Source organism: Tamandua tetradactyla, chromosome 5, assembly GCF_023851605.1.
Source record: "Tamandua tetradactyla isolate mTamTet1 chromosome 5, mTamTet1.pri, whole genome shotgun sequence".
Classification (NCBI taxonomy): domain Eukaryota; kingdom Metazoa; phylum Chordata; class Mammalia; order Pilosa; family Myrmecophagidae; genus Tamandua; species Tamandua tetradactyla.
Window position 1 is genome coordinate 129,443,235 of NC_135331.1, and position 58,896 is coordinate 129,502,130.

At 37.5% G+C, this 58,896-nt stretch overlaps 1 protein-coding gene and 1 pseudogene across 1 annotated transcript; both read left to right on the plus strand.

Moving 5' to 3' along the window:
* The first annotated feature begins 2,794 nt into the window (after nucleotides 1-2,794).
* On the plus strand, nucleotides 2,795-4,870 carry LOC143682743 (peptidyl-prolyl cis-trans isomerase D-like; annotated as a pseudogene).
* A 1,689-nt stretch (nucleotides 4,871-6,559) lies between these two features.
* MTO1 (mitochondrial tRNA translation optimization 1) lies at nucleotides 6,560-54,465 on the plus strand. The gene is made up of 12 exons (XM_077162236.1): nucleotides 6,560-6,916; nucleotides 17,677-17,876; nucleotides 17,957-18,074; nucleotides 23,133-23,422; nucleotides 25,480-25,592; nucleotides 25,695-25,885; nucleotides 26,110-26,240; nucleotides 26,926-27,130; nucleotides 27,237-27,408; nucleotides 33,413-33,531; nucleotides 45,506-45,666; nucleotides 48,202-54,465. Exons 1-12 carry the CDS (start codon nucleotides 6,703-6,705, stop codon nucleotides 48,361-48,363), a joined length of 2,076 nt encoding a protein of 691 aa, XP_077018351.1. The 5' UTR covers nucleotides 6,560-6,702; the 3' UTR covers nucleotides 48,364-54,465.
* Nucleotides 54,466-58,896: the final 4,431 nt, after the last annotated feature.

Here is a 58,896-nt window from a genome sequence, read left to right on the forward strand (position 1 = left end):
AATTCCTGATATTCTTGCAAGCAGTGGGGACAACCAAATCAATAGGCCAAGCCCTTGATCTTGGGGTTCACCCCTATGAAACTTATCCCTGCAAAGATAGGCTAAGCCTACTTAAAATTATGCCTAAGAGTCACCCCCAGAGAAACTCTTTTGTTGCTCAGATGTGGCCTCTCTCTCTCTCTAAGCTGACACAGCAAGTGAACTCACTGCCCTCCCCCACACTATGAGGGACATGACTCCCAGGGTTGTACATCTCCCTGGGAATGGGGGACAGAAATCTTGGGCTGAGCTGGGACCTGGCATCAAGGGATTGAGAAAACCTTCTTAACCAAAAGGGGGAAGAGAGAAATGAGACAAAATAAAGTGTCAGTGGCTGAGCGATTTCAGAGTTGGGAGGTTATCCTGGAGGTTTTTCCTATGCATTATATAGATATCCTCTTTTTAGTTTATGGTATACTGTAGTGGGTAGAGGGAAGTAACAAACTATAGAGTTCTGTTCCAGTAGCTTTGTTTCATGAAGATGATTGTATAATATAGCTTTTACAGCGTGACTGTGTGATTGTAAAAACCTTGTGTCTGATGCTTCTTTTATCTAGGGTATGACAGATGATCTCATTATTGAGCATGCCCAGATTGATTACATGCTTAGTCACAGAATGTATGTAAGAAAATGGTGGAATGAAGTGTAGGTGACTTATAGGTAAAAGTCAGAGCTACTGTGCATGTCATGTGGGCCCAGTTGGTTGGGCCAGTTTGGTTGGGTCCAGTCTTGGTTATCTAGATAACTTTGGACTTGGGTGGGTTAGTTCGAGACTGACCCAAGACCCTTTATTCATAACATTAGGGGCTGGATTTAGTGATTACAAGACTCTGAAGTTGAAAAACTGGGTAACTGGATACAAATGAAGGCTAGTCACAAGGTTTTTACAATCACAAGGGCAGAAGATAAGGGCTTTACAATCATTATCAGAGATCAAGGCAGCTGGGTTACAATTTAGAGATTTCAGCACTTTCCCTCTGTCTACTCCAATATATAGGAAAGCAAAATGGAACATCTCTGTAATGATTCAGTAATCAAAATCATCCCTTAAATCTTGATTTCTTGGTACAGTACTCTGTAGCACTATATGCTGTCATTTTGTTTGACTATAAGTCTGGCAGTTACATTTTAAATAATCCATAATGCTTCAGCTGTTGTGATTCCAGAGTATTGTATCTGAGAAATTAAGAATTAACAAATGATTATGATTACTGAATCATTATAGATTTTTTTCCCCTCTCTATATAATAGAATAGCCAAAAGTTAATACCTGTAATTACTGAAACTAGTCAATCCCTTGATGCTAAGTCTCAGCTCATTCTAGGATTTCTGTCCCACATTGCCAGGAAGGTCCACACCCCTGGGAGTTATGTCCCACATAGGCAGGGGGAGGGTAGTGAGATTGCTTGTTGTGTTGGCTGGAGAGAGCGGCCACATCTGAGCAACAAAAGAGGCTCTCTTGGGGGTGACTCTTAGGCCTAATTTTAAGTAGGCGTGACCTATCCTTTGTGGGGTTAAGTTTCATATGAACAAACCCCAAGACTGGGGGCTCAGCCTATAGCTTTGGTTGTCCATGCTGCTTGTGAGAATATCAAGAATTCAACTTGAGGAAGTTGAATTTCTCCCCGTTCTCACAATTCCCTGAAGGGGGCTTTGCAAATACTTTTCCACTCAGTGATCGAATCACTCTGGGATTCATCGGAGCATCACAATTTGAGTTAATTTTTGTTTAGGGTGTAAGGTAAGGGTCCTATTTCATTCTTCTGGCTATTGATATCCAGTTCTCCCATGCCCATTTATTGAAAAGACTACTTTATCCCATTTCAGTAGATTTGGGGGTCTTGTCAAAGATCAGTTTACCATAGATTTGGTGGTCTATTTCTGTACTCTTGATTCGATTCCATTGGTCAATGGTTTTATCTTTGTGCCAGTACCATGCTGTTTTTGACCACTATAGCTTTGTAATATGTTTTAAAGTCTGGTAGTGTGAGACCTCCCACTTCATTTTTCTTTCTCAAGATATTTTTAGCTGTTCAGAGCACCCTGCCCTTCCAAATAAATTTGGTTATTGATTTTTCTATTTCTGCAAACTAAATTGTTGGGATTGCATTGAATCTATAAGTCAATTTGGGTAGAATTGACATTTTAACTATGCTTAATCTTCCAGTTCAAGAACACAGTATGCCCTACTATTTATTTAGGTCTTCCATGATTTCTTTTAGCAATTTCTTGTAGTTTTCTGTGTAAAGGCCTTTTGTATCCTTAGTTAAATTTATTCCTAAATATTTTATTATTTTGGTTGCTATTGTAAATGGAACTTTTTTCTTGATTTCCTTCTCAGATTGCTTATCACTAATGTATAGAAACACTACTGATTTGGGGGCATTGATATTGTACCCTACTACTTTGCTGTACTCGTTTATTAGCTCAAGTATCTTTGCCGTAGATTTTTCAGGATTTTTGACATATAGTATCATGTTATCTGCAAACAGTGAGAGTTTTACTTTTTCCTTTGATATTTGGATGTCTTTTATTTCTTTTTCTTGTCTAATTGCTCTGGTTAGAACTTCCAGCACAATGTTGCATGACAATGGTGACAGTGGGCATCCTAGTCGTGTTCCTGATTTTAGAGGAAAAGCTTTCAGTCTTTTCCCGTTGAGGGTGCTGTTAGCTGTGGGCTTTTCATATATAATGTTGAGAAAATTCCTGGGTATTCCTATCCTTTGAAGTGTTTTAATACATTTGCAAATCCAGATGTTGTACCCCTCCCCCCAAGCTGAGCCATCCAACCCCAGCAACCCCTGAGTCTTTTTTGATGTGGACATTGGAGGGGAGATTATTGGTCAAATTGTCTTAGAATTGTTTGCAGATATTGTACCCCAAGCGGCAGAAAATTTTTGTGTGTTGTGTACAGGAGCAAAAGGGATTGGATCCACCACTAGGAAACCTGTCCATCAAAGGATGCCCTTTCCATAGAATTATTAGGAAATTCATGATTTAGGGTGGCAGCTTCTTAAATCAGAATGGAACAGGTGGAGAAAGTATTTATGGTGAAAATTTTGAAGATGAAAACTTCCATTAAAGCATGATCACAGGCTTTGTTGAGCATGACAAATGCAGGCTGCAATACAAATGGTTCTCAGTTCTTTATCACAACAGTTCCAACTTCTCATTTGGATGGGAAATATGGTATTTGGCCAAGTAGTTAAAGTACTGGAAAATGTAGACATGAAAGGTGAAAAAACTGCACAACTGTGTGTTATTGCAGAATGTAGAGAATGGAAGGAAGGGGATAATTGGGGAATATTCCCAAAAAATGGCTCCTGTGACAGTCATCCAGATTTCCTTGAGGATGCAAGATATAGATTTAAAAGATATAAATAAAATTTTATTAATAACAGAAGACTTTAAAAAAACATTGGAAATACTTTCTTCAAATCTCAGAACTGGGAGATGGCCATTAAAAAATAAGCAAAAGTTTTAAGATATGTGGAAAGTTCAAGGGCTGTTACTGAGAAATCAAATAGATCTAAGTTGCAACCTGTACCTTTAAGCTTTGTGTTGAATGTTGGTACTTGTAAATTGAAGATTGGCAGGGAGTAATTGACAAGTGTTTGGAGGCTCTTGAAATAGACCCATCAAATATGAAAGCACTGTACCACCAAGCTCAAGGATGGCAACAATTAAAAGAATTAAAAGTAAGTCCTGAAAGCTAGAGGGCCCAGCCTCTCCAGAACATCCATTAATTCCATTACCCTATTCCATATTATTGACAAACCCTCCCAATGTGAAAAAGTTAGAATGACCATAGCCCAACTATCCCTAAAGAATGGGATAGAAAGATCAAAAGTGATGGTAGAGCTATACAGAAAAGGTAGGGTTTAACAAATGAATACGATTACTGAATCATTAATTGATATTTTTTTAGTCTCCAGTATCTTAGAGCAGCTAGAACCTGCTCTAAGAACCTAAAATTGTTTAATTGTAACCCATACCAACTGAAATCTGTTCTACAACTAATTGTTGTGCTATGTTATTTTTCACAAAAAGGAAAAAAAGTGGACTGTGATGATAAAAAAAAATTATTATTCCTTCTAGCATCCTATATTCTGGAGTAGCAAGAAGAAAAACTGAGAGAATCATATGGTATCCCATGACAAACTCTGGGATCTGTCCTGTAACTGCTTGTTGAAGAGTGCTTTGAAAACTATTGCTTTTTTCTTTCTTTGCTTTGTATATATGTTGTACTATACAAAAAAAAGTTAAAAGAAATACACAAAAGATAAGCCTGGGACATTAAGAAAGCAAACTATCACAGACTAAGGGGCTTATGTCAAAAGGACACAAGAGCCAACCTGAAGTAATCACATTTGCCTAATATGGGACAATTCAGTCCTCTAAAAGAATTACTGCACTTGACTGATACATACCAAATATATGAAAATGCATGATCTTATAATAATATACAAAAAAATCTTTTTCATTGGTCATCATTGGAGGTTTCTATGGCATAACTCATTATTAAAGTTGATTATTAAAGTTGATTAATAAAGGGAAAGAATCAAGAGAAAAAAAAGAATATGATCAAGCACTGGCTGATCTTAAGAAAGCTCAGGACGGGCCACAGTGGCTCAGCAGGCAGAGTACTCGCCTGCCACGCTGGAGACCCAGCTTTGCTTCCCGCTGCTTGCCCATGTAAAAATAAATAAATAAATAAATAAATAAAGCTCAGGAGATAAAGCTATTCAGGCAGAATTGCTGAAAGTCAAACAAAAGATAAAGGCACAGAAAGATAAAGAGAAAGAAGCTTATGCAAAAATGTTTGCTTAATACAGTTTTTCTTAAATACTATGTATTCACTGTATAAAGACAATAAGAACACTTAAGGGCATCTCTCTATTACATTTGATCCCTAATGTATTTCTTTTGATGCTTGAGTTTCCCATAGTTTACAGTTTAGGAATACTGATAATCAGTTCCCACTTAATAAAAGTGTTTTGTTTTGTTTAAAAAAAAAGGATGTTGAATTTTGTCAGATGCCTTTTCTGCATCAATCGAGATGATCGTGTGGTTTGCATATCTGGAATAAATCCCAACTTGCTCATTGTGTATAATTCTTTTAATGTGCTGCTTTAAAATGTGGATTTGATTTGCAAGTATTTTGTTGAGGATTTTCGTATCTATATTCATTAAAGAAATCGGTCTGTAATTTTCTCTTCTGGCAGTATTTTTGTCTGACTTTGATATTAAGATGATGTTGGCTTCATAGAATGAGTTAGGTAGCTTTCCCTCCTCTTCAATTTTTTTGAAGAGTTTGAGCAGGATTTGTACTAATTCTTTTTGAATGCTTGGCAGAATTATATGGAAAGAAACAAACTGCAAAACAGTAAAATCATGGTATTTTATCTCCAAAACAATAACAGCATTAGTATATGTTAAAAAAAAAATTAAGAGGCATCAGCACCAAAATACTGATAATGATTACAAGGATGATTTTAGGATTGAATCACGTCCGTCACAAAAGGCATGTTCAGGTTCCATCCCTAGTCTTGCGGGTGTGAACCCATTTGTAAATAAGACCTTTGAAGATATTAGTTAGGAAGTGCACAAACTAAATGAAGACAGACCTTAATTCAACATGGCTAAAGTCCTTATAAGCAATGGTAATTGGATACGATAAAAGAAGCCACAAGGAGCAGCCAAAACCTGGAAGGCAAGGGAACCTGGATGAGAAAGAATACACCCCCTGTGCACTGCTATGTGACAGAAAAGCCAATGAACCCCAAAAACCGCCTGCCAGCCAGAAGAAACCTACCTTGGAGGAAGCAAACCTTATAGCTAGATGTCTAGCAAACAGTAAGCCAATAAATTCCTATTGTTAAGCGAACCCATTAGGTATCTTAGCAGCCAGGAATCTAAAACAGGTAGGATGAAGGACCTGGTGAAAGTCATAGATTTAACTCTCCAAATTCTGTTAGATTTAAACGCTGTTTAAAGAACGCTTATACTAATGCAATAAGGCAAAAAAATATGTGTTGATGGATTTTATGATCAGATCAGTAAAAACGCCACACGGGTTTTTTCACTACGCAACCAAAATTTCCACTGAGCACGACTTCAAGGCTGTCAATTCTAAAAGGCTGGCCACTTAACCTCCAACCGTCCGATTCCTTAATTAAGCATTACGAATCTTTCATCCAGAAATTTATTGAATGCCTTTGTAATCTATTTTTAGGCTGTAATCTTTATAGACAAAGTTAAGGAGAAGGACCAGCAAGTCTTATAAGTGATACAATTCATTGTTCTTAGGTGGCCACCTGGCGATCATGACTGCAACTCCTTGGGATAGACAAAAGATGACCTTCGAGTAGGAGCCTACAACCCGAGACCACAGAAACCCAAACTATCCCGCGACAAGAAAAAAGAAACGCACACAGCCCTGCCCAGTGGCGTGAGCTCCCAGGCTCTCCACGCCAATAAAGTCGCGCTAATTCGCCAATCTGCGGCGCCACTAGACAGAGGCGTGCTGCGTCGTGACGTCAAAACAAGATGGCTGCTCCCTGCAGACTCTAATTTTCTGTCTTCTCCTTTTTTGCCACCCCCCCCAACCCCCACCCAGCTCTTGTTCGGTTCAGACTCGTGCTGACTGGCTTTCTCCTACTATGTTCTCCTTTCGAGGCTGTGGTCTCCAGGTCGTGGCTTCTTTCACTAAACACTTCCCTTTGGTCCGGTTCAACGGTTACAGCGCGTCACCCTCTACTCCGCATTTCGACGTGGTAGTTATCGGCGGAGGACATGCCGGGACTGAGGCGGCCGCCGCAGCGGCTCGGTGCGGCTCCCGGACTCTGCTACTTACGCACCGCGTGGACACTATCGGTGAGGATCGCGGGTGATGTGGAGCCTGGTATAGGAGACGGGCTGCCGGTGTCTCCCCACTCCTTTTCCCCCGTCCGGTGCCTAACGTGGGTAACCTTTTTTCTCCGCCCAGGCTAGTAAGAGCCCCAGCTCCGGTGGTATTACCCTTAAGACTGTTTCGCAGGAAGCAGGCGGGCCCTAGTCAGAACTCTGGGTTAGTCTATTTTATAAACCACGGTTTGTGCTACTGCTGACATTAGTGGTAGAGGAGTACGGCACCTCGCAAAGAGGGAGAGTCTAGAATACTCACAAATAGCTTCTGAGTTCTTTCTGCCGTTTACTCAACTTCTTAGTTCTTTGCTGCCGTTTACTCTGCTGTCTTGTGGCTTTGGATAAAGAATGAATTAATGTTATTAGTAGTCGGTTATTAAATAACCACTACTTTTTCCCTCGAGATTTGATGGTGTCTTTCTGAAGAATGATTTTTACCTTTTTTCATATTCTGTATCTCTTCTAAGTATTTTTTCACCAGTTTTGTGATTTCAGACCCGACAGTTCTCGCAGTCTCTCGCCTATAAGGCTACTTTTGGATCACAGTAATTTAAAGCAAGACCACACAGGATAGATGCTAATTAAAATATCACCTTGTAAATTATGCATGTAAATATTATGGCCCTCCCGCCTTTTGTTTAGGAGTAAACAGTTATTGGAGTATTATTTTATAAAAATTGTAGTTCACATATTTGTATACTGAAATAACTTTTTAAATTACCGTTTAGCTCATGACCGCGGGGAATATACTCTGTTAAGAGTGATTTTACTGTGGTACGGGTAAGATTAACCGGGACCTTTCACTGCCCTCATTGTACATCTAAGTGTCTTTTACATTTTTTAAAAAATATTATTGAACTAAGGTAACCATTAAGTAGTATAAATAATGTAGTTCTTTCAGGGATAAAGAAATTCCCATCGGAACCCATGTTTTTCTACCAGCATAATATAATCTAGGTTTCCTGCTGGAGACAGATACATCTCAGAGTTACTTGTATAGTCATGATTGATCTTAGAGAATGACAGTTCTACCTTAAAATCAATCTTATTTTTAAAGATAATTTAGTATAGTAGAGCAAGGTGGGAGATTTTTGTGTGCTTTTTTTTTAATTCCTAATTGACTTCAGCAAAATAAGATAATTTTGGTGGGACAAAATTCCCTGGATGAGCCCGGGACCCGGCTTCAGGGGATTGAGAAAGTCTTCTAGACCAAAAGGGGAAAGAGAGAAATGAGATAAAATGTGTTGCTGAGCAATTCCAAACAGAATCGAGAGGTTATCCTGGACGTAATTTGTATATATTATATAGATGTCCCTTTTTAGTTTATGATGAATTGGAGTGGCTAGAGGGAAGTACCTGAAACTATTGAGCTGTGTTTCAGTAGCCTAGATTCTTGAAGATGATTATATAAAGATAAAACGTTCACATTGTGACTGTGTGATTGTGATAACCTCGTGTCTGATGCTCCTTATATCCGGGGTATGGACAGATGAGTAAAATATAGGAATGAAAAAATTAATAAGCAGACAAAGGATAAATTAATTGGGTAGATGGAAACACTAGTGGTCAATGAGAAGGAGGGGTAAGGTGTATGGTATATATGAGTTTTTTCTTTTTCTTTTTTTTTTTAATTTCTTTTTCTGGAGTGGTGCAAATGTTCCAAAAAATCATCATGGTGATGAATACACAACTATGTGATGATATTGTGAGGCATTGATTGTACACCATGTATAGACTGAATATGTGAAGATTTCTCAATTTAAAAAAGAGAAACAAAAAAATAAGATAGTTTTGGTTTAGAAGGTTGAAGTTCCCTAGGATTACAGAATGCAAGAACTGTCCTGTTGTGTTCAGTTATATTCATGAATATCTCCTCCTTTTGAATTCAGAGGTGGAAGTCTTTTATTTTATATTGACCTGTAAAATTATGGGTTTGGTGCGGGGGGAGGGGGGGGACAAGGCTCCAGGACTTGAATCCCGGGTGTCCTGCACAGCCTGCACTGAGCCACTGGTGCACTGCCCAAGTTTTTGACAGACTATTTTTTGCCTTTCAAGACAAAGAAAGGTTTTCTGGGCCTATTTATTCTATGTCATATAACCTGGGCTTTTCATGGAGGCAGTTCCTCATTAAAGAGATTGCCAGACATTCTGAAATCTAATCAAAGCTCCACTTTCTACCAGCTGTGTGAACTTGGATAGGGGACAAATTGTCTAAGTCTTCCTTTATGAAATAGAAGCAATAATAGTACCAACCTCATATAGTTGGTATAAAGTTTAAGTAAGATAACATATAAAAATCACCTAGAACAATGCCTGGCCCATATAAAGTGGCTGTTATTTTATCACAAACTTTTTGGCATGGTAAACTTAAATTTTTAGTAGAGTGAGATAGACACTTACACATTTCTACTACCACAGAAGTACTGGTGCTGCACATCATGTATTGGGCTCCACTTTAGAGCAGTAAGACAAATAGACTTTATTCTTTATGCCAGTTTAAAGGGAAGGTATCACATATAGTTTATACTTTCAAGGAATTTAAAAGTTAATTATTTCTTAGGCCTAAGAGTTACCCCCAGAGAACCTCTTTTATTGCTCAGATATGGCCTATCTCTCTGTCAGCCACCATAGCAAGCAAACTCACTGCTCTCCCCCTCTGTACATGGGACATGACTCCCAGGGGTGTAAACCTACCTGGCAACATGGGACAGAAATCCTAGAATGAGCTAGGACTCAATATCAAGGGATTGAGATATTTCTTGACCGAAAGGGGGATGAGAGAACTGAGACAAAATAAAGTGTCAGTGGCCAAGAGATTTCAAACAGAGTCGAGAGGTAATCCTGGAGGTTATTCTTACGTATTAAATATGTATCCCCTTTTTTCATATAAGGTGTATTAGAGAGACTAGAGGGAACTGCCTGAAACTGTAGAGCTGTGTTCGATTAACCATGTTTCTTGAAGATGAGTGTATGATGATATAGCTTTTGCAGTGTGACTATGTGATTGTGAAAACCTTGTGTCTAATGCTCCTTTTATCTACGGTATGGACAGATGAATAAAAAATATGGATTAAAAATAAATAAATACTGGTGTTTTTTTGTTTGTTTGTTTTTTGCATGGGCAGGCACCGGGAAACCAACTTGCATCTCCAGTATGGCAGACAAAAACTGCCTGCTGAGCCACCATAGCCTGCCCAAAAATAAATAAATAATAGGGGGAACAAATGTTAAAATATATTGGGTAGATGGAAATACTGGTCAATGAGAGGGAGAGGTAAGGAGTATGGTATGTATGAGTTTTTTTCCTTTTTATTTCTTTTTCTGGAGTGATGCAGATGTTCTAAGAAATAATCATGGTGAAGAATATACAATTATGTGATGATATTGTGAGCCATTGATTATACACCAAGAATGGAATGTTCATATGTTAAGAATGTTCATTGAGCTCTCTGCTGGCGCTCCCGCCGCCATCTAGCCCTCCTCTTCCTCTTTCTCCGCCGGAGGCGCTCCCGCTGCCATCTAGCCCTCTTCTTCCCCCTTCTATTCCCGGGCTCCTGCCACCATCTAGCCCTCCTCTTCCTCTTTCTCCGCCGGAGGCGCTCCCGCCGCCATCTAGCCCTCCTCTTCCTCTTTCTCCGCCGGCGCTCCTGCCGCCATCTAGCCCTCCTCTTCCTCTTTCTCCGCCGGCGCTCCCGCCGCCATCTAGCCCTCCTCTTCCCCCTTCTCCACCGGCACTCCCACTGCCATCTAGCCCTCCTCTTCCTCTTTCTACGCCAGAGGCGCTCCCACCGCCATCTAGCCCTCCTCTTCCCCCTTCTCCGCCGGCGCTCCAGCCGCCATCTAGCCCTCCTCTTCCCCCTTCTCTGCCAGCACTCCCGCCGCCATCTTGCCCTTCTCTTTCCCCTTCTGCTCCGGCGGCTCTCCATCCGCCATCTTATCCTTCCCTTTCTCCTCCTACTCCAGCGGCTCTCCAACCACCACCGTGCCCTCTTCTGCCTTCACCGGCTCCTCCGCCACCGTCCTCGACAGCTTTGCCATCCTCACCTTTTCTCCTCCAGAACAGCTACTAGGGGGGTAGAAACGATACAGAACAGCTCCCGGAGCCACGACAGAGATCAAAAAGACAGCGTACCCCATCCTGGAACGGCTGACTGACTGGGAGAACCCGCTCCGGTGAGATCGCCGACGGGTGCGGGCTTCCCCGGGCGGGGCGGCGAGCAGCCGGAGTTCCTCCCCTCCTCCTGCCCGGGCCAGCTGGCAGAATTGGGCAGGTGGTCCCCTCAACCCGCGGCGGCTGGCACCCCCACCACGCATGGCCCCCCGGACCAACTGAGAGAATTGGATTGGAAATCCCCGGGCCGCGGAGAACGGTGACCGGGGGGGTCCCTTCCAAACACGTGACTCCCCAGTCCGGCTGGGAACGGAGCACTCTCCCAGGCCATGGCAGCTGGCGCCCTCCCGCCAGGCTTGGCGCCCCGGGCCAACTAGGAAATTCGGACGGGTGCTCTCCCGGGCTGCGGCGGCTGGCGACCCTCCCCGCATTCAGACCCCGGGGCCAGCTGGCACTCTTCCAAGCCGCTTCGGCTGGTGAACCTCCCCCACAGTGAGAGTTTTCCAAAGATAAAGGACCCACAGCACCTTTTACTGGTGGGACCCGCAGACAAACGTGTGCCACGAGCGCCACCTACTGGGCAGGATAAGAAAAACAGAACCCAGAGATGTCACAGAAAAATCTTTCAACCTGTTGGATCCAACACCCAGGGAAATCTGACTAAATGCCCAGATGCCAGCAGAAGATAACGGATCACGCTCAGAAAATTGAAAATATGGCCCAGTCAAAGGAACAAACCAATAGTTCAAATGAGATACAGGAGCTGAGACAACTAATGCTGAATATACGAACAGAAATGGAAAACCTCTTCAAAAACGAAATCGATAAATTGAGGGAGGACATGAAGAAGACATGGGCTGAACAAAAAGAAGAAATAGAAAAACTGAAAAAACAAATCACAGAACTTATGGAAGTGAAGGATAAAGTAGAAAAGATGGAAGAAACAATGGATACCTACAATGATAGATTTAAAGAGACAGAAGATAGAATTATTAATTTGGAGGATGGAACATCTGAATTCCAAAAAGAAACAGAAACTATCGGGAAAAGAATGGAAAAATTTGAACAGGGTATCAGGGAACTCAAGGACAATATGAAGCGCACAAATATACGTGTTGTGGGTGTCCCAGAAGGAGAAGAGAAAGGAAAAGGAGGAGAAAAACTAATGGAAGAAATTATCACTGAAAATTTCCCAACTCTTATGAAAGACCTAAAATTACAGATCCAAGAAGTGCAGTGCACCCCAAAGAGAATAGACCCAAATAGGTGTTCTCCAAGACACTTACTAGTTAGAATGTCAGAGGTCAAAGAGAAAGAGAGGATCTTGAAAGCAGGAAGAGAAAAACAATGCATCACATACAAGGGAAACCCAATAAGACTTTGTGTAGATTTCTCAGCAGAAACCATGGAAGCTAGAAGACAGTGGGATGATACATTTAAATCACTAAAAGAGAAAAACTGCCAACCAAGACTCCTATATCCAGCAAAATTGTCCTTCAAAAATGAGGGAGAAATTAAAACATTCTCAGACAAAAAGTCACTGAGAGAATTTGTGACCAAGAGACCAGCTCTGCAAGAAATACTAAAGGGGGCACTAGAGTCAGATACGAAAAGACAGGAGAGAGAGGTATGGAGAAGAGTGTAGAAAGAAGGAAAGTCACGTATGATATATATAATACAAAAGGCAAAATGGTAGAGGAAAGTATTACCCAAACAGTAATAACACCAAATGTTAATGGACTGAATTCCCCAATCAAAAGACATAGACTGGCAGAATGGATTAAAAAACAGGATCCTTCTATATGCTGTCTACAGGAAACACATCTTAGACCCAAAGATAAACATAGGTTGAAAGTGAAAGGTTGGGAAAAGATATTTCATGCAAATAACAACCAGAAAAGAGCAGGAGTGGCTATACTAATATCCAACAAATTAGACTTCAAATGTAAAACAGTTAAAAGAGGCAAAGAAGGACACTATCTACTAATAAAAGGAACAATTAAACAAGAAGACATAACAATCATAAATATTTACGCACCGAACCAAAATGCCCCAAAATACGTGAGGAATACACTGCAAACACTGAAAAGGGAAATAGACACATATACCATAATAGTTGGAGACTTCAATTCACCACTCTCATCAATGGACAGAACATCTAGACAGAGGATCAATAAAGAAATAGAGAATCTGAATATTACTATAAATGAGATTGACTTAACAGGCATTTATAGGACATTACATCCCACAACAGCAGGATACACCTTTTTTCTCAAGTGCTCATGGATCATTCTCAAAGATAGACCATATGCTGGGTCACAAAGCAAGTCTTAACAAATTTAAAAAGATTGAAATCATACACAACACTTTCTCGGATCATAAAGGAACGAAGTTGGAAATCAATAATACGCGGAGTGCCAGAAAATTCACAAATACTTGGAGGCTCAACAACACACTCCTAAACAACGAGTGGGTCAAAGAAGAAATTGCAAGAGAAATTAGTAAATACCTAGAGGCGAATGAAAACGAAAACACAACATATCAAAACTTATGGGACGCAGCAAAGGCAGTGCTAAGAGGGAAATTTATTGCCCTAAATGCCTATATCAGAAAAGAAGAAAAGGCAAAAATGCAGGAATTAACTGTCCACTTGGAAGAACTGGAGAAAGAACAGCAAACTAATCCCAAAGCAAGCAAAAGGAAAGAAATAACAAAGATTAGAGCAGAAATAAATTAAATTGAAAACATGAAAACAATAGAGAAAATCAATAAGACCAGAAGTTGGTTCTATGAGAAAATCAATAAGATTGATGGGCCCTTAGCAAGATTGACAAAAAGAAGAAGAGAGAGGATGCAAATAAATAAGATCAGAAATGGAAGAGGAGACATAACCACTGACCTCACAGAAATAAAGGAGGTAATAACAGGATACTATGAACAACTTTACGCTAATAAATACAACAATTTAGATGAAATGGACGGGTTCCTGGAAAGACATGAACAACCAACTTTGACTCAAGAAGAAATAGATGACCTCAACAAACCAATCACAAGTAAAGAAATTGAATTAGTCATTCAAAAGCTTCCTAAAAAGAAAAGTCCAGGACCAGACAGCTTCACATGTGAATTCTATCAAACATTCCAGAAAGAATTAGTACCAACTCTTCTCAAACTCTTCAAAAAAATCGAAGTGGAGGGAAAACTACCTAATTCATTCTATGAAGCCAACATACCCTCATACCAAAACCAGGCAAAAATCCTCAACAAAATTCTAGCAAATCGAATCCAGCAACACATTAAAAGAATTATACATCATGACCAAGTAGGATTCATCCCAGGTATGCAAGGATGGTTCAGCATAAGAAAATCAATTAATGTAATACACCATATCAACAAATCAAAGCAGAAAAATCACATGATCATCTCAATTGATGCAGAGAAGGCATTTGACAAGATTCAACGTCCTTTCCTGTTGAAAACACTTCAAAAGATAGGAATACAAGGGAACTTCCTTAAAATGATAGAGGGGATATATGAAAAACCCACAGCTAATATCATCCTCAATGGGGAAAAACTTAAAACTTTCCCCCTAAGATCAGGAACAAGACAAGGATGCCCACTATCACCACTATTATTCAACATTGTGTTGGAGGTACTAGCCAGAGCAATTAGACAAGAAAAAGAAATACAAGGCAACAAAATTAGAAAGGAAGAAGTAAAGCTATCACTGTTTGCAAACGATATAATACTATACGTCGAAAACCCGGAAAAATCCACAACAAAACTACTAGAGCTAATAAATGAGTACAGCAAAGTAGCAGGTTACAAGATCAACATTCAAAAATCTCTAGCATTTCTATACACTAGTAATGAACAAGCTGAGGGGGAAATCAAGAAACGAATCCCATTTACAATTGCAACTAAAAGAATAAAATACCTAGGAATAAATTTAACTAAAGAGACAAAAAACCTATATAAAGAAAACCACAAAACACTGTTAAAAGAAATCACAGAAGACCTAAATAGATGGAAGGGCATACCGTGTTCATGGATTGGAAGACTAAATATAGTTAAGATGTCAATCCTACCTAAATTGATTTACAGATTCAATGCAATACCAATCAAAATCCCAACAACTTATTTTTCAGAAATAGAAAAACCAATAAGCAAATTTATCTGGAAGGGCATGGTGCCCCGAATTGCTAAAAACATCTTGAGGGAAAAAAATGAAGCTGGAGGTCTCGCACTGCCTGACTTTAAGGCATATTATGAAGCCACAGTGGTCAAAACAGCATGGTGTTGGCATAAAGATAGATATATCGACCAATGGAATTGAATAGAATGCTCAGATATAGACCCTCTCATCTATGGACATTTGATCTTTGATAAGGCAGTCAAGCCAACTCACCTGGGACAGAACAGTCTCTTCAATAAATGGTGCCTAGAGAACTGGTGATCCATATGCAAAAGAATGAAAGAAGACCCATATCTCACACCCTATACAAAAGTTAACTCAAAATAGATCAAAGATCTAAACATTAGGTCTAAGACCATAAAACAGTTAGAGGAAATGTTGGGAGATATCTTATGAAACTTACAGTTGGAGGTGGTTTTATGGACCTTAAACCTAAAGCAAGAGCACTGAAGAAGGAAATAAATAAATGGGAGCTCCTCAAAATTAAACACTTTTGTGCATCAAAGAACTTCATCAAGAAAGTAGAAAGACATAGCTGCCCTTCGTTTAAAGGTCAGCATCACTAACAGACCATGAGGTTGTCTTAGCTAAATCATGGTTGCTTACAGCCTGAGAAAATAAAGCCCAGTATCTGTGCATTTAAGATAGTCTTTGATGGGAGACAATATTTGGAAATGACATATCAGATAAAGGTCTAGTATCCAGAATTTATAAAGAGATTGTTCAACTCAACAACAAAATGACAGCCAACCCAATTACAAAATGGGAAAAAGACTTGAACAGACACCTACCAGAAGAGGAAATACAAATGGCCAAAAGGCACATGAAGAGATGCTCAATGTCCCTGGCCATTAGAGAAATGCAAATCAAAACCACAATGAGATATCATCTCACACCCACCAGAATGGCCATTATCAACAAAACAGAAAATGACAAGTGCTGGAGAGGATGCGGAGAAAGAGGCACACTTATCCACTGTTGGTGGGAATGTCAAATGGTGCAACCACTGTGGAAGGCAGTTTGGCAGTTCCTCAAAAAGCTGAATATAGAATTGCCATACGACCCAGCAATACCATTGCTGGGTATCTACTCAAAGGACTTAAGGGCAAAGACACAAACGGACATTTGCACACCAATGTTTATAGCAGCGTTATTTACAATTGCAAAGAGATGGAAACAGCCAAAATGTCCATCAACAGACGAGTGGCTAAACAAACTGTGGTATATACATACGATGGAATATTATGCAGCTTTAAGACAGGATAAACTTATGAAGCATGTAATAACATGGATGGACCTAGAGAACATTATGCTGAGTGAGTCTAGCCAAAAACTAAAGGACAAATACTGTATGGTCCCACTGATGTGAACGGACATTAGAGAATAAGCTTGGAATATGTCATTGGTAACAGAGTCCAGCAGGAGTTATAAACAGGGTAAGATAATGGGTAATTGGAGCTGAAGGGATACAGACTGTGCAACAGGACTAGATACAAAAACTCAAAAATGGACAGCACAATAATACCTAATTGTAAAGTAATCATGTTAAAACACTGAATGAAGCTCCATCTGAGCTATAGGTTTTTTTTTTTTTTACTATTATTACTTTTATTTTTTTTTCCCCTATATTAACATTCTATATCTTTTTCTGTTGTGTTGCTAGTTCTTCTAAACTGATGCAAATGTACTAAGAAACGATGATCATGCATCTATGTGATGACGTTAAGAATTACTGATTGCATATGTAGAATGGTATGATTTCTAAATGTTGGGTTAATTTCTTTTTTTCCGTTAATTCATAAAAAAAAATGTTCAGTGATTTTTAAATGTTGTGTTAATTTTTTTAATTAATAAAAAAAAGAATGTTCATGTTTGTATGTTGTTTTGTCAATAGAAATTTTTTTTTAATTAATTATTTCTATAAATAAGAGCAAAATAAAACAGCAGATGGCATATATGAAAGACTATAATTGATTTAACAGTGAACAGTGCCAAGAAAATTTCTTTGGTAAGGTTTCATGAGGTAAAGATTCCAAAACAATTATGAAAAAGATTCAAAAGAAATTGTAACAATGGTTTTTGTCTTCCAGGATGCCCTTGATAACTCTTGCATTCATTGAAACTTTGGGAATTTCTTTTTAATGTATGTTTCAAGTATTTTATTTTTATCATATGAGATGATTCTAGTCACCTAGATAGATAATTCCTTATTAAAAACTTGCTATGTGGGTCTATGGGTGGTTCTGTAGTAGAATGTTCGCCTGCCATGTGGGAGACCTGGGTTCAATTCCTGGCCATAACACAACCACTCCCACTCTCTTCCCCCCCCCCCAAAAAAAAACAAGCAAGCAAACAAAGAAACCCACAACACTATGTGCAGGGTACCCATAAATTTATTTCTGTGTTTTTGTTTGTTCTCTTTAGGTCAGATGTCCTGTAATCCTTCCTTTGGGGGCATCGGAAAGGGGCATTTAATGAGGGAAGTAGATGCCTTGGATGGATTGTGTTCTCGCATCTGTGACCAGTCTGGTATACATTACAAAGTATTAAACAGACGTAAGGGACCGGCTGTGTGGGGTCTGAGAGCTCAAATTGATAGGAAACTTTATAAGCACAATATGCAGGTAAGACTAGGGCATGACAGAAAAGATTGTAGTGATTGTTTAAATGCTATTTTTCACCTTAAATTCTTTTTTATTGTTAGAAAGAAATCCTCAATACACCACTGCTTGCTGTTCAGGAGGGAGCTGTAGAAGATCTTATCCTTACAGACCCAGAGCCTGAACACACTGGGAAATGTCGTGTCAGTGGCGTTGTTTTGAGTATGTACTATTTTCAGATGATAATAACACTGTCTCAAACTCCATTGGAGAAATTTTAGACCAAGGTCGGAAGATATTTTGCTTGTTCCTGGAAATTACTGTTTTTTTCTTCCTGCATGAGAAAAAGTATAAATAATCATGTTTCACTTTTTCATTTTGACTTCTGTGAAGCTCAATCAATTTCTCAGCTCAACTGTACCATCTTAGAGAAAGACCTTATGTATAGCCTGCGTATTTATGTCTTTTTTCCCCCTGGTCTTGAGTATTTTCTTCTGTTATCTCTCCATGTTCTCTTTTCTGCATCTCCTTATGCTTTCTGGATTGATTTCTAGGTTTCTTCTGTTTTTACTTTTTTTTTCATTTTAGTATACATTCTCAGAAGATTACCTCAACTTTATTGTCCAAATCTTTCTAATGAATTTTTTTCTATTTTTTTTTCATAACATCTTTTTCTTGGTAAGACTATCCTTTTGTGTCTGGCTTATTTCATTCAACATGATATTTCAGATTCATCCTTATAGCATTTATATCAAAGCTTCATTCCTTTTTGTGTGTCTGTAAAATATACATAACATAAAAACCATTTAAGCCATTTTTAAGTGTTCAATTAGTAATATTAAGTAGATTGACAATGTTGGTAACTTTTTTTTTCACGTGGGCAGGCACCGGGAATCGAACCCCGGTCCTCAGGCACGGCAGGCAAGCGTTCTTGCCTGCTGAGCCACCGTGGCCCGCCCCATTGTTGGTAACTTTTATCACCATCTATTTCCAGAGCATTTTGTCATCCTCAGCAGAAACTTGTGCCCTTTAAGGAATAACTCGCTATTCCCTGCTCTTCTCAACCCCTGTTAACCATTTCTCTGCTTTCTGTCTCTATGAAATTTGCTTATTCTAAGTAATTCATATAAGAGAAACCATATAGTATTTGTGGTTTTGTATCTGGCTTGTTTCACTCAACATGCTATCTTTAAGATTGTTCCATTGTAGTGTATATCAGCACTTCATTTTTTCTTGACTGAATCTTCATTCCTTTTTATGGCTGAATAACGTTCCATTGTATGTGTATACCACAATTTGTTTATCCATTTATCTGTTGATGTACATTTGTATTGTTTTTACCTCTTGGCTGTTGCGAATAAATGTTCCTATGCACACGGGTATACAAGTATGTTTCAGTCCCTGCTTTCACTTCTTTCGTTTAAATACCTTAGAGTGGAATTGCCATGTCATATGGTGATTCTTTGTTTAAATTTTTGAGGAACTGCCACACCGTTTTCCACAGCAGCTGCCCCGGTTTACATTCCCACCAGCAGTGTAGATGTTGAGTTCCAATTTCTCCACATCCTTGCCAACACTTGCCATTCTCCTTTTAGCTTTCTTTTTTTTTTTCTATAATAGCTATCCTAGTTGGGTGAAATGGTATCTCATATGGTTATGATTTGTATTTCCCTAATAACTAATGATGTTGAGGATTACTTTTTTTTTAATGGGGAACATGTATACATGGTAAAAACTTTGAAGGATACAAAAAAGGTTGTAGAGTAAAAAGGTAGTCTCTCTTCTACCTGTTTATGTGGTCTTTCTATCTCTACATGTATACATATCTTCATGCATAGGAATATATATTGATTTTTTTTGTACAAAAATGGTAGCATTTCTTTTTCATTTAGTCTGTTTGCTTTTTTAAAATTCTTTTGTTCTGTATATATAATTAGAGAAGTTGTAGGTTTACAAAAAATACAGTTCCTATGTTCCTCTACCCTATTATTAATACTTTGGATTAGTGTGATACATTTGTTATAATTGATGAAAGAATATTATAACAGTCCATAGTTTACATTAGGGGTACTTGTTGTTGTTATACTGTCCTATGTTTGTTTTTTCAATTTTTCTTTTAGTAACATGCATAATCTAAAATTTTCCTTGTAACCACATTCAAATCTATAATTCACTGGTGTTAATTTCATTTACAACATAGTGCTACTGTCATAATTATCCATTATCAAAACTTTTCCATCATCCCAAATAGAAACGCTTTACAATTTAAGCATTAACTCTCCATTTCCTACTCCTACCCTTGCCCCTCATAACCTTTATAGTTTCTGACTATGAATTTGCTTATTCTGATTATTTCATAATAGTGATCTCATACAATATTTGTCCTTTTATGTCTGGCTTATTTCACTCAGCATGAGGTCTGATGATTCTTTTTTTTTTTTAACGTGTGTTTTGTTCTGGTGGTTACCTTAATAACTATGAATATTAAGGTATATAATATGCTTAATCTTCTCTTCAGTCAATGTTCATTGACTTCCCTCTGAACAATGACTAAATTTGTTTTACTTTCATTTCCTTTTCTTGCCTTTACCTCCTCTGTCCAGATTTAATGATTATATTATTTTTATCAGTATAAGCCTTTATACCTTTAAATTATACTTCTGTGACTTAATTTACTGTCTTTAAATGTTCTTTCTTGAACCATATATATATATATATATATATATATATAATTATATATATATTTGTGTGTGTGTGTGTGTGTGTGTGTGCGCTTTATGGTGAGGATCACATTTCATTCTTTTTCCATGTTAGTATCCCAGTATTACAGCACAATTTGTTGATTTGAGGGGAGGGGGGATGCATGGGGCAGAAATTGAACCTGGTCTCCTGTTTGGCATGTGAGAATTCTACCACTAAACTACCCTTGCACCCCACCCCAATATATATTTTATAGGCCAGCAATGCAATTTAAAATGTATTGTTTTATGCAGTTGTTTTTAATAAGTTGAGAGAAGAAGGGAGAAATGTGTAATTATACTGTCTTTTTTTTAAATTTACAGGCATGTTTGTAAATTTTAAAAAAGGTTTAGCGTACACGATGTCATAATAATGGGAACCACAGCATCTATTTATTAAGAGGTAGCTAGGGAGTTTCCTGAAACCCTGAAGAAATTGATTGAAGACATTCTCTGGTATGAAAAGGGGCAGACAAAAAATTTTATGTGAATTTCTAGATTGCTGAGGCACCATGCCCCTAACACCTAACCCCTGTAATGTGAAAGGGATAACTGTATATCCAAGAGAAATGAGAACATATGTCCACACAGAAACCTATACATGAATGTTTATAGCAGCATTATTCATAATAGCCAAAAGGTGGAAACAATGCAAATGTCCATCTACGTGTGTGTGAACACACACACATACACACACACAATGGAATATTACTGAGCTGTAAAAAGGAGCAAAGCACTAGGGTGCATGGGTAGCTCAGTGGTTAGAATGCCCACTTCTCACACAGGAGACCCGGGTTTGATTTCCAGACCAGGCATCTGCCCCCCAAAAAAGGAACAACTGAACCTGGGTCTCCGACACGGCAGGTGAGAACTCTGCTTGCTGAACCACCATAGCCCTGGAGTGTTCTATGGGGTGAAGAGAAAGTTTTGAAATTAGAGAGAGCTGGTGGTTGCTCTGTGCCTTACCCCACTGTCCAGTGTGATTAACATCACTGAATTTGGAATCCTTCAGGTTTAAATTCTTTGAAGAGTAAGCTTCTATTTTCTTGTAAGGTAGATCTGTCTAGGAACAGAACCTTTTTTATATAGATTTCAACCATTTCTGTTTATTTTCAGCTCCAAGCTTCATTCCTCCATCCTTCATTCCTATTACCTCCAATTTCTGAGCCTTTGCAGAGCAAGTTAGTTCATTATGTTTGATATTTTCTTTCCAGTTATAGCCATCTCCTCTTTGCTAGTTACCACGCTTCTAACTACTTTCTGTCTTCCAAAAATATATTGAAATTTCTCATCTTTTGACAATTCCTTCAAATTATTTGTCCTTTAGATTTATTCCTTCTTTATTCCCTTATTTCATTTTCTTGGAATTTCAGCTGGGAGAAGAAATCATTTCAGGTACTCTGCTGTATTTAACCAGAAGTCTAAAATTACAACTTTAAAAATTAACCAAGGGTGCAAAGGTAGTTCAGTAGTAGAATTCTCACTTTGCCATGCAGGAGACCTGAGTTCAATTCCCGGCCTATGCACTTCCCAAACGAACAAACAGACAAAAATCCAGCCAAACAAAAATTCAACAAATGGTGCTGCAATAGTGGAAGACTCACATGGAAAAAGAATGAATGTGACTCCACCATACAGCATGCAAAAAAAAAAATTAACCAAGATCATGTTTCATCAATTGTAACAAAGGTAGCACACTAATGCAGAATGTTAGTAATAGGGAAAACTGTGTGTGACAGTATCTGTGATTAACTGTATAAATATAAAAAAGTTGTTTCATGAACTAAAACAAATGTATGATACTATTACAAAGAATTAATAATAGCAGGCATGGGGGGGAAAATGTACCTATTGCAAACTATGGACTATAGTTAACCGTAATATTTTAATACTCTTTCATCAGCAGTAACAAAGTACAGCATCAATACTGTGGGTTAAAAATGGGTAGGGGATAAGGTTTATGGGAGGATTTGGGTTTTTTTTTTATTTTTATTTCTTTTCTGTGGTAATAAAATGTTCTACAATTGATCATGGGGATGTATGCACAACTATGTGATACTGTGAACCAGTGATTGTATCCTTTAGATGCTTTGTATGGTGTGTGAATATATGTCAATAAAATTGGAAAAAAAAAAAGCGTGTGAGAGGGGCATATATTAGAACTCTGTACTTTCTGCGTGATTTTTCTGTAAACGTTCAACTTGTCTAATTAAAAAAATGAGAAAAAGTTGACCAAGGCTAACTTTTTAGTGCTGAAATTATTTCCAGAACCTGTGAATTGGTGATAACACATTGTGTTCTCCTTACCACATTTCTTAGGTTCTTGATATTGATGATGAAGCCTTTTTACTCATTTAAAATTCTTTGTCAAGTTCTAAAGACTAAAAGTTTTGCTGTAGTTCGGTTAGCAGCCCATGTACCCCCACCTCCAAAAAAAAAAAAAAGTTTTGTGGTAGTTCTAATATAAAATAGTCACATTCCAATTGGTCCATGGTAACCATTAGAGCATAGTGTTGATTTTACTCTTTTTCCTGTCATTTAGTGGATGGAAGCACAGTATATGCAGAGAGTGTGATTCTGACTACTGGGACGTTTCTGAGAGGCATGGTCGTAATTGGATTGGAGATGCAACCAGCAGGACGTTTAGGGGATCAGCCTTCTATAGGATTGGCTCAGACTTTGGAGAAGTTGGGGTTTGTAGTGGGAAGGTTGAAGACTGGAACACCACCCCGAATTGCCAAAGAATCCATTAATTTCAGCATTCTAAATAAGCAGACACCAGATAACCCGTCTATTCCGTTTAGCTTTATCAATGAAGCAGTGTGGATTAAGGTAAGGTAATTTATGAAAAACTGGCTTTATAACTGATATTAGCTATTCACAGCAGAAGATAGCCTATCCCTCCCTCCTTTCTCACTTCCTCCCCTCCTTCCCTTCTTTCCTCAGCATTTCCCTAATTGTTTAGGTTACAAAAAAGGATTAACAAAAAAACGTGTGGCCAATTGTGTTTCTCCATAAATTCTTAAACTTCATTACTTTCTATAACTGTTTTTTTAAGATATAGGGATTTTTTTTTACTCATAACTAGTATGGTAAAAAATTGTTAACAACTTAAAAAGTTTAATGACATAGCACTAGATAAGTAAATAATCTAGATCATATAACCATTAAAATATTCATGTTTTCAGAAACATTTAATGACTTGAAGGAAATCTGCTTATGATATATATCTGCAAATTATAAAATATTGTTTAGTATATTCTCAACAAAAATGTTTTTTATATATATATAATTTTCTTTTTCTTTTCCCACACTGAAAGCAAGAGGTATAATAATTTTGTAGGTTTTTCTTCTATGTGACTATTTTTTTAATTAAACTTTTGAAAGAATATCAGACCCTTAGAAAAGTTACATGACTATTACAATAAACTCTTATAAACCCTTGACTGATATTCACCCGTTGTTAAAATTTTACCATATTCATCTCTTTCTATGCATTGGTATAGACATAGATATATGTCTCTAGTGTATACATTTTTTTTCTGAAACATTTGAGATCATGACCCTTTATCCCTAAGTACTTCAACCAATATCTCAATTTTAGCACAAAGACATCCTCCTTCATAACCTAACCTAAGTAAAGTGATCAAATTCAAGGAATTTAACATTGATACAATACTATTATTTAATATAAAGTCCATAGTCAGATTTTGCTTATTGTCCCAGTATTGTCCTTTATATCAGCTTTTTTTCTCAATGTAGAATGGTATACTCATAAATAATTGTCATTTCTATTTAATCTTTTGTGTGTACAGTTCCTCAGCTTTTGTCTTTCATGATACGATATTTTTTAAGGATACAGGTCATTTTGCCTATGAATTAAAAAATTTACTTTTGTATATTTAGAATTAATGACTAATAATTGAAGGTCCTAGTTTCTGGTGACTATTCCCTTGATGAGTGGCTTCAAATACTCATTTATTTTGAGCAAATCACTTTTATATTTCTGCTTTGGAAAAATGCAAATTGTGATGATGCTTCCTAATTGTGTATATATTTTTAACTTTTTATTATAAATTTTCAAGGTTACACAAAGTAAAGAAAACATTCTAATTGAACTCCCATGTATCTTGTCATCCAGCTTAAATAAGTAACATCAGTTTGGCGTTCTTGTTGGTGTTTAAAGCAACAATCCCAAACATCACATCATTTCACTTATATATTTGATATATATATCTTTAACAGATAAGAACTTTTAAAAACCAGAAGACTAGTATCACACCCGACAACATATGATTTCTTAATATCATCTAATACGCAGCACTCAATTTTCCCTAAATGTCTCAAAAATATTTTTTTGCAATTGTTTTATTTAAACCAGGAACCAAATAAGGTCCACACATTGAATTGGATGATATGTCTTTCTCTCTTTTAATCTTTAACAGTTCCCGTCTTTTTTTCTTAACCTTCATATGTAGAAGAAATTGAGCCATTTGTTCTCTGGAGTTTCCCATGTCCTGGATTTGTCTCATTGCAGCCTGTGATAACCTGTTTTTTTTTTTTCAAAGCACAGCCCAACAATTAGTTGTAGAATGGATTTCAGAGTTTGGTATGGTCTATAATTCACATGTGATGTTTTGAAAATGTTCTTCTGTGCTCTATATTTCCTGTAAACTGGTAGATAGATCTAGAAGCTTACTTAGATTTAGGTTCATTTCAGAGGGTTGTTTATTTGGTTTTTGGCAAGAAGATGTCATAAGTAGTGTTGGGTATTATGTATAGATTTAATGTCTGTGTAAGTAAGTGAATACCATGTGTGGAATTTATTTGAATAAAAGGCATACTTGCAGAGAAGCAAAGCAGTAGTGTAACTAGTGACTTTTTTTTAGCCGGAAGATCAGCTGCCCTGTTACTTGACTCATACCAATCCTACAGTGGATAAGATTGTCCTTGAGAACCTTCACCTTAATAGTCATATTAAGGAAACTACAAGAGGACCCAGGTACAGGCAACATATCAATGTTCAGCTCCTTTAAGGAATAATCTCAACCATTTTTTGTTTGTTTGCTTCACTCAGTTTTTTTATTTCAATGCCTTGTTCTAGATACTGTCCCTCCATTGAATCGAAGGTTTTGCGTTTTCCAAATCGTGTACATCAGGTTTGGTTGGAACCTGAAGGAATGGATTCTAACCTTATCTACCCCCAAGGATTATCTGTGACACTACCTGCTGAGTTACAGGAGAAAATGATCACATGCATCAGGGGTTTGGAGAAAGCCAAGATCATTCAGCCAGGTAAAGAGGGTCATAGCTGCCCTTCATTTAAAGGTCAGCATCACTAACAGACCATGAGGTTGTCTTAGCTAAATCATGGTTGCTTACAGCCTGAGAAAATAAAGCCCAGTATCTGTGCATTTAAGATAGTCTTTGTTTTGGAAGTGCATTTAATGGTAATTTTTGCATCTCTACCCTGAGACAAGTCCAGCTATTTTTACTTATATCATTTGTTTTTTGGTCAGGCTATGGTGTTCAGTATGATTACTTTGACCCCCGTCAGATTACTCCTTCCCTTGAGACTCATTTGGTTCAACGGCTCTTCTTTGCTGGACAGATAAATGGCACCACTGGTTATGAAGAAGCTGCAGCTCAGGTAAGACTCTGTTTACATATAACTGTAAACAGAAGGGGACTGTTTAACTGGTGTTCTGTCTAATGGCATCTGTTAAGTTATTTATATAGATGCAATTAGATAAAATTCATAACTGTAACAGAAGACTTTCTATTTCAGAGATGTCTATTGTATATGCTAAAACTTAAAAAACACTTGTGGAGATGGAGATGGCTATTGTATATACTAGAACTTAAAAAACACTTGTGGCTTTATTACTGTTTCCTGAGCTCCTAGATCTGAAATAATATTTTGATTAGATTTAGTGTATTACATCTAAAGTTAAAAGGAAATTTAGTTAATTTTAAAGTAACTTTGTTAAGAATTATATTATCCCCTAGAAGCAGAAAGGTATTATATTATTTTTACTGGTGAATGTGAAAAGGCAAAAAGACCCACTAGTGAGTGGGTTGAAAAAAAAATTAAGGCCCACCTTGGATTATCAGGAATATTAGATATTTCTGAAAACAATGAGTCATAGCATTCTAAAGATGTGTGTTATCCATATTCTATTTCTGAACATGGATCACCTTTTCTACCTTTGTTACATGTGTTAAGATGCCTGCTTTCTTACCGTCCTATGCTGTCTTTCCCAGATAGTGTTCTGAATAGGATAGTTCTTTTTTCAATTCATAATGGCCTTTTAAACATTTCAGTCCTCTTGTAGGGTGTGATAGCTGGAATCAATGCCAGTCTTCGGGTCAGTTGCAAGCCCCCTTTTGTCGTTAGCCGAACAGAAGGCTACATAGGCGTCTTGATTGATGATCTTACCACACTGGGCACCAATGAACCATACCGCATGTTTACCAGCCGAGTGGAGTTCCGTTTGTCACTGCGCCCTGATAATGCTGACAGCAGGCTCACACTCCGAGGTAACTCTCTCTTCACTGAGTCTTACAATCTGGTTTACCCTTCCTTAAAATCTCTCTCATTAAAAAAAAAATCTCTCCCATTATATTCTCTGTCTTTCTCTTCTAGGGTATAAGGAAGCTGGCTGTGTGTCCCAGCAGCGCTATAAAAGAGCTTCTTGGATGAAGTCTTCTTTAGAAGAAGGCATTTCTGTGCTGAAATCCATTGAGTTTTTAAGCTCTAAATGGAAAAATTTAATCCCAGAGGCTTCTATAAGTATTGGTAAAAGTCTCCCTCTCAGGTATGCATTTAATATAGACCCTTTTCACTTTTTACAGGAAAATGTGATCATTTCAGAGAGACATTACCTATAGACTCCCCACCTACACATTTTAAATGAATGTAGTGTTCTTTTGGCTTCTTTTAAAAGTCCTTTAGATTTTGTTTATATATAAATCCTTTAGATTCTGTTTATTCAACATTAAAGATATGTGTGATTCTAAATTATTGTTTTTATCCTGCATATTGACAAAAAGAATTTGAGTTGGCTTGCAGCAAAAAGTTAATTGGAACATTACTATTAAAATGAAAGAAAGCAGAAGCAACGTAGAGAAAGGAAATATATTAGGTTTTAGAAATGAAACAATTTTAATTGAACAGCTCAGTTTTCTAAATCTTTGCGTTTCCTCACAATCAAAGAGAAAAAATTGAAACTTTATAATTCTCATTGGCTGATAAAATTTTGCTGGTTCTTCATGACAAACTTTTACTGGCATTAAACTGTTTTTTAAATTTGTCATAGTGTTTTCTTATTTAAGTCAGAATAATACAATTTTCTAACAACTCTTTTGCGAAAGTTGCTAAATTTTTTTTTCATGTTACTTATATTAATTCTAGCTATAATTATAATTTCAGAAATGGTATTTCAAAGGGAAACTGGCAAGTACTCAAGGTAAACATTATCCTGACTTTACACAGCATAAACTAGTGACATTTAATAGTCATTTAAGATGAGACCTGAAAAAAAAGAATACTAGCCTATCAAAAAGTAAAGGGAAAACCATCCAGGTAGTATTTATTAAGGAAATAAGCTGGAAAGGAAGGAACAACCAAGATTATATCAGAACAATGGAGGCTAAGTTAGGGATTTAGGGTTTTATTTTAAATGAAGTGGATGTGCTCAGCAAAAATTTAAGTTGATCATGAAGAAACTATGCCTGAAGAGTTGCCATAATTTTTGTTTATATTGAAAAAAAATACATTTATGTAATTTTTTATTGTTTATGAAATACTTTCAACTGCATTGTCACATTTACTTCTTAGGATCAATGATTCTATAAGTAGAATCCCATAAATAAGAATCCAGATTATTTTGGGGACAAAAGGTTTTTTATTAGATTCTTTTTTCAGCTTAAAATGCTAGATGATGGAAAGGTTGATTCATTCTCAGCTGGGGAAAGATCTGAGAAATACAAAATATAAAAGGGTAGAAAAGATAAAAATTACTCATCAGTTCATTAAAGGACATCTTTGCTTTCAGAAGCTACTCTTTGTGACCAAATATGTGTTATAATTTGTATTTGCTTTTTTGTCCTAAAAGCTAAAACTAAGGCCCATGGTTAGAATTCATATAGCACTTTTTTCTCCTCCTGAATATAAGTTTCATAGTAAAGGCTAGAGAATAATTTCTCTCTAGCTTCACTACATTCTTCTGGCTTTCCTAAGATTTAGAAGGCCCAAACCAAGAAATGTAGTAATCTACCTCTGCATCTTTTCCAAGCATGAAACAATTTGAGTGGTCTCATCTTTTTTTGGGGGGGGGGGGGGGGGGTGGATGCAGATGGCCTGTGTGTGCGCATAGACTGGGAATTGAACCCATATCTCCCACATGGCAGATGAGAATTCTACCACTGAACTACCCGTTCTTCCATAGTGGTCTCATCTTGTCCCTGAGCTATAGCAAGGAAACCTCTTTGATAAAACAAGACAGTGTTAGACATTCTTTGGACCTACCTGAAGAGTCACTAGCTGCATTTCAATTTTTCTTGTCGTCATTTTAATCATTCAGTTATATGGACACTATTCTAAAGGACAGTAATATAGAGCATTCCCATTTTGCTCCAGAGATTTTTATCTCCAATCATTCCAGTTGTTTTCTTTATTGGACATATGTCCTTATATTCCAGTTGTTTTCTTAATTGGACATATGTCCTTATTGGCTTTCATCAAGATGTGCTATCTTTTCCAAGTAATGTTCTGAAATTTTCACTTTCATGGGAATTTCTTGAAACAACACCATTGTAGGATATCAGACAGATTTTAAACTACAGTAAATATTAAAGAATAGTGTCACCTAAATCAGGATATCTCAGTCACAGAAATGACAGCCTCATTCACAGAAAAATGACAGCCTAATTCACTGAAAAGAATGGTAGATATTTTTGTTTGCTAGTTAATGGTGCCACCACATGGCAGTGGTGCCAACTAAGTGTAAACATAGTTTACAGTTGCGCTCAATCATTTGTTTAAATTTAGAAGGGTTCACATTGTTTCAAAATTTGCACAAAGATTTCTATCACAATGCTTCATTTTTGTCAAATATTGTAGTATTTAAAATGTATATAATTGGGCTTTTATATTGTTTTACTAACATACATGACTATGATAAAAGGACTAACTATAAAGAAAGCCAATGGGAGGCCTGGGGAGCCCTGGAAGCCCTGGATAGGTAATGCTGACAGTTTATTGACATGATAATTAATTGGTTTTGGATGGACAGAATCGATCGAAAAGATAATCTATTAAAAATTGGAAAGATGGCAGAGCTCTTAAATGGAAAGAAAATTAATTCAGGCAGTAATTGGAGGAAAACTGTACAGTTCAGTGAGACTTTCTGGAGAACCAAACAAAAAGAGGAGGAGGAATCGTTTTGCATTCTTGTGACCGCAAGAGTGCAGTGAGTAAAGGGCAGTGTTGGAGCCCACATGTGGAACCAAGGTGCCAGTAGAAAATGGAACTCAGTATGCACCTCTCTTAGTTGCCCCGAAAATAACCTTTTAAATGAATTATGTTCTAACAAAAAAAGCCACATGTAAATCAAGTAAGAGTTAACAGCCGCAAGTGGTCTAATTAGCCTTACCTTGGGGGAGGTTTTGGGACTAAGTTGGAAGTGTGGATTAGTAATATCAAGAGGGAAGAATCTGAGAAAAGGGGAAAGTCGATTAAACTAGTCAAAGGAACACCAGAAGTTCTGAAGTTTCTGGAGTTTCTCTCACTGGTTTGATCACAACAAGAGCCAGTGAATAAAGTTATTGCAAATCTCACTTGATCTACATGTCAGCATTAGTACTTAGGCATATCTTGGTGAACCATGCAAATTGGCTGAAATTTTAGTATCTGTCTCTATTAGCTGCATATATTATGGCCTTATAAGCAAATGAAAAGATGCTATTAGCCATCAGGAAAATGCAAATCAAATCTACAATGAAATACCATCTCACAATCGCTAGAATGGCTATTATTAAAAACAAATGGGGGGGGCACGGTGGCTTAGCAGGCAGAGTTCTCACCTGCCATGCCGGAGACCCGGGTTCCATTCCCAGTGCCTGCCCATGCAAAAAAAAACAGCAAACTACTGGGCACATATGAAACCAGAAGGAAAGATGGACAATAAAGACTGAGATGGTATAATCTAGGAATGCCTAGAGTATCCAATGATAGTGATTAAATGTACAAATTTAAAAATGTTTTTGCATGAGGAAGAAAGGCATGTCAGTATTGCAGTGTGTTGAAAATAGATGGTCGTTCATATTTTAAAACTTCAGCTTCTGTGTGAGACTAAAGCAAAAAATTTTTGTTACATTTCCTAATATAACTTATATGTACAGTTTAATTGAATACTGTAAGTACATGGAACCTTGCATAGGGCATGAGATTTTATAGGTTTGTCCAGTGTGATGCTCTGATAAATCCCAGAGTGATTTAAACAGTGAATAAAGAAGTATTTGCAAAGCCCCCTTGGGGGAATGGCCAGAAAAGGGGAAAATTCAACTTCCTCATTTGGAAAATTCCTGATATTCTCACAAGCAGTGGGGACAATCAAATCAGTAGGCTGAGATTCTTGGGGTTTGTTCATATAAAACTTATCCCTGCAAAAGATAAGCTAAGCCTACTTAGAATTAGGCCCAAGAGTCACCCCCAGAGAACCTCTTTTGTTGTTCAGATGTGGCCTGTCTCTCTCTCAGCCAACACAGCAAGCAAACTCACTGCCCTCCCCCTCTCTATGTGGGACATGACTCGCAGGGGTGTAAACCTCCCTGGCAATGTGGAACAGAAATCCTAGAATGAGCTGAAACTCAGCATCAAGGAATTGAGAAAACCTTCTCAGCGGAAAGGGGGAAGAGAGAAATGAGACAAAATAAAGTGTCAGTGGCTGAGAGATTTCAAACAGTCAAGAAGTTATCCTGGGGGTTATTCTTTTGCATTATATAGATTTCCCCTTTTTAGCTTAAGGTGTATTAGAGAGGCTAGAGGGAAGTGCCTGAAACCGTAGAGCTGTGTTCCAGTAGCCATGTTTCTTGAAGATGATTGTATAATGATACAACTTTCGCAAGTGACTATGTGACTGTGAAAACCTTCTTCTGATGTTACTTTTGTCTACGGTATGGACAGATGAGTAAAACATATGAATTAAAAATAAATAAATAATGGGGGAACAAATGTTAAAAAAAATAATAGATGGGTACATGAGGGAAAATGTACCTATTGCAAGCTGTGGACTATTGTTAACAGTTATATTTTAATATTTTTTCATTAGCAGTTAACAAATGTACCACAACAATACTATTGATCAGTGGCTGGGTGGGTGGGGGGCGGAATAAGGGCTATGGGAGGATTTGGGTTTTATTTTTTATTTTTATTTCCATTTTGGAGTAATGAAAATGTTCCAAAATTGATCAAGGGGATGTATGCACAACTACATGATGATACTGTGAGCCAGTGATTGTATAGGTCTGTATGTTGTGTGAGTGTGTCTCAAGAAAACTATATTAAAAAGAATGAAAAAAAAAGTGAAAATAACAAGTGCTGGAGAGGGTGTGGAGAAATAAGAATCCTTATATGTGGTTGATGGCAGTGTAAAATGGTGCAGCCACTGTGGAAAACAGTATTGTGTTTCCTCAAAAAGCTAAGTATATAATTACCATATGATGTGGCAATCCTACTTCTAGGTATATGCCCAAAAGAATTGAAAGTGGGAACTCAGAGACATTTGCACACCAAGGTTCATAGTGGCATTATTCACAGTTTCTGAGAAGTGAAAGAAATATCCACCAACAGATAAATGGGTAGTTAAAACGGGGTATTATTTATTATTCAGCTGTAAAAAGGAGTAAAGTTCTGATTCATGCTACAACGTGGATGAAACTTAGTAAGCCAGACACAAAGGGATAAATATTGTGTGAATTTCAGTCATATGATTAAGCCAAATAAGCATATTTACATGAAGACATATGAAGTCAGAAACTAAAGTACAGGTTACCAGGGGAATTAATGTTTAATTAGCATGGAGCTTCTACTTGGGGAAAATTTTGACAATAAATCCTGAGAGTCACAACTTTGTATATGGAATTAACAGCACTGAATTGTATATTCAAAAAGGGAAATTTTAGGTTGTATATAAGTTGCCGCACATGCAAATAAAAAAAAAACCCTGTAGAACTATACAGCACAATATAAACAATACACTAAAGTTAATAGCATCATTATAATAACATAGTTTCATGAATTGTAACAAACGAACCACACTAATGCAAAATCTTAGTAATAGGGAAGACTGTGGGGTATATGTTGTTTCTGTACATCTGTACTCATTCTAATAAAAAGGAAAAGAAAAACAACTCTCTCAGCTGGTTTCTGGCACATCAAGGATAACTCATTTGCTGGATGCTGGGACTTAACGTGGTTTGTATAGAAAACATGCTCCTTTTCAGGAATGAGATCAAAACAGTGTTATCGGAGGATAGTCTGTCCTTTTTCAGAAGAAAGGGAGAGCAAATGGATTAGAGCCATAGCACCCTTGCCAATGACTTACTCCTCATGATTGGAGGAGGAGGGGAAAGTTGGGGGAAATCAAGTTCTACTGTATTACAAATACTGCTGCCCTTGGTCACCGTACTTGAAAAGAATTAGGAGTATATTTTGATATTATTTATTCTGAGATTTGGTACTATATCCTAGGAATTGTGTTCTTAATCTGCCTTATGAAATATGGACCCTTACATTAATGAAACTTTTGTGGTTTGCAGCGCTCTAGATGTTCTGAAGTATGAGGAAGTTGACATGGAATTGTTAGCCAAGGCTGTTCCAGAGCCCTTGAAGAAGTACACGGAATGTAGAGAGCTATCTGAAAGACTGAAAATAGAAGGTAGAAAATAATTTTTTGCTTAAGATACCTATATGCTGTCTTTCATTTGTGCAAACTATGAATGGACAGCAGCTCCATTAAGAGCTCTGTACCAAGAGAAGCCAAGAGAAGCCATTATTCATTAGAATAGGCTCTGTGCTACTCAGAGTGTGGTTCCCAGATTAGCTAGACTGCAACATGTGGGAACTTGTTAGAAATGCAAAATCTCAAGCCCCACCACGGACCCACTGAGTGAAGCTCTGCATTTTATTTAGATTCTCAAGTGATTTGTGTGCACATTTGGAAGTGCTCTTACAGTGCCGACCTTTTAAAATTAACTTACTTTTTTTCCCTTGAACTTCGTTTTTATGTTCTCCCCATTTAATCTTCTAATGAGAAGAATAATAGTATCTTTGACTTAAGTTTTTTATTGTGAAAAATTTCCAACATAGACAAAAATAGAATGATATGAACTGCTGCATCTGATAGTTTTCTCCTGGGTGGAGACTTTCATGGTGAAAAAGACAGGAAACAGGATGATATTGGAGGAAAGGAAGGAAAAGTTGTATGATGATATGTTGGTCAGGCAGGAAAGGACTTTAATCTCCTTGGGAATTAGCCAAGGTGGTGAGACTGCTGCATTCCTTCTAGTGATGGCGCCTGCGTTCATTTTCAGAGAGGTCCCTTACCTTGCTACCTATCCAAGTACTACCTGTCATCCCAGCACCACAGTTTACAAAATCTAGCAACTAAAGGAAACTCACTGGAAACTTTAAAATCATTCTTTTACCAACTAGCTAACAAAACAATGTAGTATATTAGTTTATAAGAAGTAATGTTGAGGGCGGGCCGCGGTGGCTCAGCGGGCAAAGTGCTTGCCTGCCATGCCGGAGGACCTCGGTTCGATTCCCGGCCCCAGCCCATGTAAAAAACAAGCGAACAAACAAAATACAATAAAACAAGAAAATGTTTAAAAATGTTTCCCTTCCTTCCTTCCATCCTTCCTTCCTTCTCTCTGTCTTTCCTTCCCTTCCTCCCTCTCTCTTTAAAAAAAAAAAAAAAAAAGAAGTAATGTTGACCTTTTATTTCAACTGTCATTTCTCTATTGAGTAAAAGTTGCTTTTTTTAACATTTAGAACTGTTAGCACCTGGAGAAAGTAACTAAATTATATATTTTTAAACTTCGTTTACAATTTTACTTTGTTCAGTAAATTACCAGGTTCAGATTAGAATTTAGAACAATTATCTCTGGTTCTGCGAAACCATGGCTTATTGGACCATGGAGTAACTACTGTTTTACCTCTTTCATTGAAGACTGACATATATAAATGTTAGATTCGTCTCTGAAATGATCTCTTGTTTTACCATATATACTTGAGAAATTATATAAATATACCCTTAGCATATGCATCACCTACTCATTTATATTCCATGATACACTGAAGAGTCTTCATGAATCATAAAATTATATTATCATTTGTTATATTATAATGTTGTACAAAGCCCTTTCATGCAGTATTTTACTTGATATGTAGAATTGCCCTCTGAAGAGTAGGTTTTAGCATTATTGTCGTAATTTTACAGATAAGTGGTAACAACCCAAGGTGACACAATTAGTAAGTGGCAGAGCTGGGATTTGGACCTACACTGTTCTGACTAAAGCCTGTGCACTTCACAACTATTCTTTGCGTAAGGCTTAGGGGGTGCAAGGATAGTTCAGTGGTAGAATTCTTGTCTGCCATGCAGGAGACCTGGGTTCGATTCCCAGCCCATGTTCTTCCCAAAACAAACAAAAATTCAACAAATGGTACTGCAATGACGGGATACTCATATGGAAAAAGAATGAAACTTGACCCCGCCATACAGCACACACGCGCACACACAGACGCAAAAAGATAAAGGCACAGAGGCTAATGTTGTACATGTCCATTATCAGAGAGTAATTCATTGGTAGAACCAAGATTGCCTGGCTAACAGTCAAGTCATAGAAGCAGATTCTAGGTAAATTTTAGAGAGGAATGTATTCTTTTTTTTTTTTTAACTTTTTTTAATTGTATAGTATAACATATATACAAAGCAAAGAAATAAAAAAGCAGTAGTTTTCAAAGTACTCTTCAGCAAGTGATTACAGGACAAATCCCAGAGTTTTTCATGGCCTACCATACGATCCTCATATTTTTTCTTCTAGTTGCCCTAGAATATATTAGGCTAGAGGACTTAAATACTTGTTTATCATCAGAATCAACTTTTTTCCTTCTTTTTTTGTGAAAAATAACATATATACAAAAAAGCTATAAATTTCAAAGCACAGCATCACAATTAGTTGTAGAACATATTTCAGACTTTGACATGGGTTACAATTTCACAATTTTAGGTTTTTACTTCTAGCTGCTCTAAAATACTGGAGACTAAAAGAGATCAGTTTAATAATTCAGCGTTTGTATTCATTTGTTAAATCCTATCTTCACTGTATAACTCTACCATCACCTTTGATCTTTTCATGCCTCTTTTTAGGGTTGTTTGGGCTATAGCAATTCTAAATTGTTGATGTTGGAAGGGTCTGTCACTAATATGGGGTAGGGAGATGGAACTATCTGATGTTCTGGAGAGGCTGGACTAGGTATGAGGACTTTTCTGGACCAGGGACCCATCTGGAGGTTGTAGGTTTCTGGAAAGTTACTCTAGTGCCTGGAACCCTTGTGGAATCTTATATATTGCCCTAGGTGTTCTTTAGGATTGGCTGGAATGGTCCTGGTTGGGGTTTGGCAGGTTATGATAGGTAGCAAGGTCTACCTAACCTGAAGCTTCTGTTAGAGCAACCTCCAGAGTAGCCTCTCGACTCTATTTTAACTTGCTCTGCTGATGATACTTTATAATTACACTTCTTTCCCCCCTTTTAGTCAGGATGGAATTGTTGATCCCATGGTGCCAGGTCTGGATTCATCCCTTGGAGTCATCTCCCACGTTGTCAGGGAGACTTTCACCCCTGAATGTCATGTTGCACATAGCGGGGAGGGCAATTATTTTACTTGCAGAGTTGGGTTTAGAGAGACTGAGACCACATCTGAGTAACAGGTCCTCCAGAAGTAACTCTTAGGCATGCCTATAGGTAGTCTAAGCTTCTCTGCTACCTACATAAGCTTCACAAGAGTAAGCCTCATGATCGAGGGCATGGCCTATTGATTTCAGTGTCTGTAAAGTTTGACACAGTATCAGGGGATTCCCTAATGGTAAGATTTAATAGTTCCATATTCTTTCTCCCTTCCCCCAGGGAGCTTTGCCAGTACTTTTTGATTATCTGCTTAATATACTCTAGTATGTTTTCAGGTATTACAATAATCTATACAGTTTTAAAGGATCTCTTTCTTATTCTATGCTCCCTGTGTTTCAGATGTTCAAATGAGCTATACAGATAGATTGAATTATATTATGCACTACAGAAAATTTCAGTTCCAGATCAAATAAACCTTTCTTCCATTGGTCTCAAAGAATATGTGTGGTTCTAAAATATAGACACTATCTTCCTTACCCCTATGTTCTGAATTACTTTAACCCCAACCTGTTTGGCTTCATTCTTATCTCTAAATATCAGGTTATATATATAAAACAGCCTCTCAAAATCCAGAAATAATAATCACCACTCCAGACTTAAATGTGTCTGCTCTAAAAGCTTACAATCTAGGCCCCTGTTTTCTTATAAGCATTTTCTAAAGGGACCATACCATTGTTATTCTTTTGTTTCTGGCTTATTTTGTCTCAACGAATGTCCCACATGTTCATTCACATCATTGCATATCATGACTCTGTTCCTTTTTGTAGCAGCACAACCTTCGTTCTTAAGTATACGTCATCATTTACCAATCTACTTCATCAGCGCATCCTTTAGCCACTTCCATTCATTGGGCATCAAGTAGAAGGCCCAAAGTCCACAGTCCATCAACACTTTCAATTTTAGATAATTTCTTTCAAGAGAAAGAAAACCAATAAACACACCCTCGCCAAATAGGATATCTAAACCTCCTCTTAACTCTTGTCCCTCTCCCCATTGTTTATCTCTGCTGTTGCTATGGTAGTGCTGGAATGGTTTCCTTTTGAACATAGCTCATAGCATGCAATAACAGTTTTCCCCCTGTACCCTGGACTTAAACACTCTTTATACAAGAATAATGTCTTTGAAGTAATTCTTATAAGAACTAATTCATATTTCTAATGTGAATTGGTAGAGCACACAGATCTGTACAACCCCCTTCAATCTTGTTCATCTTCAATATGGTAATATTACTTCTAGTCCCACTAGAGAATCACCTTCACTCCTATCAGTTCCCTTATACAGGAATTCAACCTCATTAGCTAACAGTTCACCCAGCTCTAGCTTCTATGTATTTCTAAGTCCCCTATATTCTGTATTTTAAGCCTCCGATTCTATCTTTATGTTGGTCATAAAAGTGGAATCGTTAAAGTGTCTCTCTCCTTTTGTGGCTGGCTAATTTCGCTCAGCATTATGCCTTCAAGGCTCATCCATCTTGTCATGTGCTTCAGGACGTCATTTAGTCTTCCTGTTGCATAATACTCCATTCTGTGTATATACCACATTTTGTTGATCCACACATCTGCTGGTGGGCATTTGGTTTGTTTCCATCTTTTGACGATTGTGAATAATGCTGCTATGAATATCGGTATGCAAATGTCTGTTTGTGTTGTTGCTTTCAGCTCTTCTGGGTATATACCAAGTAGTGCTATTGCTGGGTCATAGGGCAACTCGATATTTAGTTTCCTAAGGAACCGCCACACTGTCTTCCATAGTGGGTGTACCATTACACATTCCCATCAGCAGCGCATAAGTGTCCCAGTTTCTCCACATCCTCTCCAACATTTATAGTTTCCTGCTTGTTTAGTGGCAGCCATTCTTATAGGTGTGAAGTGGTATCTCATTGTAGTCCTGATCTCCATTTCCCGTATAACCAGTGAAGATGAGTATCTTTTCATGTGCTTTTGAGCCATCTGTATTTGCTGTTCAGAAAAATGCCTATTCATATCTTTAGCCCATTTTATAAGTGGATTATTTGTTCTTTTGTTGTTTAGTTGTATGATTTCTTTGTATATACAGGAAATAAACCTTTGTCTGATATGTGATTTCCAAATATTTTCTCCCAATGAGTTGGCTGTCTCTTCAACTTTTTGACAGTCTTTTGAAGTGCAGAAGCATTTGATTTTGAGGAGTTCCTATTTATCTATTTTTCCTTTTGTTGCTTGTGCTTTGGGTGTAAAGTTTAGGAAGCTGCTTCCTATTACTAGGTCATGAAGATGTTTCCATACATTAGGAAGCTGCTTCCAATTACTAGGTCATGAAGATGTTTTCCTACATTTTCTTCTAGAAACTTTATGGTGCTGATTCTTATATTTAGGTCTTTGATCCCCTTTGAGTTAATTTTTGTGTAGGGTATAAGATAGGGGTCCTCTTTCATAAAGGCTTTTGATATCTAGTTCTTCCATGCCCAATTATTGAAAAGACTATTTTGTCTCAGTTCAGAGGATTTGGGGGCCTTGTCAAAAATCAGTTGACCATAGATTTGGTGGCCTATTTCTGCAGTCTCAATTCGATTCCATTGGTCAGTGCTTCTTTGTGCCAGTACCATGCTGTTTTGATCACTGTGGCTTTATAATAGGTTTTAAAGTCAGGAAATGTTAATCCTCCCACTTTGTTCTTTTTTAGGATGCTTTTAACTATTCAGGTTCTCTTTCCCTTCCAGATGAATTTGGTAGTTAGCTTTTCCAAATCTTCAAAGTAGGTTGTTAGAATTTTGATCAGTACTGTGTTGGAACTGTAGATCAATTTGGGGAGAATTGACATCTTAACTATATTTAGCCTTCCTGTCCATGAGCAGAGAATATCTTTCCTGCTCCTTTGATTTAAATCTTAGATCCTTAGTTCTCCTTTGATTTTTTAGCAATGTTATGTGGTTTTCTGTGTTCAAGTCCTTTACATCCCTAGTTAAGTTCATTCCTAAGTATTTGATTCTTTTAGTTGCTATTTTGAATGAATTTTTTTCCTTAACTGACACCTCAGCCAGGTCATTGCTTGTGTATAGAAATGTTACTGATTTTTACACATTAATTTTATATCCCGCCACCTTGCTGAATTTGTTTATTAGCTCAAGTAACTTTGCTGTAGATTTCTCAGGATCTTCCAAGTATAGTATCATATCATCTGCAAATAATGAGAGTTTTACTTCTTCCTTTCCAAGTTGGATGTTTTTTATTTCTTTGTCCTGCCTGATTGCTCTAGCTAGAACTTCTAGCACAATGTTGAATAATAATGGTGATAGTGGGCATCCTTGTCTTGTACCTTGATCATAGGGGGAAGCTTTCAGTCTCTCTCCATTGAGTATAATGCTAACTATCAGTTTTTCATATATTCCCTTTATCATATTGAGGAAGTTACCTTTCATTCTCATCTTTTGGAGTGTTTTTATCAGAAAAGGATGTTGAATTTTGTCAACTGCTTTTTCAGCATCAATCGAGATGATCATGTGATTTTTCCCTTTGGATTTGGTAATGTGCTATATTATACTAATTGATTTTCTTGTGTTGAACCATCCTTGCATTCCTGGTATAAACCCCACTTGGTCATGGTGTATAATTCTTTTAATGTGCTGTGGGATTCGATTTGCTAATAGTTTATTGAGAATTTTTGCATCTATGTTCATTTGGGATATTGGCCTGTAGTTTTCCTTTCTTATTAGTACCTTTACCCGGTTTTGGTATTAAAATGATATTAGCTTCATAAAATGAGTTAGGTAGAGTTCCTTTTTCCTCAATTTTTGGGAAAAATTAGCAGGATTGGCATTAGTTCTTTCTGGAATGTTTGATAAAATACCTGTGAAGCAAGCAGTGTGGACAACCAAAGCTATAGGCTGAGGTCCCAGTCTTGGGATTTGTTCATATGAAACTTGACCCCACAAAGGATCAGTCAAGCCTACTTAAAATTAGGCCTAAGAGTCACCCCCAAGAGAACCTCTTTTGTTGCTCAGATGTGGCTTCTTTCTCCAGCCAACACAACAAGCAAACTCATCACCCTCTCCCTGTCTACGTGGGACATGACTCCCAGGGGTGTGGATCTTCCTGGCACCATGAGACAGAAATCCTAGAATGAGCTGAGACTCAGCATCAAGGGATTGAGAAAACCTTCTCGACCAAAGGGGGGAAGAGTGAAATGAGGCAAAATAAAGTGTCAATGGCTGAGAGATTCCAAACAGAGTTAGAGGTTATCCTGGAGGTTATTCTTACACATTAAATAGATATCACCTTGTTAGTCAAGATGTAATGGAGAGGCTGGAGGGAACTGCCTGAAACTGTAGAGCTGTGTTCCAGTAGCCATGTTTCTTGAAGATGATTGTATAATGATACAGCTTTCACAATATGACTGTGTGATTGTGAAAACCTTGTGTCTTATGCTCCTTTTATCTACCTTGTCAACAGATGAGTAGAACTTATGGAATAAAAATAAATAATAGGGGGAACAAATGTTAAAATACATTTAGTTTGCAATGCTAGTGATCAGTGAAATGGAGGGGTAAGAGGTATGATATGTATAAATTTTTTTCTGTTTTCTTTTTATTTCTTTTTCTGAATAGATGCAAATGTTCCAAGAAATGATCATGATGATGAATATGCAACTATGTGATGATATTGTGAATTACTGATTGTATATGTAGAATGGAATGATCAAAGCTTAAGAATGTTTGCGTTTGTTTGGTGTTTTTGGGAATTTAAAAAAAATTGTTTTAATTATTAAAAAAAAAATTACCGTGAAACCATCTGAACCTGGGTTTTTCTTTGTAGGAAGATTTTTGATGACTGATTCGGTCTCTTTCCTTGTGATTGGTTTGTTGAGATCTTCTATTTCTTCCTGAGTCAGTGTAGCTTGTTTGTGTGTCTCCAGGAATCTGTCCATTTCATCTAAGTTGTCTAGTTTGTTGGCATATAGTTGTTCATAGTATCCTTTTATGATTTCTTTTATTTCTTCAGGGTTTGTAATAATGCACCCCTTCTCATTTCTGATTTTTTTTATTTGCATCCTCTCTTTTTTTCTTTGTCAGCATTGCTAGTGGCCCATCAATTTTATTGATTTTCTCAAAAAAACAACTTTGTTTTTTTTGTTTGTTTGTTTGTTTTTTTACATGGGCATGCACCGGGAATCGAACCCGGGTCCTCTGGCATGGCAGGCAAGCATTCTTGCCTGCTGAGCCACTGTGGCCCGCCCCCAACTTTTGGTTTTATTGATTCTTTCTAGTCTTTTGTGCTTCCATTTCATTTATCTCTGCTTTAATCTTTGTTATTTCTCTTGTTCTGTTTGCTTTGGTTTGCTGTTCTTTCTCAAGTTCCTCCAGGTTTACTGTTAAGTCCTCGATTATTGCTCTTTCTTGTTTTTTAATATAGGCATTTAAGGCAATAGACTTCCCCTTTAGCGCAGCCTTTGCTGCATTCCATAAGTTCTGATAAGTTGTGTCCTCATTTTTATTCTTCTCCAGATAGCTACTGGTTTCTCTAGCAATTTCTTCTTAGACCCACTGGTTGTTTAAGAGTGTGTTATTTAATCTCCATATGTTTGTGAATGTTCTTGTTCTTTGGTGGTTATTGAGATCCAGCTTCATCCCATTGTGATTAGAGAAAGTGCTTTGAATAATTTCAGTATTTTTAAATTTATAATAAAGACCTGTTTTGTGCCCCAGCATATGACATATCCTGGAGAATGTTCCATGAACACTAGAGAAGAATTTATAACCTTGTGTTTTGGGGTGCAGTGACCTATATATGTCTGTTAAATCTAATTCATTTATCAAGTTATTTAACTTCTCTATTTCCTTGTTGATCTTCTGTCTATGGAGTAGAGTGGTGTATTGAAGTCTCCTACTATTATTGTTGAAATATCTATTGCTCCCTTAGTTTTGCCAGTGTCCGTCTCATGTACTTTGGAGCTCCTTGATTGGGAGCATAAACATTTATGATTGTTACATTTTCTTGGTGAATTGACCCTTTAATTAGTATATAGTATCTTTCTTTGTCTCTTATGTCGTTTTACATTTAAAGTCTCTTTTGTCTGATATTAGTATAACTCCTCCGGCTTTCTTTTGGTTACAGCTTGCATGGAAAATCTTTTTCCATCCATTCACTTTCTATCTGTTTGTATCCTTGTGTCTAAGATGAGTCTTTTGTAAACAGCATATAGCTGGATTATGTTTCTTAATCCATTCTGCCTATCTGTATCTTTTAATTGGTAAATTTAGTCTGTTAACATTAAAAGGTATTACTGAAAAGGCATTTCTTGATTCTACCATCTTATCTTTTTAATTTTATTTGTCAAATCTATATATTCTTTTCCTCTTTCTCTTTGTATTCTTTAAATTACCCGTAGTGTACTCTTCAATTCTATGCCCTCTCCCTGACCTCCCACTCCTATCTTGTTGTTTTTCAGCTGGCAGAACTCCTTTTAGTATTTCTTGTAGGGCCAGTCTCTTGTTGACAAACTCTTTCAGGACTTCTCTGTCTGTGAAAACTTTAATCTCTCAATTTTGAAGGACAATTTGGCTGGGTACAGAATTCTTGGCTAGAAGTCTTTCTCTTTCAGGATCTTGAAGATACCGTGCCACTGCCTTCTTGCCTCCAGGGTGCCAGTTGAATAGTCCGAATTCAGTCTCATTTGATTTCCTTTGTATATAGTAGATTGTTTATCTCTTGCCACATTTAGGGTTTTCTGCTTCTCTTCAACATTTGATAGGCTGATTAGTATGTGCCTGGGAGAAGGCGTATTTGGATTTATTCTGTTTGAAGTTCTTTGGATTTCTTTGACTTGTATATTTATGTCCTTTATGAGGATTGGGAAGTTTTCCACCGTTATATCCTCAGCCACTCTTCCTAGCCCTTTATGCCTCTCTCCTCCTTCTGGGACACCAGTGATTCTTATATTTATGCACTTTGTTTGTCTATCATTTCCCTGAGTTCCCATTCAATTTTTTCCATCTTTTTTGCCATTTGCTGTGTTGAGTCTTCGAAGTCAATTATCCTGTCCTCTCTATCACTTATTCTTTCTTCTGTCTCTTCAGATCTGGTGTTGTGTGCCTCTAGTATGGTTTTTTCTCTGTGATGTCCACTATTTTTCTGTTTATTCTTTCAAAGTCCTCTTTGTGTTCTTCTGCTGTCTTCTTGATCTCCTTTATGTCATTTGCTATCCCACTTATTTTATTAAGTAGAGTTGTATGAATATCTTTGATGAGTTGTTTCAATGTCTGTTTCTCTGGTGTTTTAGTTTGGTCATTAGGCAGGGCTCTATCAGTCTGCATTGTGATATGCTTAGTGATTCTCTGCTGTCTTCATGACATGTAAATATCTCGATTGATTTGCTTTGGGAGTTGATTTCTTTCAGTAGTCTAAGGCCTTCCTTGTGTTTGTGTGATGGTTGTATAGGGAGCAGGGCACGGGGTGGGCACTCAGTGTGGTGATTTGTTTCAGGGCATATATAGGTGCAGGTTGGGGATGTTAGGCTGATGCTTGTGAACGTGGATGCCCAGTGTCCAGCAAGGATGTAACTGTGCAGGTGCAGTGGTTTGGGGGATGTAATCCTGGTGTGCACTGGTCTAAGGCTTGGGGCCCTTTGTGTGCATGCCTAGAGCTGTGGCAGCAGGTTGGAGTTATGCCTTTGTGGATTAGGGGAAGATGTGACCCAGCTGCAAAGGTCAGCACTTTCTCAAAGCTGGGAAGTGTGACTGAGAGTCATGCACATATGCGGTTCTGGACTGCTGTGAAGTGTGGTTCTCAGAGCTGAATGATGTAATTGGGGACCTGTGCGCATGTGTGGGCCTGCTGGTGCAATAAACGGATGCACAGAGCTCAGGCGGGGCAGAGTGAGGCTGCGTGACACTATGACTGGGGGACAGCGGTGGCCTAGGTATGGAGGTTAGTGCCCACAGCATTTATGTGCTGGCAACAGCCTGCAGGGAACAGGGAGGGGGCGGTAGTGCTCAAGAGGGATGCAGGAGAGGTACGTTGGGCTGCACTTGTGGAGGGAGTGTGGGGCAAGTAAGTGCACTGGGAGTTGGTGGGGTGGGGGGCACCTGGAGCACTGCCAGTGGGAGCAGATGACTAGGGTTTGGGTGTGTGGGGTATGGGGTGAGTCGCCAGTCACTGGGCTGCACTGGTGAGGGTAGCGCGCCCAAGGAGTGTGGCCTGGCTTGCTTCCTAGTCCTCTACTCCTGTCCATGCACTTATGCAGGCTCTGAGCCTCCATGCCAGGCTCCAGCTTTATGCCTCTCAGTTCCTCGGCCTCTACAACAAGGGCTGCTGCATGTGGTGTAGAAGGCTCTCCCATGTCAGCCACACTCCCAGGTCACCACCTCAACCACTCTCCTGTCCCTTCTCTAACTTTTCCGTGGAGCAGGGCTGTTCTAGCTAGCCTATTCAGCCATCTTCTCAGAAGTCCGGAACTTGTATTCTTGAACAAGAGAGAATAACCACCTTAATTTGGGTTTTAAAACCAGGTTTTTTTTCCTAAGAACAGAATGCTTTAATTATAAAATAATTCTGAATTGTCTTTCTAACATCACTTCTGAGTAAAGCCTTAACTAAAAATAAGTGGTATGTGTTGTCAGCCAAAAATGTCCACTTTTTAAAAGTATAGCTTTATGTGGACATTTCAGAAAACTGTTTTCTTCAAGGCTTATTGTCTACTTTAAATTTTCCAGGTATTAGAAAAGAAAAGGACACACGTTAAATTACCAGTCAGAATCTTATAGCTAATATGCAGTGTATTCCCTTTTTATTTTGGCCTCAGTTTCCTCATCTGTAAAAGGGAACAGCTATCCTACCTGCATATGGGTGTTAACAGGAGTATTGAATGAGATGATGTTTGTAAAAGTTCTAAACTGTGGAAGGCTATGCAGATGTACATTGTTAATATAATCTGAGTATCATAACATAATTCTCATTTTTTGTTCACCAGCCACTTACGAATCAGTATTGTTCCTTCAGCAACAGGAAATAGAGGAAGTTCAACAAGATGAAGCTCTCCAGTTGCCAAAAGACTTAGATTATCTGACTCTTAAGGATGTGTCTTTGTCACATGAAGCTCGAGAAAAACTGCATTTCAGTCGCCCACAGACGGTAAGAGGAATAGGAACAGGTTATAAAAAAAAGAATCAGTACTTTAACTTTTTAAACCTGGGGATTTGGATGGCCACATAATGTTTTATTTCATCGGAAAAAAATTAACCTCGTGTTTTCATATATCTATCTTAATTCCTTAGGACTGCTATAACAAAGTACCTCAAACTGAATGGCTTAAAAAAAAATTATTGTCTTACTGTTCTGGATGATAAATGACTGAAATGTATAGAGGAGAATTTTTTCTTGCCTCTTCCTAGCTTCTTTTTTATTGTCAGCAATCCTTGGGCTTCAATTTCTTCCTCAGTCATCACATGGCATTCTCCCCTGCATCTCTCTGTGTCCAATTTCCTCCTCTTCGAAAGCCCACCTTTATCCAGTTTGGTCTCATCTTAACTAATAACATCCTCAAGGACCGTGTTTCCAAGTAAGGTCAGTTAAAGGACTAGGGATTAAGACTTGAACATGTATTTTGAGTGGACACAGTTCAACCCATAACACTATCTGTGACGGATTTTGTTATATCTTTATGAAAGATGATAAAGCTGAACCTAAATAAATAACTGGAAGTCAAGAATTTGATTATAATTCTGTAGTCCCAACAATATGCTAAACTATCAGTGCAAACTAGTATATATGCATAGCTTAAAAAAACCACACTAGGTTAAAATGTAACAAGTATCAGTAGTTTCAGATCATTGCATGAATTCCTCCTTATGGGTTCCATAGTGTGCCTGGGGAACTTCTAGCAGGAGGGGACCTGAAGCACCCTATGCTTTAGCCTAACTGTGTGTGTTTACATGTATAAATGAATAGATTAATAACTAAATGTTTAAAAGTTTATTATATAGTGTATATATATAATAAATATATATATTATTTATATATATATAGTACTGAGCTTCTAATAACAAATATCTAAAGACTGATAAGCTGTTTTTGAGATGCCCATTTTCTCACCTTTTGACATCTCTTAAATTTGGACTATACATTAGAAATTGATGATGTGTCATAGTTTGACGGGCAGTAAATTTTTAGTAGTGGTTCATAAAAATAATGAGGCATTTTACAAAAATATGGTATGTAAGGAAATTTGAAATAAACAATTTCTAAAGAGAGGAGTGATTTCATAAATGTACCATGGTATTCATATAGTAGTTGTCATGAAAACTAGGAAGGTAGGCCTTAAATTTTCTAATTCTGTCTGTCCTGTTATTTTTTATTACATTTTTATAGTCATATGCTGTACTGTTCCATACGGTAGCTTTTATCTAAATGTGGTCATTTACATTAATTAAAATTGAAAATTTAAAAAAATCAGTTTCTCACTTGCACCAGCCACATTTTGTAGTGCTCAGTGGCCACATGTGGCTAATGACTACCATATTCAACAGGGTGTTGTTGCAGCGCAAATATTAAATGAGAGTTATAGAAAATTTCCACCATCATAGTAAGTTCATTTGAACACAGAAGTTCACAATACCTTATCCACATTCCAAAAAATCAAAAATCTGTAACAGGAGTTTGCCACGAACTCATTTGGAAGCAAAACTGACCTGAACTGACATGAAGTTTTATACCATTTAGTGTGTTCTAGTTTGCTAGCTGCCGGAATGCAACACAACAGAGACGGATTGGCTTTTAATAAAAAGGGATTTATTTCATTAGTTCTTCAGAGGAAAGGCAGCTAACTGTCAACTGAGGTTCTTTTTCACATGGAAAGGCACAGGGCGATCTCCGCTGGCCTTCTCTCCAGGCCTCTGGGTTCCAACAACTTTCCCCGGGGTGATTTCTTTCTGCATCTCCAAAGGCCTGGGCTGAACTGCAAGTGCTAAGATGAGGTACGCTAAGCTGCTTGGGCTGTGCTACATTGAGCTCTCTCATTTAAGCACCAGCCAGTTAAATCAAACATCATTCATTGCAGCAGACACACCTCCTAGCCCACTGCAGATGTAATCAGCAGCAGATGAGGTTTGCATACCATTGGCTCATGTCCACAGCAATAGAACTAGGCACCTTCGCCTGGCTAAGTTGACACCTGAATCTAACTACCACATAGTATGACTATTCATACAGTATACTGCAAAAATACACCCAGAAATATGAATTTGATTAACTATAGGGTGCTACCCCATACACATTGGGGGTGTTACATAATGCACAGTGTATATGTTTATTATAAACACATAAGGCCCCAAGGATTTCAGATAGATTGTTGCCCTGTACTTGAAGAGAAGAGCTCTGTTACAGTTTTCTTAGTAGAAAATAAAAAATAGATATTGTACCATCTATTCGTTATGTGTCTTGGACAAGTCATTTTAACTTCTCTGAGCCTCAGTTTCCCCATTTTTAAAATGAGGATATAAATCACATTTCCCTTGTCTATCTTTCCAGTTTGTTTTAAAGATACATTAAGATATTATTTATGAAAATATTTTATAAACTACACTATACAGATTGATACTGGAAAGAAAATAGATTTGATATCCCTCACATGTCAAATCAAAAAGCAAATCTTGTGGTTTTATTTCTTAGATTGGGGCTGCTAGTCGTATACCTGGAGTGACACCTGCTGCCATCGTCAATCTGCTCAGATATGTGAAGACCACTCAACGAAGATGGGCAGCTATGGAGGAAATGTCCAAAACTGATCAGTGCTTATGTAATACAGACAATCTTCAAGAGAGAGAGTTATAGCTTTCTGTTCATAGAAGATTTAAAGAGTATAGAAATCATTTAAACGATATAAAAATATAAGTAAAAAAATTACTTAGCACCTAGTAATATATGTCCCTATTAGGTATTTATGGTTTTGTCACTATTTTATGAAGAGGGCATAGATATATTTTTGCTTTCTTTGTGCTTCTGAAAAAATAATTGCAAACTTAATATATACCATTTCTCTCAGGAGTGTTAATACAATGAGCTCATATAAAGTAACTATGTAGTATTCATCAAAGAGAGCTTCAGTGGACCTAAAACTAAATCTGCAGAAAAAATCCAGCCTTGCAGTCCATTAAGCATACCAAATTAAAGTCTTGACTCCTACGTGGTTAGGTTGGGTTCTAAAGGCATTATCAAACTCTCAAGTTCTTAGAGCTAAAAATTTGAGACTGTACAAAATCGCCCAGAATCATTCAGCTAATTTTCCATATTGGAATATAGTATGTAGAGTGAAAGTTGACTTCTAAGATTTCTGTACTTCTATAGGAACTCCTCACCAGTAATTGTCTCTGAACATGAATGAATGCCTTATAAAATTAAAAAATTAGAAATCACTATAGCTTCTTATCAAGAAATGTGGAAACTTATTTGGTAGCCTGATTAAGAGAGGATAAAGTAAAAGTTATTTTGTATCCTATAGTAAATATACTTTCTTTGAAAACTGTTTGGCCATGTGTTCTAGTTTGCTAGCTGCTGGAATGCAACACACCAGAGATGGATTGGCTTTTAATAAAAGGGGATTTATTTTGTTGGTTCTTCAGAGGAAAGGCAGCTAACTTTCCACTGAGGTTCTTTCTTACGTGAAAGGCACAAGATGGTCTCTGCTGGTCTTCTCTCCAGGCCCCTGGGTTCCAACAACTTTCCCCGGGGTGACTTCTTTCTGCATTTCCAAAGGCCTGGGCTGAGCTGCTAGTGCTGAAATGAGGAATGCTGAGCTGCTTAGGCTGTGCTACAGTGCGTTCTCTCATTTAAGCACCAGCCAATTAAGTCAAACTTCACTCATTGCAGCAGACGCGCCTCCTAGCTGACTGCAGATGTAATTAGCAACAGATGAGGTTCACTACCATTGGCTTATGTCCACAGCAACAAGATTAGGTATGCTCACCTGGCCAAGTTGACAACTGAATCTAACTAACACACCATGATTTCTTGATACTGAAGACAGATCCATAGCAACCGGTGGCAAGTGTTTCCCTGATCTTAAGTAAGGACTGACAGAAAAATTAGAATGATTCTGGCACCCCTGTTCTTTTCTGGTGCTTCAATAGTGTATAGTCACAAGGGTTAGGACTGGATGACTAGCTGGACTCTGGTTCCTCAGCCTTTCTGGATAGACTGGGGGATCAATACAGCCAAGTGGGCCAGAAAGCCCTGCCTGTCCCTGGAAATGCCGACTTGGATCTCAGGCTTCAGCCTAGAGAGAAGCTTTCATGTCACCTTCAGGCCAAAGCAGGTAGTTAAGATCATTCCAAGGGCCCTGAAGTCACAAATTGGTGTTAAGCCTGCATGGAGGCTCATTTGTGGATATGAGATAGCCAACTGTCCTTTGCTATAATCAAATGCGGGGTGGTGCAACAATGGCTCAGTGGCAAAATTCTCGCCTGCCCATGCTAAAAAAAAAAAAAAAAAAAAGTTTAGTGTGGCCCCTTGGATGTAGTTCAGGTTTTTTGCTTGTTGTTGTTGTTTGTTATTGTTTTTTTTAATTTTATTTTATTTTTAGTAGTTCAGTGTTCATGGATTTGTTTCGTCTGATTTTAGTCTTTCCAGGAAGCAGTCAGATCAGAAGCAAGTAAAAAGTGTAATGATAACTTCTTTTGATATTTGATTTAATAATATCAAAAGGTGGTAACTTTTCTTTTCATATGGTTATTCCTCGGCAAAATTCTTTATACCAGAGATGCTGCTGATTATAATACTATATTATATATGAAAAAAGAAGGTATTTTTGGTTACCTGCTGTTCTAGTTAGAAAGCTGCCAGAATGTGATATACCAGCACTGGAATGGCTTTTAATAGTGAAAATTTAAATTGCAAGTTTACAGTTCTAAGGCCATGGAAATGTCCAAATTAAGGCACCAGCAAGGCGTTACCTTCACTCAAGAAAGACCATTGAAGTTTGGGGTTTCTCTTTCAGCTGGAAGGGCACACAGCAATGTCTGCTAGCTTTCTCTCCCAGCTTCGTGTTTCATGAAGCGCCCCCGGCGCTTTCTTGATCTCCAGATGTCTCTTGCTGTGTGAGCACTGTTGGTGCTGGTGGCTTGTTGTGGCTCTAAAGCTTTTTCCAAAGTGGTTCTCTCTCAAAGGGCTCCAGTAAGCAACCCCACCTTAAATAGGTGGATACACATCTCCATGGAAACCATCTAATCAAATGTTACCACCCACAATTGGGTAGGTCATATCCCCAAGAAAACAATAATAAAAAAAATCTACTCAGCAATAATGAATGAGGATTAAAGGACATGGCTTTTCTGGGGTACATAATAAAATCAGCACACCAACTTAGCACTAGAAGGAAATCATTGTTTTCAAAGTTTTCGGTGTGTTTTTTCCTGATTAAATACAGGAGTAGGAGTAAAAGCTGGGAATGGGGTGCCTATTGAATAGAATATAACAATTTATCTTGAGAAAAAAGTTCCTAAATGCTTTGCAGAGTTGTCAATAGCTGCAAGTAGGATCCAGTGACACTTTGTTATTCCCTAGGGTAGCCTAAGTTTGGTTTTTTTCCTCTTTGTCTAGGGGTTAGAAGATGTAATGAGATTCCATCACAATTGTAACACTGACTGAAAAATGTTTTATGGGAAACATTTATTTTAGGGCATGCCATTTGGTTAAGAGTATGAAATCTCTATAAATCCACAATTTTAGATACATGTTAACTTACAAAAAGTTACATTACTTAAAATAATACTTCAAAACACCCTATACCTCTCGTGCTGCTAGCCAGAAGGGCTATAGAATATGCCCTAGTGAAAAAGCACCTAAAAATATCACCTTGCTCAGTCCAGTTACTTCTTAGAAATCCTCCATCATTGAAAATAGTCAGCCTCCAACAGAAGTTGGCCACAACTTATGATTTTCTCCAGCCTCCACAGACCACACTGCCAAACAGAAAAACCAGGTACTAAATTTCATTTCAACAGAAATACTAACATAATAAAGAGGAAATGGCTAACAAGCACTAAGCATTTGAAACATCAATGGTTGGGTGGGGAAGGGAGGATGGAGATTAGGGGCCTATGCTAAATTAAATCATTATGGTCTGAAATTGTGAACTTATTTTGTAGCCAAGAGTTTGAATTTTAAAGCATTTTGTCATTTTTGAATTTCAACCTAGATTTGAATAGCATGGCTTTTCCATGTCAGAAATTTCAACTCCTAGAAGAGTGCCCTATGCAGGGCACTCATACATTTAAAATTTATGGTATGTGAATTTTAGCTCAATAAAGCTGCTATTAAAAAAAAAAACAACTCCAAAGTATGATTGGCAAGCTATTGAACAATGATTCTCAAACCTGTCTAAATATCAGGATTCCCAACAGAGGTATAAAAAATGTATATGATGACGCCTTATCCCAAGCAATTCTGATTCATTCAGCCTGGAAAGGAATTGGGCATCTATGTTTAACAAGTGTCTTAGATTATTCTGATTCCCAGCAAATTGTGAGAACCACTAGCTTGCCGCCATAAAAATCCATTGTCTCACCTATTTTTGGCAGAAACTAGATTGCAGTTATTTTGAGAATGTTTGATTGCTCAAGTATCTGGAATAAAAGTAATCTGTATTGATTGAAGTACTAACGCAGTCAGTTGTGTAGAAAGCTGAATTCACATTCTGTAATAAAAATTCAAGTCTAAGGGAAAGCCATCTTGTCTTCCAAGGAGAGGTAGGCTATGATTTGTGGACCAGACCAAGTTTTCTTCAGACATAAGCTTTAGACCTGTTTCAGTGTCTGAACAAGCAGGTTAGGACCCTAGGCTTTCATGCCATAGAGAAATGATGCAATTATTTTGAACTGGACCCTTATTTTGACTTGTTGACCTAAATCAACATTTTTCAAATGCTGGCTGTAATTCATTAGTAGATCAGGAAACTATTTTTTTGTCATTAGGTATTATTTTCTGAAATCTTTTTGTCAGTAATTCACACAAATCTCATCAATTTTAAGGTGCATATTTTTTTCATATTTACATGTCTAAATTGGTGTGTGCCCTCTAGTCAATGGCATCTTGCAATTATAACTGGAAGTATTTGCAACTGTCAATCAAATATTTTTAGATTCGGGGAAATACAATAGTGAGTTTGTACTGCTTTCCAATATTGAGTACATTTATTCATTATTCTAAAATTGATCATGGGGATGTATACACAACTATGTGATGATACTGTGAGCCAGTTATTGTATACTTTGGATGGTATGTAAATATATCTCAATAAAATTGCATTTTAAAAAAATATATATACACCCCCAAGAGAACCTCTTTCGTTGCTCAGATGTGGCTTCTCTCTCAGCCAACATGACAAGCAAACTCACTGCCCTCCCGCTCTTTACGTGGGACATAACTCCCAAGGCTGTGGACCTTCCTGGCAACATGGGACAGAAATCCTAGAATGAGCTGAGACTCAGCACCAATGAAATGAGAAAACCTTCTCGACCAAAATGGGGAAGAGTGAAATGAGACAAACTAAAGTGTCAATGGCTGAGAGATTTCAAACAGAGTTGAGAGGTTATCCTGGAGGTTATTCTTATGCATAATATAGATATCACCTTTTTAGTTAAGGTGTAACAGAGAGGCTGGAGGGAACTGCCTGAAAATGTAGAGCTGTGTTCCAGTAGCCATGTTTCTTGAAGATGATTGTATAATAATAGCTTTCACAATGTGACTGTGTGATTGTGAAAACCTTGTGACTGATGCTTCTTTTATCTACCTTATGGACAGATGAGTAAAACATATGGATTAAAAATAAATAAGGGGAACAAATGTTAAAATAAATTTAGTAGATTGAAATGCTAGTGATCAATGAAAGGGAGGGTAAGGGGAATGGTATGTATGAATTTTTTTCTGTTTTCTTTTTATTTCTTTTTCTGAATTGATGCAAATGTTCTAAGGAATGGTCATGATAAATATACAACTATGTGATGAAATGGTGAATTATTATCAAGAGTGGAATGATCATATGGTAGGAATGTTTATGTTTGCATAGTGTTGAATAAAAAAATCTGTAGTGTTTCTATACACTAGTAATGAACAGTCTGAGAGAGAAATCAAGAAAATTCCATTTACAATTGCAACCAAAAGAATAAAATATTTAGGAATAAATTTAAGGATATAAAAGACCTATACAAAGAAAGCTACAAGAAATTGCTAAAAGGAATCACAGAAGACCTAAATAAATGGAAGGGCATACCACGTTCATGGATTGGAAAACTAAATACAGTTAAGGTGTCAATTCTACCTAAATTGATTTATATATTCAATGCAATACCAATTAAAATCCCAAAAACATACTTTTCAGAAGTAGAAAAACCAATAACCAAATTTATCTGGAAGGGCAGGGCACCCCAAATAGCTAAAAATATCATGAGAAAGAAAAATGAAGTCAGAGGTTTCACACTACCTGACTTTAAGGCATATTACGAAGCTGCAGTGGTCAAAACAGCATGGCACTGGCATAAAAATAGATAAACTGACCAATGAAATTGAATGGTGTTCAGATATAGACTCTTTCATTTACAGACAATTGATCTTTGATAAAGCAGTTAAGCCAACTCACCTAGGACAGAAAGTCTCTTCAGTAAATGGTGCCTAGAGAATTGGATATCCGTATGCAAAAGAATGAAAGAGGATCCATATCTCACACCCTATACAAAAATTAAAATGGATCAAAGACCTAAACATTAGATCTAAGACTATAAAACTTTTAGAAGAAAATGTAGGGAAATATCTTATAAATCTTATAATAGGAGGTGATTTCCTAGATCTTACACCCAAAGCACAAGCATTGAAGAAAGAAAGAGATAAATGGGAACTCCTCAAAATTAAACACTTTTGTGCATCAAAGAAATTTGTTAAAGTAAATAATATACAATGGGAGAAAATATTTGGAAGCAATATATCAGATAAGGATCTAGTATCCAGAATATATAAAGAGATTGTTCCACTCAACAACAAAAAGACAAACAATTCAATTAAGAAATGGACACTTCTCAGAAAAGGAAATACAAATGGCTAAAAGGCACATAAAAGATGCTCAACTTCACTGGCTATTAGGGAAATGCAAATCAAAACCACGATGCGATATCTCACACCAATCAGAATGGCCATTATCAATAAAACAGCAAACGACAAGTGTTGGAGAGGATGTGGAGAAAGTGGCACACTTATCCACTGTTGGTGGGAATGTAAAATGTATTTATCCACTGTGGAAGGCAGTTATAGCAATTTCTCAGGAAGCTAAGTATAGAATTGCCATAAGATCCGACAATACCATTGCTAGGTATCTACTCAGAGGACATGAGGGCAAGGAGACAAGCAGACATTTGCACACTAATGGTTACAGCAGCATTATTTACAACTGCCAAGAGATGGAAACATCCCAAATGTCCATCAACAGAAGAGTGGTTAAACTGTGGTATATCCATTTGATGGAATATTATGCAGCTGTAAGAGAATAAAGTGATGAAGTATTGTTACAACATGGATAGACCTGAGGATATTATGCTCATTGAGATTAGCCAGAAACAAAAGGACAAATACTGTATGGTCTCACTGATGTGAACTAACATTGATGTATGAACTTGGAGAATTTCAGTTAAGAACAGAGACCATCAGGAAATGAAATAGAGTAGATTTTGGGTAATTTGAGCTGAAAGAATACAGATTATGCAAAAGAACTGATCGCAAAAATTCAGAAATGGGTAGCACAATACTACCTAACTGTAATACAATCATGTTGATACACTGAATGAAGCAGAATGTGAGAATGATAGAGGAAGGAGGGCTGGGGGTACATATGTACTCAGAAGGAAAGATAGAAAATAAAGACTGAGATGGTATAATCTAGGAATGCCTAGAGTGTACAAGGATAGTGATTAAATGTACAAATTTAAAAATTTTTGTATGAGTAAGAACAAAGGAATATCAATTTGCAGAGTGTTGAAAATAGATGGTAATTCATATTTTAAAACTTTAACTTATGTATGAGACTAAAGCAAAAAATGTTTATTTGGTACAAAATTTTTTATTTTGAATAGTGCATCTCCTAATATAACTTATATGGACAGTTTAATTGAATACCATAGTACATGGAACCTTGAGTAGGGCATGAGATTTTGTAGAGTGATGCTCTGGTAAATCCAAAAGTGATTTGAACAATGAATAAAAAAGTATTTGCAAAATCCCTTCGGTGGGATGGTGAGAAAGAGGGAAAATTCAACTTCCCCATTTGGAGAAGGCCTGGTATTATTACAAGCACTGAGGACAACAAAATCAATAGGCTGAATGGTCAGTCTTATGGTTTGTTCATATGAAACATATCCCAGCAAAGGATAGGCTAAGCCTACTTAAAATAAGGCCTAAGAGTCACCCCCAGAGCACGTCTTTGGTTGCTCAGATGTGGCCTATTTCTCAGCAAACACAGCAAGCAAACTCACTGCCCTCACCCTCTCTAAGTGGGACATGACTCCCAGGGGTGTAAACCTCCCTGGCCAAGTAGGACAACAATTCTAGAACAAGCTAGGACTCGGTATCAAGGGATTGAGAAAACTTCAACTGAAAGGGGGAAGAGAGGAATGAGACAAAATAAAATATCAGTGGCTGAGAGTTTCAAAAAGAGAGGTTATCCTGGAGAGAATAACTCTAATGTATTATATAGATATAATATCTATATAATAATAATATAATACACCTCTTTAAGGTGTATTAGAGAGGCTAGAGGGAAGTGCCTGAAACTGTAGAGCTATGTTCCAGTAGCCATGTTTCTTTAAGATGATTGTATAATGATACAGCTTTCACAAATGACTATGTGACTGTGAAAACCTTCTGATGTTACTTTTATCTATGGTATGGACAGATGAGTAAAAAATATGGATTAAAAAGAAATAAATAATAGGGGGAACAGATGTTAAAATAAATTGCTTAGAGGGAAATACTAGTGGTCAGTGAGAGGGAGAGGTAAGGGATATTGTATGTATGAGTTTTTTCTTTATTTCTTTTTCTGGAGTGATACAAATGTTCTGAAAACATGTTCTGAAAACGATCATGGTGATGAATATACAACTATGTGATGATATTGCGAGCCATTGATTGCATACCAAGTGTGGAATGTTCATATGTTAAGAATGTTCTTATTGTATGTTGATTGATTTTATTAATAGAAATTTAAATTAAAAAATTGCCGATGACGTTCAGCGTTTCTTAAGTGGAATGGCACATAGTGAACACGGCATCATCTGCTAGCTTCCTCTCCAGGCCTCTTGCTTCATGAAGCTGCCGCAGGGGCATTCTTCATCTCCAAAGGTCCCTGGCTGGTGGACTCTGCTTCGTGGCTCTCATCATTATGTCATCCTTATCTGCTCTCTTAGAATCTCCAAAGGTCACTAGGTAGTGGACTCTGGTTCTCTTGGCCTTGTGGCTCTGCTCAACTCTGCTGTGGCTTTCTCATTGTTTTCAAAAGGCATTCTCTCCAAAAATGTCTCCTTTTTTATAGGATCCTCACAAACTAATCAAGACCCACATAGAATGGGTGGAGACATGCCTCCATCTAATCAAGTTGAATACCTACAATTGATTGAGTCACATCTCTGTGGAGATACCTAGTCAGGTTTCCATCCTATAGTACTGAATAGGGATTAGAAGAAACAGTTGCTCCCACAAGACTAAGATTAAAACATGGCTTTTCTAGGGTACATAAATCCTTTCGACCTGGCACATCATAGTTTGCAAACCTCAACCAAAACCATTCCTGCCAACCCTAAAGAACACCTAGGGCTTTATCTGAGATTCTACAAAGGTTCCATGCACTATAATTACTTTCCAGAAACCTATACCCCTCAGATGGGTCCCTGGACCAGATAAATCCTGTAACCCAGAGGGGCCAGCCTCTCCATAATATCAACTAGTTCCATCCCCCATCCCATATTATCAACAGCCCTTTCCAACCTGAAAAAGTTAAAAAGGTATAGCCCAAATATCCCTAGAGATTGGGAGAAAGCTCAAAGGTGAAGGTGGGGTTATGGCACAGAAGATAGGACTTAACAAATGAGTATGACTGCTGAATCATATTGATATTTCTTTTAGTCTACAGTGTCTTGGAACAGCTATCAGGAAAAATCTAAAATTGTGGAACTGTAATCATACCAAACTCTGAAATCTGTTCCATAACTAACGGTTGTGGTGCTTTGAAATTTATTACTTTTTTTTTGTATATATGTTATTTTTCACAATAAAAAATAAAAGAACAAGAAACTATATATACATATGTACATTTAATTAAACTTCCCCATCTGGGGAATTCCAGATTTCTTGCAAGCAATGAGGACAACCAATTCAATAAGCTATGCCCTCCAAGTTTCCAATAAGAAACTTATTACTGGGCGGGCCACGGTGGCTCAGCAGGCAAGAATGCTTGCCTGCCATGCCAGAGGACCTAGGTTCGATTCCCAGTGCCTGTCCATGTAAAAAAAAAAAAACAAAAAACAAAAAAAGAAACTTATTACTGCAAAGAAGAAGGTAAGCCTGAATATAATTATGCCTTAGAGTCACCCTGAGAGACCCTCTTGATATTCAAATGTAGGCTCACTCTAAGCCAACTCAGCAGGTGAATTCGCTGCCCTTCCCTCTATGTGAGACACGACTCCTGTAGGTGTCAGTCTTCCTGGCAACATGAGACATGACTCCTGGAAATGAGCTAGGACCCAGCATCATGGGATTGAGAACATCTTCTTGATCAAAAGGGGGAACAGTTTCAGTTTCAGTAGCTGAGAGATTTCGTACAGAGTTGAGAGGTTATCCTGGAGGTTATTCCTATGCTTTATATAGATAACCCTTTTTAGTTTGTGGTGTATTTGAGTAGCTAGTACCTGAAACTACTGAACTGTATTCCATTAGCCCTGATTCTTGTAGAAGACTGTATAACTATATAGCTTTTTTACAATGGAACCATGTGATTGTGAAAACCTACTGGCTGACGCTCCCTTTACCCAGGGTAAGGACAGATGAGTGAAAAAATAAGGACAAAAAATAAATTGGGAGAGTGGTTGTGCTGGTTTGAAAGGATTATTAGTACTCTAGAAAAGCCATGTTTTAATCCTGATGCATTTTATGGTGACAGCCATTTCTTTTAATCCCTATTCAGTACTATAGGTTGGAAACCTGATTAGATAAACTCCTCAGAGATGTGACACACCCAACTGTGGGTACTAACCTTTGATTAAAGGGAGATGTGACTCCACCCATTCCAGGTGGATCTTGATTACTTTACTGGAATCCTTTAAAAGAGGAAATGTT

Coding starts and splice junctions, on each gene's coding strand:
- MTO1 (XM_077162236.1), top strand. CDS start 6,703: ATGTTCTCCTTTCGAGGCTGTGGTCTCCAGGTCGTGGCTTCTTTCACT. Junction 6,917..17,676: donor GCACCGCGTGGACACTATCG/GTGAGGATCGCG, acceptor TGTTCTCTTTAG/GTCAGATGTCCTGTAATCCT. Junction 26,241..26,925: donor ATGAAGAAGCTGCAGCTCAG/GTAAGACTCTGT, acceptor GTCCTCTTGTAG/GGTGTGATAGCTGGAATCAA.